Source organism: Arachis hypogaea, chromosome 17 (genome assembly GCF_003086295.3).
Source record: "Arachis hypogaea cultivar Tifrunner chromosome 17, arahy.Tifrunner.gnm2.J5K5, whole genome shotgun sequence".
In the NCBI taxonomy this organism is placed as follows: Eukaryota; Viridiplantae; Streptophyta; class Magnoliopsida; order Fabales; family Fabaceae; genus Arachis; species Arachis hypogaea.
In genome coordinates, this window is record NC_092052.1 from 127,260,532 (window position 1) to 127,332,620 (window position 72,089).

The 72,089-nt window shown below is 35.0% G+C and overlaps 2 protein-coding genes and 2 non-coding genes across 4 annotated transcripts in view; 3 read left to right on the forward strand and 1 right to left on the reverse strand.

Moving 5' to 3' along the window:
• Nucleotides 1–22,290: 22,290 nt before the first annotated feature.
• LOC140180754 (uncharacterized) lies at nucleotides 22,291–23,100 on the forward strand. The gene has a single exon (XM_072222046.1). The coding sequence runs from the start codon at nucleotides 22,291–22,293 to the stop codon at nucleotides 23,098–23,100; it is 810 nt and encodes a 269-aa protein (XP_072078147.1).
• Nucleotides 23,101–40,081: 16,981 nt separating this feature from the next.
• Nucleotides 40,082–40,189, forward strand: LOC112767684 (small nucleolar RNA R71). Its single transcript, XR_003185126.1, has one exon. It is a non-coding gene; the product is annotated as a small nucleolar RNA R71 (small nucleolar RNA).
• A 13,643-nt stretch (nucleotides 40,190–53,832) lies between these two features.
• LOC112767580 (small nucleolar RNA R71) lies at nucleotides 53,833–53,940 on the reverse strand. The gene has a single exon (XR_003185021.1). It is a non-coding gene; the product is annotated as a small nucleolar RNA R71 (small nucleolar RNA).
• A 15,619-nt stretch (nucleotides 53,941–69,559) lies between these two features.
• Nucleotides 69,560–72,089, forward strand: part of LOC112766506 (G-type lectin S-receptor-like serine/threonine-protein kinase At5g35370) — a 3,190-nt gene continuing 660 nt past the window's right edge. Inside the window, exons 1-2 of the mRNA XM_025812399.3 lie at nucleotides 69,560–70,233; nucleotides 70,321–72,089. The exon at nucleotides 70,321–72,089 is cut by the window's right edge and continues 660 nt beyond it. Coding sequence (XP_025668184.1) covers nucleotides 69,638–70,233; nucleotides 70,321–72,089 — 2,365 coding nt within the window. The 5' untranslated portion in view covers nucleotides 69,560–69,637. The remainder of the gene's footprint in view (nucleotides 70,234–70,320) is intronic.

Below are 72,089 nucleotides of genomic sequence, written 5' to 3' on the forward strand. Positions count from 1 at the left end.
CATATCCTCCATTGCTTCTATCACCACAAGAATTCCTAAAGGATCAAGCTTCCCAGAAGAAGAACTTGGATACCTTGGATCCTTGGGAATAAAACAGATTGATGGTACTCCTCATCCTCATTTCGATTTAAAAGTCAAGACATCCGTCTATGACAAACCAATAAAGGCTGTTGCACTAATGGATACTGGATCTTGTGCCACTGTCCTAAAACCTCATGTCTTACCAAAAGAAATGCGGGCACCTTTTTCCAAGAGGTTCGCAGTAGCTAATAGTGAAATCTTCACCATCAATCTCATTTCTAAAAAACCATTGGATTAGAGATATTTGCAAGCCAGACCACTTGGCTTAGGGTACTGGGAAGTTATCTCCCAGACAAAGATGTTCTGTTCGATTTTGATGCATTCTTCCGAACTCATGGACTACATATCAAACCCACTGGCCTAAGTTACAAAGGGTAATTTTTGCCTTTTACAGGAATACAAAGCATCCTTGAAATCTAAGAAGCTCCAGAAGAATATAAGGAGATCTAGCAACTACTCCTCAGTGCCTGTTGTGACAGTCACGATCAATTCAACCACCCTGCACCTTTGTGGAAGAATTCAGAATTTTATGTTCGTCTCCCTTTTAGAAAGAATGAGGACATCAACCTGACAAAAGCCACACACTCAGGGATGAATCCTGAAGATCTCAAGTTGGCAAGAGCTGAATGTGCAGCCCTTCTTGTTCAAGGACTCATTGAACCAACCAACTCTAACTGGGCGTGTCAAGCATTCTATGTTGAAAAAAGGGCCGAACAAAATAGAGGAAAAAAAAAAGCTTGTTATTAATTATAAGCCACTTAATGTCTTTTTACAAGATGATAAGTTTCCTCTACCAAGGATCTCAGTTATTACACAGAGGTTAAGTGGAGCAAAAATATTCAGCAAGTTTGACCTAAAGGCTGGCTTTTGGCAAATTGGACTCCATCCTGCAGATAAGTACAAAACAGCATTCTGTATCCCTGAATCCCAATATCAATGGACAGTAATGCCGTTTGGACTCAAAGTAGCCCCATCTCTTTTTCAAAAAGTCATGACCAAAATCTTTGAGCCCATACTATATTTTACACTTATTTACATTGATGATATATTACTGTTCTCAAAAGACAATAAAACCCACAAGGCATTTCTGGCCCAGTTCACTCAAATTGTCAAAAAACAGGGAATCATGCTATCATAAAAAAAGAGCTCTCTTGCTAAAACAAAAATTGAGTTCCTCGGGATGGTCTTCGAAGATGGATTTTTTCAACCAGGAGATCATATTGCCAAAGAATTAATCCACTTCCGTGATGAAAATATGACGGTCAAACAAGTCCAACAATTCTTGGGATTTGTAAACTACATCAGAGACTTTATCCCAGATGTGACCAGACACACCAGCCAGCTGTCAAGACTCCTCAAAAAGAAGCCCTCCCATGGGGACTTGAACAAACCACAGTTGTCAGAACCCTGAAGAAGATAGCACAAGACCCCCCTCCTTTAAAGATTCCCAGCACAGGGAAAAGGATACTACAGATAGATGCTAGTGATGAATTCTGGGGAGCTGTGCTACTTGAAAAAATTGATGGGATAAGACACTACTGTGCGCATGCTAGTGGACAATTCAAAGAATCTGAAAAACATTACCATGCCACTTACAAAAAGATTCTTGCTGTTAAAAAAGGGATAGAAAAATTCAATTTTCACCTCAGTTCTTATCATTTCACTGTGGAAATAGATAACACCTCTTTTCCATCAATGCTGGAAATCAAGAAAAAAATCCTGCCAGATTCTCAATTGCTACGATGGAAAGACTGGTTTTCTCGCTATAAATTCGAAGTGAGACACATAAAAGGACACCAAAACACACTTGTTGGTTTTCTCTCCAGACCTACCAAAGAACCAATTCCAAAACCAATCCATTATATCTGCACTATGAGTTCCTACAATCCTTCATACACCATTCTATTCCCTGATTGTCCGCTCCATAGAAGCCCATACAGAAGAAAGATTGGTCCTTTTTCACTCAAAGCAAAACCCCAGACAGAATTTCAAATAAATTGTCTAGCCAGACAAACCTTGTTTTACTCGTTACACCAGCTCCTTATCATAACCCAAATCCATCCAAACCCAAGGTACTTCAACATGGATACCCCTTTTTGCACTATACCAATAATTCAAGGACCTATACCAGAGGAAATGATGTGGTATATTTGGGCTCTGTCTTCCTTATATACATGTGCCATCATAGTGCCAATTTTCTCTGTATACCATATCCTGTGTAACCGCACTCAATCACAATCTCATCTAGTCCAGTTATTCTCTATGTATGCTCCACTTGATGCATGGAGAGGAATGTTATATAACATGCTTGACCGGCACCAACTGTGGGATAAATCCTCTCAGGAAAAATGAAAATTTTGTTGTTTTATCACTTTACAGAGGAATTATTTTACCGAGAGAGACTCACACACTATGAACAGGGTTGATATTGTTGGATACTCTACTATATGGCCCACATATAAAAAGACAGTCTTAAATGCCTTAGCCAAATACTCTTTTTATGCTCCAAGAGACCAGCCCAGCACGTCTAGACATGTCCCACAGAAATTCTGATGAAGATCTGAATTCTGAAGATCTAAATGGAAGAGTATATGCTTTACCACCAAGCCCAACCAGAGTTGATGCAGGGATACCTAATGACGCTGAAGGCCCATACTCAGATCTATATGACCCGTATCTACAGGATGCCCAAGATCCTAATGAAGGAAACACTGAAGACCCGTTTACCTATCTACAAGACCCGGACATGGATCTTAGAGCTGTCAATTTGGCTTCTGATGAGACATCATCCTTCTCAGATGGTGATGGGACCCTTCCAGAAGACTATTTCAAACCATCCCTTTATTAGGACAATGTCCCCACTATGTATAATTATTGAGTGCACTAAAATAAAGTGACCTCTGTCACATAACTTAGAAAGACCAGAACGAGATAAGGCTTATCCTTATCCTCAAGCTGGCATTGTATGATAGATTTGTTTAGATTCTGTAAGATATTATTGCTATCTAGAGACCTCTATAAAATGAGGAGCTCACCTCAATTGTAGTCAGATCTCAATGAACATTGTAATATATCCACTTTTTCTATCTTACAAAATGTTCTAAATTTTCCTTCTCTCTCTGAAAGCTTAGCTAGTGTTATTTCCTTCTCCCTCAATCCAGTGCCATAAAGTATGCTCTGAGCTTGCCTCTGCAGAGGATCCAGATCATCAGAAAATGGCATGGATAGGATCCACAGAAATTTCTCATAGTGAAAAAGGGACTCAATGTTATAATACTAAGTTTTGCTCGGACCCTTTAATCTCACTCATAAAAATGGTTGTAAAGAGTGACTGGGATAAGCATACAATGTATTGTATCATTGTCCTCCTGAAGTACTGGAGATCCACCCCTGTTTATTTGCTCTTTTTATCCATTTTTAATCTCAATAATAATTAATAATTAAATTTTGGTTTATTTTCATGTATTTCAAGCACGAATGTTAGTTTTGTGATTCTACAAAATAAAATGAAACATTGTACTATTAAGTAAGGTAGTATTTGGTATGGAATATTAGGATTGAGATTGAAAAACTGAAATTTAGTATTGTGTTTTGGTTATTAGAGACTGAAATTAAAATTTTAGTCTCAAAACATAAAATTTTATTAATATTTTTTTTAAATATTTTCGTTAAAAATTTCATATTTTAAGTCTATTATCTATCTTTAATTTCACCCCACTTCTCACCCTATCACTACACTTCTGTCATCATCGAATTCTACCACCACCAATAATAATAATAATAATAATAATAATAATAATAATAATAATAATAATAATAATAATAATAATAATAATAATAATATTATTATTATTATTATTATTATTATTAAAAATAACAACAATCTCATAAATATATGTCAAAATTAGATTCAACAATCTCATAACACAAGAAGAGGACTTCAAAATCAAAATAGAAAATAAAAAAAAGTAAAAAAGAAGACAGTACATAAAAAGATAGAAGAAAGGAAAAAAGGAAGAGGAAACAATGATGATAGAGAGAGAAGCAACCACCGTCGCTGCCAATAAGAGAGGAGACGGTGAGGATCTTTAGTTTTTTGGAGTTCCTCAAGAGGAGGGAGAGCACAGATCAAGAACTCGAATAGAGGTAGCGGCACAGCGCAGAATTGGAACAGAGGCGGGGCGGTAGTCCATTGGTGACACGACTAAACATAGGACGCAACAAACACAGTGCCGTTGTTGCTATGGAGGGACGAAAACTGTCGTCGCTGGTTTGCCAGAAAAAGAGAAAGACAGAGAGAAGAAGAAAGAGAGAAAGAGGATGACTGATGTAGGGTTTTGTTTTTATTCTTTTTAAATAGTTATAAATATTTTTGTAATTTTATTTATTTAAATTTTTATTTTTATTTTAAATTAAATAAGATATTGAGGCATAATTTAATTTTATACGAATTATAATATAAAAACTTAATTCAATTTCTATTTTTCAATTTATGTTTCTGTCTCATAAGTTTTATTTCTTCGGTCTCTCTACTAACTACTACAAAAAAGAATAATGTTTTTCTTTCCTCTCTGATAATTATTAGTAACAAACAACATAATCTTTTAAACTAGTAAACTAGGAAGAGCTCAAGCTGACATGAAATTTTTCTATAATTTAGATTTTTTGTAAAATTATTTTTAACAACATGCACAAGTTTCATCTCAGTTATATATCTATGTATGTAATTATGTATCTATTTGTAGTGTAGGACTTAGGTTTCAATCATTACCAATTGTATTTATAGGTTTTAGTAGGGTTGATAATTTTTTAGGCTTTTATGTATAGTCAATAGTAGGGGTATGACTTTTCATTATACTTGGCTCACACTTTATGTTTTTGTGCTTGTGTATACAGATAAAAAAGGTTAGAGGCCCTCATTTCAGAAAAGTATGGTTACAAGTTTTTGAAAAAGAGACTAAATTAAGTTTAAAAAAATCAAAATAAAAATAAAAACATTATAAAGGTGAAGTAATAAAAGTGAATATCTATACCAAAAGATAAAGTTGTATTGAAAAAGAGTGGATAGGGTAAATATTAGGAATGATAAGGGTTACATAGGTGTGTTCTTTGATGCAGAGATCTAAAGATTTAGAAGTTCAATTCATCGATTGTTTACTTATATTTTTCTCTTTGATATATTTTCGTTTATTCCATTAGAAGATTATTCATGGTTTTGTTTCTAGGATGTGATTTGTAGCATTTAGATATTTTTTTTTTGCATCATGTAGAAGTGGTTTTGGTGATTGGTGGTTGTTTGGTTTTCCCCCAAAATCTGGATTTGTATTCTGACAAGGGATAAGGTTTGTGATTGTAAATCTGATGTCATTGATTCTGTAGATTTCTTCTTTTGTTTTCTTTTTATTTTTAAATTCAAATTTTTTTGTTTATTTCATTAGAAGATTATTCATGGTTTTGTTTTTAGGATGTGGTTTGTAGCATTCAGATATTTGTGATGTATGACGTAGAAGTGGTTTTGGTAATTGGTGGTTGTTTGGTTTTCTCCCAAAATCTGGATTTGGATTCTGACAAGTGATAAGGTTTGTGATTGTAGATCTGATGTCATTGATTCTGTAGATTTCTTCTGTTGTTTTCTTTTTATTTTTAAATTCGCATTTTTTTTATTATACATCATGTAAATGCTTTATGCTTTTCGTTTCATCTTTATTTGCATGTGTCTACTCTATAGAATGAAGGCTTACTTGATTTGATGTTTGATAGAGATCTTTTATGGAGATGTGAGATGTGTGAATGTGGAGTAGTTGGTGGTTGTCAGTATAAACTTCCGTGGTATTAAAAATGGTAGTTTCCTTATCATATCATTTCTTTTCCTAAGAAAACCCTAAATTAGTGTATGAGAAACCTCAGTTCTTTCTGGATTTGCAAGGTGAACAATCTTTATTTCCCTCCATTTTGCTAAAAAAATTGAATTCAAATTTGAAGCTATTCATATGACGTTTTCTATAAAAGAGGGTTGAAGTGATAAGAGTAGTGCAGATCATTGGCTTTGTTCATCTTTCATGTATCTTCATATTGTTGTTGTTTTCTTTTCTACAAGTGTTTTAGTGCGTTCAAATGAGTCCATCTTTTGATGCTATTAGCAAGATTGTTCCTGCAAGAGAGGCTTGGAGGCTTAAGGTGAGGGTAATTAGAGCTTAGATTGTTCCAAGCTTTGGAAATCCAAATTCTCCAAATTCAATGGAGCTCATTTTGGTGGATGAAAATGTTAGTGATTTTATTGATAGTATATTTTGAGTTAGCATATTGATATTTCTTTTGTTGCTGACTAACATGTATTCTGGTTTTTTATTGTTTATAGTCAAACAAAATTCAGGCCACTATAAGGAGGCAACTTATCAACAAGTTTAAAGATAATATTCTTGAAGGAAATTGCTACAAGATGTGTTATTTCTCTGTTGTTCCAAATCATGGCTCTTATAGAGCTACAAAACATGAGTTTAAGCTTATATTTCTCTTCCGAACAACAGTAACAACTATACCAGATGATATCATACCTAGAGTCTGTTTTACTCTATATCCTTTTGAGGAGATATTGCAAATGAGCCAAGATCATGATTATTTAGTTGGTGAGTGGTTTTGTATTATTCTTTTCATTATTGAGATTATGTGTTGTTAATCCTATTATGTATTATTTCATTTTTTTACGTTTTTTAAATGTGCTTGCAGATATTATTGGGTTGCTGACTTTAGTTGGGGAGGAAAAGACTTATGATAAAGGTGGAAAAACAATCAAAATAGTTGTTGTGGAGCTTTCTTCCCAGAAGTCTGTTGCTTCATTACTTTCTTATTTTAGCATATGGTTTTCTTTTAGTTTTTTGTTTTCTTTATTTTCTATGTTACAATTTGTTGTGTTTTATTTGTAGGATGGTGCTTAGCTGCGCCCTATTTGGAGAATATGTGGATCAATTAAATCCTTTTCTTTCTTCTGGTTATGTTGAACAACCAGTAGTGATTCTTCAACTTGCCAAAGTTAAGCTTTTTCGAGGTACTGTTGTTGAATGTTGCGCTATCATGATTTTTTTAAACTCTTTCTTTACATTGTTGATATAAGATTTCTTCAAAAAGGTTGCTGATATTTTTTTTCTCCTTTTTAGGTTAACCTAGGTTGTAAAATGTCATGAAAGCAACAAAAATATATTTTAATCCTGACTTGGCAAAGGTTGTTGATTTCAGGAAGAGGTTTGTGTAGTACTATTTTCGATATATTTAGTTTTATTTATTTTTATGTATGTTTGAATATGTCGAAAAAAACATTAAGATTGTTCCCTCATTGTCATTTTGTTAGCATGGTAAAGCAAGGGATAAATGGGACTCAGCCGTTGTTCATTGCTAATGAAGGAAAAACTATCTCATTGGAGGATGACTTCATGAGGTTGACTAAGAAATCTACAATAGATGAGTTGCAAGAAAACAAAGAGGTTAAAAAAAACTCTTTTATCTGATTTGTAGCAATTTGTTTTCGTTCTTGATTATTAAATCCTCTAAAATTTTGATTCTTTAATTTTTATGGTTTTTTTTAATGGCTTTGGTTTTTATTTTTTATGCTTTGTAGGATGGGACCTTTGTCATTCTAAGTACTATTACTGATGTCGTAGAAGAGGGGTGTTAGTGGTATTCTACCTGTGTTTGTGGGAAGGAAGTACATCCTAAGTCTGGTGTTTACTTTTGTGATATGTGCATGCATCATTTGACAAATGTGATCCCAAGATTTCTGTCATGTGACATTCTTGCTTTTTTCATTTACTATGTGGTTTTTATTTATGAGTAATCTGGTCTTTTAATGTGTTGAATAAACTATTGAGATATGATGACTATTATTTTTATGATCGTATTTCTTTTTTTTATAGGTATAGGCTCAAGGTAGTTGTATTAGATGAAACTGGACAGGGTATATTTGTCCTCTTTGATCGTGAAACAACCTATTTGGTTAAAAAAACATGTGCTGACCTATTTAATGATGTACAGAAAGATTCAAAGGTGTGTCAGATTTGTTTTTCTCTGTTTTCATGAAAGAAAAACAGAAAGTGGTTTATTGGTTTTATTCAAAATGGTTGTAATATTGATGGTAGCATTTATTTCTTTCTTTGTAGGTCCTCTGTGGGGATGAATACCCTATCATTTTTAGAAATTTAGAGGGCAAAAAAGTCTTGCTAAAAGTGGATACTAAGTCTCTTGGTGTTGATAGATATTTTGGAACTTTTCGTGTGAAGAGGATTTGTGATGATGCTGCAATTCTTTCAATGTTTGAGCTTGCTCAGACTGAAATAACACCTTTGAAGGTACTTAATCTATTTATAGGTGGCATGTTTCATTTTTTTTGTCTTGGTCCTTTGATATCTATTTTTTCCTCTTTTATGTCTTTTGTTTTATTATTTAAAGGATGCACCTATTCCTGTATTTGGCCCTGAGCTGGGTGAAACTTCTAATACAAAATGTGTAGAGAATACTGTTATGTCATCTTTTCTTCAGAAAGGAGCAAATGTTGCTAGACTTGATGATATACACTTAGATATGGATGGTGTTAAGGAGGTTGATATTCAGGACCATTCTATTGATAGTGATGAGAATGTGGTGTTGTCGGATGATATTGCCTCACTTATTCGGTCTGATGTTGAGGAGACTCAGGTGATACTCGATTTATTGCTTGATTTTGAATAATTCTTATTCATCATTATAATCAGTTTTCTGTGGAGTTTCAGTAGGTTTTTATCTTACTAGGTGATCCTCTTTTTTTGGATGCTTTCCTTTTTCTATTTTGTTTTCTTGTGTAGGATTTGCTCTCACACCTTTTAGATGACTCAAGGAAAGTTAATGTGTCTAATGTTGTTCAGAAAGATGTAGTATGTTTAAAAGTGAAGAGAAATCATGAGGCTGACTTTGAGAAGGATCTTGAGGATACTGTTGCTCATTGCTCTAAGATAATCAAGATTGAATATATTTAAGATGGGTGTTTATGGATGAAAAGCTAGTTGCTGTCTTAGGTCTATGAAGTTAGATTCACGTAATATGTTTTATCTTTGTTATGGTGGATTACATGTGAGGTTTATTAATCTTCCTCTTTTTTGAGGTGTGTCCAGCTGCTAGGAGAGCCATCTTTGTTCCTCTTTCTTTTTTGGAAGAGCTTTTGCGTTTTGAAGTGCTAGGATATTCAAGCAAATTAGTGGTTCTTTTGTTCTAGGTGTTATCTTTATCTTTTTTGTTTCAAAGAGAATATGTGCTACATTCAAATATGCTTTGCTAGATATTGGACACAGTGTCATATAGTTGGAGGAGTGTAGGTCAAGTCATAGTGTAGATGTATATGTCCACTGTTGTGAATTTAAGTAATGAATGTAGTTCTTATGATATTAATTATAATATGCAGCAGGTTTATTAATTTGCATTGTATGATGATGATTATTTACTTTTAAAATCTATTTTACCGATAATTGGCATTAAATATCAAATATGATAATCATTACTTTAGAGTTCGCTAATGTTTAACTATACAATGATTTTCAATTAAATATTTTTTGCCAAATACAAATAGCAATGTGGCAATTATTTTAAATAATCAATTTTTTTTTTCAAATAAGAAACAAAGATATGAAGGAGACGTCTAGCTCTTATAGATATACAGATATATATCGATACATGCGTAGGGAGAGATATCGATACATGCGTAAGGAGAGACATATAGAGAGTTATTTTCATTGTTCATGAGTGCTTTTTTTTAGAGAAAAATAGAAAATATATAAATAAGTATATTAGATTGCTGCTGCTAAATAGTTATATCATCCTTTGGAACTTATTTTTTTCGTGGAGGTCACTATTGTATTTTTCCTATTCATCATGCCTATTGATTTTGCTTTGGCAAGGTTGAATAGGATAAATATTTTGAAGAGAAAAAAAGCATTCAAGTTACAGCAAACAAGTGGTGTGTTATTGCATGTTTTTTCTTTTTGATTTTTTATGTAGTATTATTAGTAATAAAAATTTTATATCGTTAATGTTGGGGTTCATAAATTTTTTCGTTCAATTTATTGTTGGTTTCTTATGCAGTTACTAAGGCAAGAATTGTAACTCAAGCAACTCAATTTAATTATTGTAAGTGTTTGTAATTTGATTAAATATATTGTTTTAAATGTGCATGATCCAACATTTTTTCTTTTTGTATATTTTCTCTAATTTATTTATAATCTTTTTCAATATTTCTAGCTAGCTGTCTTCCAACAAGTTCATCTATTACTATGTCAGGTAGGATTATAATGAAATTTAAAAAATAAAAACATATATTATATTTATTTATTTTCATTAAATATAGTAATTTATAATTGTCTTTCTGGTTAGGATTTTTTTTAAATTGTCATTTTATTAACAGATGTAATTGATCTTTCCATAAATATTAGACCTATAGAAGATGATATTGCTGATCATCCGTTATTTGTACAGAGTGAAATATAAGGTTATATTATTTATTTATTAAATTGAAGTTTTAAAATAATGTATTCATATTTTTTTCTTTTAGAATGTCTTGATATCGGTGATCCTGATTGTGCATGTGTTTGGTGTGGAGCTCTTTTTTAGTATTTAGAACGTGTTGAAAAAGATTCAAGACAAAATCAACCTATATTTTCTATGTGCTGTACTAAAGGGAAGGTTCAATTACCGTTTTTACAAAGAGCATCAGATTTATTGGTTAATTTAATTACGGAAAATTTTTGGTAACCAAAGAAAATTAGCCAAAAACAGCCATAACTTGTCTTATTTAGCATTTATTAATTGTTGCAAAGAAAATTAGCCAAAAACAGCCATAACTTGCCTTATTTAGCATTTATTAATTGTTGCGATAATTAATGAATGCTAAATAAGGCAAGTTCTGACTGTATTTTTTGTCTCCCTAGCATTACCCATTTAATTAATGGTACGGATGCAAAGAGCCAATATTTTCAAAAGAATATACGATCGTACAATAGTATGTTTGCATTCACATCATTTGGAGGTAAAGTTGTTAGTTCTATTAACAATAGTCAGGGTCCACCCCAATTTATTGTTAGTGGACAAAACTATCATAGAATTGGTAGTTTATTACCCTCAGATGGTGAAAGACCTAAATTTGCACAACTCTACATTTATGACACAGTGCATGAAGTTAATAATCGACAAAGTATTTTTAGGTATGTTTTTGTTTAAATATTAGCGCAATGAATATTATAATATTGTTATTATTATTCATTTATTCTATAAGTTTCTATAATTTTGTTTATTTTTTCAGCCATGGATCAGATGTGGATACAGAATTGATTGTTAGTCTAATACATATGATTGATGAACATAATATGGTAGCAAAGTCATTTCGAAGAGTTAGAGGATTCTATGAGAATCATCAATCAGAAATTTTTAATCTTAGAATATTCTCTCATAGATCTTTTGATCGAAGAACATATAATTCTCCCTCTTGTGATGAGATTGCTGCTTTGATTGTTGGTGATTTTGATAGTTCAGATCAAGGGCGAGATATTATTCTTCGATCTATAGATGGCCAATTGAAGCGAATTTATGAAACTCATCCTTTATACTGGCCATTATAATATCCTTTGCTTTTTTCCTATGGTGAAAATGGTTTTGAGAATAATATACCTTATAGAGGTGTTCAAACTATAAATGTGCGTGGAAGAAGAACTAAAGTTTCTTTGCGGGAGTTCATATTTTTTCGGTTACAAATTAGAGAGACAAAAGAAAGCATTATTCATAAAGCTAGAAGATTGTTTCAATAGTTTGTTGTTGATAGTTTTTCAATGGTTGAGTCACAACGACTTTATGAGATACGGAAGAAACAAAGTACTATACATGGAGAATTTTTTAGTGGAATTGAAGAAGTTATATAGCATGGAGATACAGAAGCTTCCTCAATTGGTACACGTATTATTTTACCTTCTTCTTTCACTGGTGGTAGAAGATATATGTTTAACAATTTGTCAAGATGCTATGACAATTTGTAAGCACTTTTGTTATCCAGATCTATTTTTGACAATAACGTGCTATCTAAATTGGCCTAAATTTCAAAGATATACGAGTGTTGATGGTATTCCAATTGCTAGCCGTCCAGATATTTCATGTCGAGTTTTTCATACGAAAATGCAATGTTTGTTAGAAGATTTGAAAAGTGGTGTTTTCTTTGGGCCACTTAATGCAGGTATGTGCACCTATCTCATTTCTTCATTGATTCTTTTTTTTTCTAAAACTAATATTTTTTCTTGTCTAATACTTTTTATCAGGAATGTATACAATTGAATTTCAAAAGAGAGGATTACCGCATGCACATATTTTGCTTTGCTTGATGGGAGGAGTAGATTGCAATCAAGTGAAATAATAGATGAATTGATATGTGCAAAGTACCTAATCCTGCAAAATATCCTCTACTTTATGATGTGGTAACGAAATTTATTATTTATGGTCCGTGTGGTCAACTTCGGTTTAATTCTCCTTGCATGCAAGATGGTAGATGTTCTAAGTTTTATCCTAAGCAGTTTGTTAATAAAACTTACTTTGATCAAGAAGGATATCCCATATATAAACGGCATGATCTTGGTGTGACTTATAAAACATATGGTGTTGAAGTTGATAATAGATTTGTTGTGCCATATAATCCGCTACTTTTGATGAAGTATCGTGCTCATATTAATTTGGAGTTTTGTAACAAATCCAATGTTTTTAAATTATTATTCAAATATGTTAATAAAGGTCCTGATCGTGTAATAACTACATTGGGTAATAGTAATATTGGGAATCAACACTCTCATGCAATTGATGAGATTAGAGAATACTTTGATTGTCGATACTTATCTCCATGTGAGTCTATTTGGAGGCTTTTTGCTTATGATATTCATTATCGGTGGCCATCTGTTCAAAGGTTAAGTTTTCATTTACCGAAAGAGCAATATGTTATTTTTTATAATCTTGACTCAATAAGCTCAGTTTTAGTCAGAAATAGAGATTTGGTTACTATATTTATTGCTTGGATGTTAGCTAACAGGACCTATTTGGAGGGAAGACATTTAACATATGTTGAGTTCCCACAACATTTTGTTTACATTGTTGACAATAGAGAATGGAGACCACGACAAAGGGGATTTTTAGTAGGTAGGTTAAGTTTTGTTCCGGCATCAGCTGGTGAATTATTTTATATGCGCCTATTACTAAATGTGCAAAGAGGTTGTACAAGCTTTAAGAGCCTTATAACAGTTTGTGGCGTGACGTATAATACATTCCAAGAAGCTTGTTCATCGTTGGGTTTGTTGACTGATGATAATGAGTTCATTCAAGCTATTAAAGAAGCTGCTGAGTTAGGTACAGGTGCTCAACTTAGGCGATTATTTGTAACTTTATTATTATCAGGTTCAATGAGTAGGCCTTTCTCTGTTTGGAATCAAACTTGGATGTATTTATCTGAAGATATCCTTTATCATAGAAGACTCCAGTTACAATATCCAGGTATGAAAAGAAATTTTTATTCATTGGAATAAAAATTTAAATAATTTTTTATATTTATTGTGTGATGTTATATTATAATTTAGATTTTTGTTTATAATAAGTAATAAAATATAAATTTCACTGTATGAGTTTTTTTATAGGACTAAGAATGACACCTGAAGAATTGTAGAATTTTTGTTTGGTTGAGATTGAAAACCTTCTTCGAAATAATGGTAAATCTTTGAAGGATTATGCTGGAATGCCAGTTCCAAATGTTAACTCAATATCTCACTTTTCCAATACTATGGTGGTGCGTGAATTGCAATATGATATCTCAGAAATGCAGAAGCAACATGATACATATTTTGATCAATTGACAATAGAACAGATGAACATATATCATAGGGTTATTAATTGTGTTTCAAATAAAGAGCATGGTTTCTTTTTTGTGCATGGTTTTAGTGGTACGGGAAAAATATTTTTGTATAAAAACATTGTCAGCTAGATTGTGATTTGAGAGAAATATTGTCATTAATGTTGCTTTGTTTCTTTATTATTACCAGGTGGTAAGACGGCGCATTCTATGTTTAGTATTCCTATTGAATTGAATGAGGAATCAGTTTGTAGAATTATAGTCAATTCACAAAAGGCAGATTTAATTCATTAAGCAGCTTTAATCATTTGGGATGAAGCTCTAATGACAAATAAGTTAGCATTTGAAGCTGTTGATAGAACTTTTCGAGATTTAATGAAGATTGTTTGTCCTTCCAATGAAAATTTAGTTTTGGGAGGGAAAGTCATTGTTCTAGGCGGAGATTTCAAACAGGTTTTACCAATTATACCTAAAAGTTCACGTGCTGAAATTGTTATGGCTTCAATCAATTCTTATCTATGGAAGCATTGTGAAGTGTTTAATTTGAGTAAGAATATGCAACTGGAGAGTGGTGTTGAGCATTCGGATGTTAACGAGTTGAAATTATTCTCAAGGTGGATTCTTCAAGTCGGGGAAGCTCAATATGGTATAATGATTAATGATAGACATTTTGTTCATATTCCTCCATATCTATTGATTCCTATTACTGATGATCCATATTTCTAAGATAGAGCTATTCTTGCTGCGACTATTGAGATTGTTGAGGAAATCAATGATCATATTGTGAATTTATTATCGGGGGAGATGACGGAATATTTGAGCTCAGATAGCATATGTGGAAGTGATGCAAATGTTGACATTGACATTGATTGGATCAATGTTGAATTCTTAAATCAGATCAAATGCTCTGGATTACCAAATCATTCATTGAAGTTGAAAAAATGTGTTCCTCGTATTTTATTGAGAAATATTGATCTTGCTGATGGATTATGCAATGGTACTCGACTTATTGTTCACAGTCTTGGAAGAAATGTGATTACTGCCGATATTGTTTCTGGTAGTAATGTTGGGGATCAGATAGAATGTTCATTTCCTGAGTAAATTTGATTCCAAGTGATTCTAGTTTACCTTTTAAATTTCAACGTAGTCAGTTTCCATTGGCATTGTGCTTCGCAATGACAATTAACAAAAGTCAGGGTCAAACGTTATCAACTGTCGGATTGTTTTTACGCTGCCCAATTTTTTTGTTACGTCGCTATATCACGTGTGAGGTACAAGAAGGGACTGAAAATTTTATTGTGCGATGAGAATAGACGGAAGGATGACTTGACAGAAAATATAATATACACAAAAGTTTTCAATAAGATTTTCGGTAAGTTTTTTATTTTTTCATTTGAATTTAATCATTAGTTTTCTATATTTTATATCTTATTTCATTGAGTTTTTTTGTTAAATCCTGCTAAATTGTCAAATGATATAATTGAATTTATATTTTTATATTGTTATTATAATGTTATTATAAAATAAATAATTGTAAAAAATTATTTAAATAAAGGTTACTGTATATTTTATTTACTTTTGTAACATTAAGAGTGTAGTTGGTTTAGTGTTTTGAGTTATAAACAAAATTTTAATTTTGTTGAAAGCTTTACCTAGAGATAAAATTTTTTATTTTTGCATTCATTTTTTATTATTAGACTATTAATCAAATAAATTTATTTTATATTTATCACTTTTCTCATCATGGTTCATAATTCATGCATAATTCTTATTTTTTTTGTTTATGAGTTTTCTTTTTTATTGTTCTTGTTATTTTATTTTTGTATGGAGTTTTTTTTATACTTTGTATTGTGATTATATTAATTTCATTCAAACCAAATTAAATAAAAAAATGTTTCTAAAAGTAATATTAGAATCATAAGTACTGAAAAATTATAGCTAAAAGAGTACTAAAGAGTACTGATAATACTAGAAAAAGAATATTAGGATTTATTTAAATGTCTAAAATATAATGATAAGATAGTATAAAATAATTATTTAAATTCATGTCCTTTTCAATAATTTTTTATCTAAAAGCAATTTTGAGTGATATAATCTAAATAACATTTATTTGACCAAAGTGGATCCAGAAATTTTTTGAGGAAGGAACCAAAAATTAAATATTTAATAATATTTATATAATTAAATATTGTGTTATATAATTGATGATATTATTTTTTATTATTTTTTTAATAAAAAATTATTAATAAGGGCTATATTGAAATAGAAAATTCTACTAAAAGGTAATAATTTTATATTTAATATCATTCATAATAACTAAAATTCTAATTTTTATTCTTTATTATTATAAATAATGTCACATGAACGATATAAATTGGTTATTCTGATATTTTTTATATATGCATTTAAAATAATTAGTGAACAAAATATGTAAAATATTTATACTAATATATAAGTAAATATATAATTATTTTAATATCATGAGAAAATAAATAAATATTGAAATAATTTAATTTTTATGTATATACTTTTTTACTATTTAATTAAAATTTATTATAAAAATCAAAGTCTTTTTTATATGATGATAGATTTAAAAGTTAAGGGAAAAAATTAAAAAGATAGAAGGCACAATAAGAAAAATAAATCATCAAAACAAATGGTTAATGAAAAAATAAAGAATAGAAAGAACAATTAAAAAAATTTATTAATCAAAATAGTTAGCCTAAAAAAATATAAAAAATATTTTAATTAGTCAATAGACTAACAACTTAATTTAAATTTAAATGTATCATCATATAATATATTGAAGTTTCAAAATTTTTTGGAGGCCATGACCCATGACTCCCACTGCCCCCTCTAAATCCGCCCCTGTATTTAATTGCTATCTATTTAGTATCAAAATTGCTAAACATAAAACAAATTAACAGCAACTCACTTTTAATAAAAAATAATTTTATAAAATCTATTTTATACAAACTCTCATTTATAAATTTCAATTCAAATATACAGTACATTTTTGTCAACAATTATCATGAAAGCTTATTATTCATAAAAGAAAATATCAATAATTTAAAAAAATAAACATCCTTTTATGTGTGTGTTCATGAGAAGATGTATGTAATTAATTTATGGTTTAATTATTCTGTTGGTCTCTATAGTTTCGTGAAATTTTCAATTAGGTCCCTATACTTTTTTTCTTTTTAATTGAGTCCCTACACTAATTTTTTTTTTCAATTAAGTCCTTCTTAGTAGTAATTGGTTTAATTTTATAGGGACCCAACTAAAAAAAAAGAATTGGTATAGAGACCTAAATAAAAGGAAAAAAAAGTGTAGGGACCCAATTAAAAAAAATTTGGTGCAAGGACTCAATTAAAAGAAAAAAAGTATAGGGACTTAATTGAAAATTTTGCAAAACTATAGGAACCAATAGAGTAATTAAACTTTAATTTATTTTTTTTCCTTTTTTTTTCTTTTTTTTTTCTAGATAAGTAGAAATGGTACTATCCAACCAATTTGTTCTTTCCCAATATTTGATGAAGTGCCTCAGATAGTAGAGAAGGCATGTGTACAGTGGCTAACCCAGTGTGATTTGGTGTAAACGCAAAGTTTTCCAAAAAAATTGTTGATATATCAAATAAAAAAATTGAACTCAAGTATTTGACTAAAGTGAATTATTTATTTGTTTATATAGACTCAGACTTGAAAGAATGGAGAGAAAAGCTCTCAGAAAAACTTCGTTCTTTGTTTCTTTTACAAAGAGTCTTTCATAGTTCATATCTTTACTATCAAAATGCAACTTCATAACAATATGGAAGAGATTGTTGATTCGATCAAGTGTATTACAGCATGGAAGGAATCATGGAGGTTAAGAGTGAAAATTGTTAGGCAGTGGTTTTATACATATCCATTAGTAGAAGATAAGGAAAAATTACTTCATATGATACTCATGGATCAAAATATGAATAGCTTTATTTTCATTTTTGTAAGAAGTTTACAAAATCTTTATATTCATATTGATATAAAAATCTTTTGTTTTCATATTTTTTGTAATATGAAATAATAACTTTTTTTTCTATCTTTTTTCTTGAGTTTAGCAGGATAAAATACAGGCTACTGTCAAAGAACCTTACATATCAATGTTCGTCGATGATTTATATGTTGGTGGTGCTTTTTTTATGACAAGTTTCTCTGTTGTGCCCAATATTGGGATCATAAAAGTGACTCATCATCATTTTAATCTACTTTTTCAAAAATGAACCACTAATATACCATAATCAAGTCTCCAAATTCGTGATTCTGGGTTCAGTTTTTGTTCAATGTTTGAAATACTTGAAAAAAAATCAGATTATGATTATCTAATAGGTATGTTATTATAATACTACTAATTTTATTTGTATTTTTTTTATTTTAATCATGTCGATATAAATGATTATAGTATATGTTCCATATTTTATTTATCTAATTTAAAGTTATACGATTATTTCTTTACTATTCAGATTTCATAGGAGTTATTACTTTGGTTCGTCAGCAAACGGAAGTTGAATACTATAGAAAGAAGATTAAGCTAATGATTTTGGAAATCTATGCTGATGGGTATTCTATTATGGAAAAATCATATTCAAATTTTAGATTAATATTGAACGTAAGGTTCCTCCCGAGTTGCATTGGGTAACTATTTGATTCAAAGGAAGATGGTTTTCATGATTGATCCTCGTCCTTTGGGGTATCAGTATAACACAAGTGTGTATATGGTTCATCGAATTTGTGATGATATATCATTGGTTAATCTTTTTGAAGTTGCTGATTCCATGCATGATAAAAAAGTGATTGGTGTAATATTTTTGGAATCTAAATCTTTGTATTATGTTTTAGTTATATTACTATTTTTATTTATATTTAATTTGGTTAAATATTTGATTTATTTTAAAATTTTAAAATTTTCAAGTGTGTTGATTTTCAGAAAAGTTTGATTTAGAATAAGTTCTCTAAAGGTATTACTAAAAATGGAAAAGTTGAGAGCTCATCTTTACGTTTGTTGATAATGAATGATTTTCAAGAATTATATCAAGTGATGGATAGCAAAGTATGATATGATTAAATTATTGATTCCTTTTAGAAGTTAATTTTTTTTAATTATTTTCATCTTCTAATTAGTAATTATAAGTTTCAAAATTATTTATTTTGTGGTGATAATACTCCATGGATATTGGCTGTTTATTAGAAATAACTGTTAACATGGAAAAAAATGTGTCTTAATTGTAATTCTTTTCTTACGATGTACAACTATTTTCCATAGTTTTATTTTAAGAATTGGGATTGGATTTTAAAAAATGGTTAGTATTAGTTTAACTTTATTATATATTTATACTTATTAGCATTTGATATTCATTTTTGTATAGATGGATGATTCTTTGTTGGATGAGGAAGTAGATTGTGCTAGCAGCACAGCTTTGCCAGATTCATCTTTTTATGGTGTAATTGAACATAAGTTTCAAAATGCATTTAAAATATGCATGCAATATCAATCTGATCCGACCTTAATGCGTTAAAATAAAAATATGTTTTCTATTGTATTTTGTTCTTTTGGATTTTGTCTTAGTTTCATGAATTTAGAGTAAAATTATCCAAGAATGAATTAATATGTATTTTTGTTATCTCTCATATAGTAAAGACTATTATAATTGTATTAAGATGTTGGTAAACTTTGTATGAAATATTTTATTTTGATTAATGTGTATTTTAGTTGATTAATGATTATATTTTAAATGAGTTATTATATAAATATCTTTAGAAATTGATTGTGTTAATGCCAAAATTTTAAATTAAACTGTTGAATGTGTTTAAAATTTTAATGTTATTATCTCCATAATTTAAATATTTCTATTACATTAAATTAAATATTTTTATGTTTGATATACATAACCGTTTAAAGTTATACATATAAAATTAAATTTGTCATAATTCAATTGTAATTCAAGGTATAATTCACCAAAAGGGACACATTTGATTTTGACTCCATAACATCAAATTATGTCTAACTTGTAATCGAAGATACTCAACTTAACCCGTACTAACATAGTCTCTTGTAAAGATGATTATAAAAAGTAACAACAATCTTACGGTGCCAAAATTTTAAGAGAATTTTTGGAAGTAAAAAATTTTTACATAAAAATTATATAATGATATTTATATAATATAGAATCGATAAATGTAAATATTTTTAAATTTATTACTATTATAATAATAAACCAATAATTTCACAAATTAAAATGATAAAATATTTTACAGTAGTACTATACGATAATTTTAACTTTTTAAATAATTAAATTAGAATTAAATTTTTCATAAAGTATTTTTTTTAATATAAATAATTAAACTACTCGTGAAAAAAAATTATCTATGTGATCATTGAGGATGTATCTGAGGTGATATGATGTGAAACACCTATATCTGAATACTAGGATAGATCTGACACAAGCTAAGATTGTCATATATATAGTAGGGTGATGGAAGCAAGGAAGGAGTGGATGGAGATAATGTAGTATTGTTAGGATTCAATTGCAAATTATTGGTAGATAGAGGAGGAGAGAAAGTAGTTGATGGAGGTGGTGAAGATGGTCACGCATCTAGTCCTCTCTCTTGTGCTCTATTAGGGCTCACCTAATCAGAAAATATAGAGTGTAGTGAGATGAGTCTATTTTTTACTTCCCAAATCATGAATACATCCATTTATTAACTCCCAAATCGTGAACAGTATCCGTTTACAAACTAAATCGTGAATAGTTTTTCTTTGTCTCACTTAAACCAAACATAACATCTTGAAAGCCTTTTGCAACTTGCAAAGGCACCAAGAACAGTGAAGGTAAGACACCTAGAAAACCTGATATAGAAGCATCATCGTCAATAAATAATATGAAAACAACTAGTAATCAACCAAGATCTGAAGAGAAAGAAGAAGCACTTGTGGTATATGATGAAGGAGACATATTGAGGAAGGACTACAAATATGCGAGTACAGCATTATTGGAAAGTTAATAACGGACAAACCCATCAACCAAAGCTGAGTCTAAAGTGCAATGTTGAACATACGGAGGAAACCAGAGGATTTTCAAATGAAAGAAATAAAAAGTAAGTTATTTCAGTTCTTCTTTAAAAAGGAAGCAGACATGAAAAAGGTGCTTAAAGGGAGTCCATGGATCTTTAGAAACTCATGGCTTATGCTGAAGAAATGGGAAAGGAACATAGATCCAACAAACATGGAGTTTAACATGGCAGAGGTTAAAGTTTAGATCTGGAATTTACCGGAGCACTGTATAACAGTCAAACTAGGGACGAAGTTGGCCGTTGTGGTTGGGGAAGTAATGGAGTGCAATCTTTTTGAAGGAGGAAATGGTCAAGAAAATTTTATCAAGGCAAAAGTAAGAATAAAAATTGACCAACCAGTTAAGATAGGAACAAACATAGGCTGCAAAACCAATGGAATAACTTGGGTGGACTTTAAGTATGAGAAGCTCCCAATCTTTTGTTATTTCTGTAGGATGATAGGGCATGATGAAGGAACCTGTGAAAAGACAGAGGAGCAAGAAAGTGGTAGCCAAAGCAAATCAAAAGAACTAGGAGCGTGGCTAAGAGCAGATGTGGTGGGAGTGAAGATCGAAGAAAAGGGGACAAAAGAAAACAACAAAGACGGGAGAATAAGTGATCCACAAAGAAGAAAAGGAGAGGGCAGGGGGAACACAAAGAAATTATTGGAAAAGCTAGAAAAACTAACAGTCTCGAAGATAAGAAGACTAGAAAAGGAGAAAGACGACAATCAACCTACAACAGAGGGAAGGAAAAAGGAAAACAAAAGGGGATGTGAAGAGAAGGTGGTAGAGATAGAGGGGGAAGACAACAATCCATATCAAATGGAAAATGCAAAGGAGCATAATAACCTGATCACAGTAATAAACACAAGGAATGGAGGAAATAAAAGAAGAACCAGAGACCGAGAAAGAAAAGACAGAAGGTGCAAAGGTAGACAATAGTCAAAAGAAATGGAAGAGGAGAGCTAGAGAAACAGAAACAAAAGAAGAAAGAACCAGGAAGGAGAAAATATTTCAAGGAAAAAGGAAGGCAGAGGAAGCAATAGCAATAGAGATTGAAGATGGAGGAGCTCTAACAAAGAAACAATACACCACACTAAAAGCGGCAGAGGCTGTCACACAGCCTTGCCAAAACCAATGAGGCTGATAAGTTAGAACTGTCGAGAGCTTGGGAACCCATGGGCAGTTAGAGCATTAAATAAGCTCTTGAGACAAAAAGTTTTTGACCTTATCTTTTTAATGGAGACAAGGAAAAAAGCTTATGAGTTTAGTAGATTGAGAAGAAGAGAAGGACTTGAAAATGTGATAGGAGTGGATTGTGAAGGAGAAGAAAGGAGCAGATCAGGCGGGCTTGCAGTGTTAACGGGAAATACAATATTAGCAGAGATTGCATCTATGTCACAAAACCACATAGATATGATAATCAACACAAAGGAGAACAATGACAAATGGAGGGCCACAGGTTTTTATGGTTGTCCAGAAGCTGCAAACAAACACAAATCCTGGGAGCTTTTTAACTCACTCAGTCATGCCTACAACATGCCATGGATGATTTTTGGAGACTTCAACCAAGTTTTACAACAAGGAGACAAGCATGGAGGATTACCAGTCACATACACACAAACTAGAGGTTTTCAAGAAGCACTACAAATTAATGAACTTTTAGATCTTGAGTTTGTAGGTCATGCTTTTACTTGGTCAAACAATCAAGGAGGGAATTCAAATGTACAAGAGAGGTTGGACAGAGCAATTGCAAACATAGACTGGAAGGAAGCTTTCCTACACGCAATTGTACAACACCTTCAACGGTATAGGTCTGATCACTGCCCCATTTTGGTGGACTTGCAAGGAAAGATAGAAAGAAAAAGGAGAGGGCACATTTTCATATTTGAAGAAGTTTGGTTGGGAAATGAAGGTTGCACAGAGGTTGTTAAGAGAACCTGGATCCTAGACAGCCAGTCAATGGAAGAGAAAATAACAAATTGCAGCAGAACTTTAGAGGAATGGGGCAAGGAGAACTTTGGACACATCCCAAGAATGATAAAATAAAAAAAAGAGTTAGAAGAGCTCCAACATCTCCCACAAACTGAAAAAGTCATCGAGGCAGCTAGCAAAATACAAGAGGAAATGGATAATTTATTGAAACAAGAGGAGGTTTAATGGGCCCAAAGATCCAGAGCAACGTGGCTGAAAGCTGGAGACCGCAACACAAAGTTTTTTCACTAAAAGGCATCTCAGAGAAAAAGAAGAAACAGAATAGACAAGATATCAGATGATGCAGGAGTGATTTATGAAGAGGATGAAAGAATTGAGAAAGTCATGACCAACTATTTTGAGAGGCTTTTTAGAACAGAAAATACTGAAGGAATTGAAGAAGTCACAAAGGTAGTGTGACAAACCCAAATTTTGTGGTTTATTTTGTGTTGAATTTAAGGGATTTTATCAACTTATCTCACACTTATTCACTAAAATAGCATGGTTTTGTAAACTCTCCCTAATTTGTGCTTAAGAGTGAAAACATGCTTTTTAGACCTTAAAATTATTAAATTTAATTCACTTTAATTCTATTCTATACCTTGATAAGTTTGTTTGAGTGATTTAAGGTTTTGAAGGCAAGAATGGCTTGAAAGAAATGGAAGAAAAGCATGCAAAGTGGGAGAACTCATGAAGAAATGAAGGAATTGCTAAGCTGTCAATCATCACCTCTTTGTACTAAATCGATCATAACTTGAGCTATAGAGGTCCAAATGAGGCGGTTTCAGTTGCGTTGGAAAGCTAACATCCGGGGCTTCAAAATGATATGCACTTTTCCATAGTTTCCTTGCAGTTAGGTGATGTGTACGCGTCGCCCATGTGTGCACGTCGCAGGATCAGCGTGACTCACTTAAAGGCAACACATGACCAGCGATTTTTGAAGCATTTTGGGCCCAATCCAACCCATTTCTGATGCTATTGAACCAAGGATTGAAGGGAGAATGAACCAAGTAGTCATAGTAGAGTTTTTATCATATTTTAGGTTAGAATTCTAGAGAGAGAAGCTCTCCCTTCTCTCTAGAACTTAGGGTAGTTTAAGTCATATTTTCTTAAATCCAATTTTTAATTATTGTTTTTAGTTCAACTATCTTTATATTTTGTTGTTCTATTGTCTTAATCTTCTTAGTTTTTCTTGTTGATTTCTTTATGTTGCTATTTTTACTTTCATGAACCCTTGTTAGATTTTTATTTTCTTTCAATGCAATTTTATGTTTCCATGTCTTTTTATGTTTATCTTAATTGCTATCGTTGGTTTGTTGTTTGTATTAGTTATGGGTTTCATTAATTCTTGCATTTTGTGATGTTTACTTTTATTGCATTCTAGGTGTTTGATAAAATATTTTCACTAGTTATAGAGTAGTTCCACACTCTTGGCTTAGGCTAAGGGAATTGAGTGACCTTGAGTCATTGGGTCTCATTGAATTGGTGATTTGAGAACTCTTAGTAGCCAATTTGATACCCATTAACACTAGCCTACTACTAAGTCAATTAGTAACTAGGTTGGGACTTATGGGTTGATGTTGATCAAACTTATTTGACTTACTTCAAGCATAGAAGTAGACTTGATGGGTTGGTCCTCATAATTGTCAATGTATGGTTATTAGACAAGGATGATGATCTCAATTTCCATGCCTTAGCCAAGAGTTCTTTTCCTTTCCTTTATTAGTTAATTATCATTTACTTTCTTGTCATTTACTTTTCTTGTCAATTGCCAAATCGAACCCCCCTGTTCCTTCATAGCCAATAATTGAGCACTTCATTACAATTCCTTGTGAGACGATCCGAAGTTTAAATACTCTCGATTATTTTATTGGAGTTTGTACTTGTGACAAACAAATTAAAACTTTGATAGAGAATTATTAGTTGGTTTGGGACTATGCTTACAACAAAGTTCTTTTTCTATTGATGAAATTTTAGACCAACGATAATTCTCACATCAAGTTTTTGGCGCCGTTGCCGGAAAATTGCAATGGTGTTATATTATTGGCTATTGTGAATATGTGAATATTGTGAATATGTTTGCCTTTTTTCTTGTTTGTTAGTTTTTGTTAGGTTTAGAACTTTGTTGCTTATTTTTGTTAGCTTTTGTTTTTATTTGTCACTATGAATTCTCACCCTTTTGGCTCTGAGTGTGGTTACAACTATGTTGTAGGAGATGGAAACTACAATGACAACATGCATCAAGGATAGAACAATCAAAGATGGGAGGAGTCTCAAGGAATTGATCAACCTTCTTGGCAATAACCTTCCTAAATGTGCTATGAGCAAGAGCCATTCCACGATGCATACCAATCCAATGGCTATGGTGGACCTCCTTGTGATTATCAACAACCACCACCATATGCCGATGAACCCCCTCCTCAATATAGCCATCAACCATCATACTCACAAGCCCCATACCACCAAACACCACCATATGACCCTAACCCATATCTACCATACCAACCACCTTGTGATCCATATGAACCATACTTAGAACCACCACAATTCCAACCCCAATACCCTCAAGAACCACCACCTCTATACTATTCTTACCAAGATGAATCACCTCTCATGTATGAGAACTTTCAACCACAAGAGGAATACCCCTTTCCACCACAACCCTCCATGGAAGAATATCCATGTCCATCAATCCAAGAGCAATATAATCCTACCTATGTTAGTCAAGTGGAACAAGAGTCATGGGATCATCTCAAGGAAGCAATGGATCGGTTTCAAGCAGTCATCCGTCAAAAGGAGCAAGAGGAAGCCCAAAGGATGAACGAAGCTATCGAGGCTAACCTTGCCAAAGTTAAAGCCAACTTGGACTCATGGGATTCATACCGTAGACAAAGCATCTCCACAGATGAATGTGAGAAATCAACCGAAGAGTAGAGCATGAAGGAGATTTTAGAATCCCAACATGAGGACAAAGAGATGGGGTATGTCTTGCAACAAGTGGAGGAGGAAGAGATCGTTGAAGAAGAAGAAGTGGTTGAAGACCTAGGAGAAGTTGAACAAGAGGTGGATTTCAAGCTTGAGAATACTCCCACACCAAGTAATGTTGTTGATGATTTTGTGAAAGTTGTTGAACATTCTTCCATTGAGCATGAATTCGATGTGGAGGAGGATTTTACAACCTCCTAGGCATATTGTGGAAGATGGAAGATTAGAAGAGGTTGAGCAAGCGACAAGTTATACCATTGAAGATAATTCCACACCAACTAATGTGCTATTTGAGATTGTTGAACCTTCCTCATTGTGTTGTGAAATTGATGATGAGGAAGCTATACCACAACCTCCAACACATGACTTGAACAATGAGAAATGTATAGAAGAAGTTGGTGAGCAAGGAATTGAAATTGAAGAAGCTTGCCAAGAGGTGGAGGTAGTCAAAGAAGAGCACAAGGGAGTGGAACTTGCAAGATCATTGGGACCACCCCTTCATTAGAGCTCTTTGTGAATTGAAGAGTAAGGGAGAGTTGTGTAGTGGTTGGCAAAATGATGTTAGGCTCATTAAGGTTGAACCCTCAAGGCATAGGTACCATGGTTGGAGGAATGCTAAATTGTATGGATCTAGGAGGAGAATTTGGTACTCTAATGAGAATTCTATGTGCTTACCACCCGAATAGAACAATGATGACAATTAGAAGACGGGTGTGAAAATAAGATATAGGATCCCGGATCACAACATGAAGACCAATTTTGGGAGCTCATATCTTGGGAAGAACTTCACCCAAGTTTGGTGAATTCGGTTGGAAATTCTAACAACCGTTTGAGAAGCAAGCATCCTTAGAAGTTCAAGGACCAATACAAGCATAAACCACCTTGACAAGGAGCCTTCCAATTGTCCAACTTAAGGACAATAAATAAAAGTGCTAGGTGGGAGACACCCCACTAGGGTAAACTCTTTCCATTCTCTTGTAGATAAATTTAATGGATGAATTGAGTTGCCATTGTAGGTAGTTTTTTCCCCTTATTTTCTATACCCTTGTACATATTGCTTTGATTGATAGGTTTCTTGTTGGATTCATGTTTTGATTTAGAATAGTTGTTTTTGAATTGCATTTTTCTTGAAGTGCAAGTTTTGTTTGCGTTGTTTTTAAAAATTTTTCAAAAACTGAATAGATTTTTTGTTGAATTTAAATTTTGGTGGGATTAGAGTTATACATAGTGTAAGGAGTACTTTAAATTCTGTTTTTAAGCTTCTTTAAAAGGGGGGGGGGCGTTCCACGCGTAAGCGTGGACGACGCGTATGCGTCACTGGTCTTTTTCACACACCCACGCGTGAGCGTGGATGACGCGCATGCGTCATATGTTGAAGTTGGAACTCCTGGTAGAAAAACCAGAGAGTTGCGCTGGTACTGTGCAGATTTCATGCACGGAGCACAATTGCTCTCCACGCGTAGGCGTGGACAACGATCACGCGTCAGTCGCTCTTTTTGCCATCCATGCGTGTGCGTCGCCAAGGCGTACGCGTCACTTGGCCTTCCTGCTTCTCGCTCGTACGCGTCGCCCACGCGCGCGCGTCACTTTTGCGCCCTGTTTCTCCCCTGTTTCTTCTCCTTTCTTCTTCTTTCTTCTTCCTTCTGTTCTCTTTTCTTCTTCTCTCTTCTTCCTTTCTTACTTTCTTCTTCTCTAAAATTTCACTTCTTATTTTTCTTATTTTTCATTTTCTTTTGTATGTTGCATTTGCTTATTTTCATCCATTGCATTTTAAATTTTTTTTGTAGCTTGTTCTTATTTTCTAAGTTTTTTATTTTAATATTGGTGTTGAATTTTCCTACTCAATTGTTGAGAATTTCTTGGATTATTTTGGTGCTTCTTGACTTGTTTGATATTGTTGGGTGACGAAACTTTTAAATCAATGCTTAATCTTTGATGACTCTTGCATCCTTTGTGCATTGATATGAACTCATATTGTCTTTCATGACCCACTCTTTCCTATTTGAAATTGATGATTCTGAGTGCTCTCTTCATATCATTTACTTATGCTTTGACTTTACTCTTACATCAAGTGTTAGTTGATATGCTCTTGCCTATATTGCTCTCTCACTTATATATTGTAGCTACCATATACTTGAGAACCCTACTCTTATTTGGAATTATCCACTGCCTATGTTCTATTTGTTTTGATATCTTTGCTCATAGGCTTATTCTTCTTCCTTTTTCTCTCCTTTTAGGCTGGCCACCGAGAGGAAAAGGGAAAAGCTTCTAAATGGGACAACAAATAAGTCCCTCCGTACAACCTTTTGAAGGAGCTCATCAGTTGTAGCAACCCATCCACCTTGCTCTTCTTTGCATGCACCGAGGACGGTGCAACCTTCAAGTGTGGGGAGGTCGAGGACCGACCTCCGTGGGTAACAATTTCCTTTTCCAACACCAATGCTTAATTTTCTTTGTTAAATAGTTGTTGCATTGCATGGTAAATTGCATGATAGTTAGAATTTGTACATATTTTACCACTTCTTTCTTATTAGGACTACTTGGTTAGAGTGATGATTTCCTTTCCAAAAAAACTGTTTTAGGGCACCCTACCAATTTGAATGAAATTTTTTTTTTGTTGAACTTGCTTGAAGGAATTAATTTTGGAACATGATTTTTTAGCTAAGAACACATAAGCATGTGAGTTTGGGCCCAATTGTGTGGTTACATCATATAACCACTTATTTCCATTCTTTTGTGTATTATTCTCTCTCTATGATTGTAATCCTTGATTTGTTTGATTCTTTATTTTTATTATTTCGTGTATGAATGCATTTATATGATTGAGGCCTTTATTTCATTTGAGCTCACTTACCCAAATGGCCTTACCTTTTATTTACCATTGTTATCCCACTTTGAGCCTATGCTAAACCCTTTTTTGTTCTTAATTTTAACACATCACTATCCCTAAGTGAAAAATAATAAATGTCCTTAATTTAGATCTTTGATTAGCTTAGGCTAGTGAGAGTATGTATCAATTAGATAAGGAAAATTTGGGAATATTGGTTGGGATAAAAGAGTGCTTTTGTATTTTTATTGAAAATATTGGGAATTGGGTACATACTCATGCATTGAATGTTTAAACCATATGTATTGATGCTCTTGTATATATTTTAGCTTGGAAAGAAAAAAATGATAAAGAAAAAGAAAAAAAATATAAAAAGAAAAAAATAAAATAGAAAAAGAAAAAAGAACCAATAAAAAAGGGAGAAAAATACCCCAAAATAAGGTAATAATAACAATGCATATGGAATGTGAATTGAAGAGAATGCATGAGTATGTGAAAAAGTGGGAATCATGGGTAGCTAGGTGGTATATTAGAATTGTATAGGTTGTTATATGTGTTTGGTGAGAGCCTATGTTAGTCAAAGATGCAAATTTTAAGCTCACTTAGCCATATATATATCCTTACCTTTATCCTAACCCCATTACAACCTATGAATAAGTTCTCATGATAAATGTATGCATGCATTGAATAATTGTTGATTGTTAGATGAAAAACAAATATTGAAAAGCATGATTAGAGGATAATTGAGTGAATTAACCCTATACATTTGAGCGACTAGAGCGGATACACTTCTGATAAGGGTTTGATGCTCAATTTCTTGTTCCCGGCTTTCATGAGCTTTCTTCTTGCAAGTCTACTTGTAATTTATTTTGAGATTTGAATTGGTGGAATTCATGAATCATCATGCTATGTGAGCCCAACATGCTTATATATGTTCTTGGAGATTGATTCATTTTTAACCAAGTAGGTAGAAGCATTTTGCATTTAGTTGCATTCATATAGATAGATTGCATTAAATAAATGTTCATATCCCTTTTTCTTGTCCTTTTTTATTCTTAGCATGAGGACATGCTTGGTATAAGTGTGAGAAAGTTTGATAAACCCCAATTTTGTGGTTTATCTTGTGTTGAATTTAGGAGATTTTATCAACTTATCTCACACTTATTCACTAAAATAGCATGGTTTTGTAAACTCTCCCTAATTTGTGCTTAAGAGTGAAAACATGCTTTTTAGGCCTTAAAATTGTTAAATTTAATTCATTTTAATTCTATTCGATGCCTTGATATGTTTGTTTGAGTGATTTAAGGTTTTGAAGGCAAGAATGGCTTGAATTAAATGGAAGAAAAGCATGCAAAGTGGGAGAACTCATGAAGAAATGAAGGAATTGCTAAGCTATCAATCCTGACCTCTTCGTACTAAATCGATCATAACTTGAGCTACAGAGGTTCAAATGAGGAGGTTCCAGTTGCATTGGAAAGCTAACATCCAGAGTTTCAAAATGATATGCAATTTGCCATAGTTGCCTTGCAGTTAGGTGACACGTACGCGTCACCCATGCATGCGCGTCGCAGATTTAGCGTGACTCACTTAAAGGCAACACGTGACCAGCGATTTTTGAAGCATTTTGGGCCCAATCCAACCTATTTCTGATGCTATTGAACCAGGGATTGAAGGAAAAATGAACCAAGTAGTCATATTAGAATTTTCATTATATTTTAGGTTAGAATTCTAAAGAGAGAAGGGACTTCTCTCTAGAATTTAGGGTAGTTTAGGTCAAATTTTCTTAGATTCAATTTTTCATTCTTGTTGATTTCTTTATGTTGCTATTTTTATTTTCATGAACCCTTGTTGGATTTTTATTTTCTTTCAATGCAATTTTATGTTTCTATGTCTTTTTATGTTGATCTTAATTGCTATTGTTGGTTTCTTGTTTGTGTTAGTTATGGGTTTCATTAATTCTTTCATTTTGTGATGTTTATTTTTATTGCACTCTAGGTGTTTGATAAAATATTTACACTAGTTATAGAGTAGTTCCACACTCTTGGCCTAGACTAAGGGAATTGGGTGACCTTGAGTCATTGGGTCTCATTGAATTGGTGATTTGAGAACCCTTAGTGGTCAATTTGATACCCATTAACACTAGCCTACTACTAAGTCAATTAGAAGCTAGGTTGGGACTTATGGGTTGATGTTGATCAAGCCTATTTGACTTACTTCAAGTATAGAAGTAGACTTGATGGGTTGGTCCCTCATAATTGTCAATGTATGGTTGTTAGACAAGGATGGTGATCTCAATTTCAGTGCCTTAGCCAAGAGTTCTTTTCCTTTCCTTTATTAGTTAATTATCATTTACTTTCTTGTCATTTACTTTTCTTGTCAATTGCAAAATCAAATCCCCCTTGTTCCTTTATAACCAATAATTGAGCACTTCATTGCAATTTCTTGTGAGACGACCCGAGGTTTAAATTGTACAGCCTTCAAATTGTGCAGCCTTCAAAGCATATGGTTGGGAAGAAACAAATTGATATTCGAAGGAGAAGACACCTCATCGGAATTGGCAGCGAGAAGGCGCAGGGAATCTTCGCTAAAGCTGAGGCTATGTTGGTGCCATCACACAAGCCAAATTGGGAAGTTCCACCGGATAACCAAAGCACGACATTCTGGATAGCTCCCCAACCAGGTAGGTACAAATTAAATGTGGACGCTGCTATTGTTAATGAATATAGAAGTAGTGCAGGAGCCATTATTAGAGATGAAGATGGAGTGTGTATAGGAGCAGCCACATTGGAGATTGATTCATCACTTTCAATTAGGGAGGCTGAGGCCATGACCTTGTTTTTGGGCCTAAAATTTGCTCTACAATGTTGTTTTTTTTTTTTGATAGAAATTGAAAGTGATAATATAGAAATTGTAAAGGGCTTTTTTGGTAGTCAGGCACAAGGAGATCATTTTGGTCTTATAACTTCTAATTGCAAAACTCTTTTAAATTGTTTTAGGTTTTACCAAATCTCACATGTTAAGAGAAATGGAAATTTATTAGCCCACACTTTAGCTAATCTAGCTCTTACCAAACCAAATATGGTATGGCTGGAAGAGATGCCTTTGGAAATATATAATATGGTCTATAAAGACATCTTAAGCCTTAACTGTTAATACAAAGTTTAATCCCATTCAAAAAAAAAGCGAAAGTAGTTGATGGAACACCTTGAGTCTAAGATAAAGGTGGTATTCGTGATTGAATTTATTGAAATAATGTCAAGCAATGTGACAAAAAAAAGCCACAAATTTGGCATTGAGGTCGAGATAAATTACCAAAGAAACATCCTCTTCTAGAGAATCGATCTCCTCTACCTTTTCTTCCACTATATCCTCTTCCAAAAATTGCAAATGAAGGGAAAGAACTCTGAGTGAGATTGGCTTGAATCATAAATTGATCAGTCTTGTGAAAACTTTCAATCATATTATCAAATATCAAATTTTGTGTTTCAACGTCACACAAACTAAACATCTCATGTTTGGAGTTAACTGTGTGAATGATCAATTGTTAATATTCATTAATGATTTTGATCTTATAAATGTAGTATGAGGTAGTGAGACACAGTTTTTTTTTTATTGTCTTTAGTTGTGTTTTGAACTATTTAACTCTATAAGTTGTTTATTTAGTAAAATATTTCTCTATTTTACTCCAAATTTGATAGCTATAAACATAATTTACCATTTTGTTTTTGAAGACAGAATCCATAGAAGCAAGTAGTCATGATTAAAGATTATAATTATCTTGAAGCCATTATTTATATTGTGAAGAATCAAAACCTGGTGATGTGAGGATTTATGCCGGTCTAGAATTTCTCAAAACAATTGAATCACTTCGTTGCAAGCATAGTCTAGACCAACAATGGATTCTCCATCAAAGTTTAGTTTGGTTGTCACAAATTCAACCTAATAAAAATGATCGAGAGTATTACTCCCGGGTCGTTCTCCCTAGGAATCACAATCGAGTGCTCAATTATTGGTTATGAGTTTCACAAAGATGGGTTGATAAAGAAGCAAGAAATTAAATAGCAAGAAATTAAAAAAAAAAACAACTAAAGATACTAAAGAGGCATTCATGTCAATGGAAACAAGATTAACTAACAACTCTAGATCACCAATATAAATTGGGTATCAATGACTCAAGAGTACCTAACTTCTCTTTCCAAGCCAAGAATGCTCAAAAACTTCTCTAAAACTAAGCCAAACATTTTATCAAACACTTGGTGTGCATAAAAAAGAAAAGCATATTAAATTGCAAGAAATATAAAATCTAAACTACCAAATGCAAGAAAATAACAATAATAACTCAAGCAAGCAAGAAAAGAACATAAAATATCAAATTGCATTAAATGAAATTAACAGTAACAAGAATGTTCATAAACTAAAAAGTGGTTCAAATGAGAAATTAACAAGATAAACTAAGGAAATTAAGGCAATAAAACATGGAAAGGTAAAAGAAACTAGATGAAAATAAGAATTAAAATCTAAATCTAAGATGAAATTAAACTAAGAACTCTAATTCTAGAGAGAAGAGGGATCTTCTCTCTCTAGAAAACTACCCTAAGATATGTTTCTACACTAATCTAATTGCTCCCCCTTTGTTCCCTCTTGAATTCTACATCAAATAGCTTCAGAAATGAGTTAGATTTAAGCCTGGATGAGCTCAAAAATCACCCCAGCGTGTTCCTTTAATGAGGTCACGTGACAAGTGTCACGCGTACGCGTGGGTGACACGTGCACGTTGGTGCACGAAATTGTGATCTCCAGGCTCGAACAAATCCTGGTAATGGCTCCAAAGCTTGGTGCTCTGATCTTAATTCATGATTGTCACAACTTCGATACAACTAACCAGCAAGTGCACTGGGTCGTCCAAGTAATACCTTACGTGAGTAAGGGTCGAATCCCACGGAGATTGTTGGTATGAAGCAAGCTATGGTCACCTTGTAAATCTCGGTCAGGCAGATATAAATTGATAATTGTGTTTTCGAATAATAATTAATAAAATAGAGGTAGAGATACTTATGTAATTCATTGGTAGGAATTTCAGATAAGCGAATGGAGATGCTTTTTGTTCCTCTGAACCTCTGCTTTCCTGCTATCTTCATCCAATCTGTCTTACTCCTTTCCATGGCTGGCTGTATGCAAGGGCATCACCGTTGTCAGTGGCTACATCCCCTCCTCCCAGTGAATAATATGCTCACGCACCCTGTCACGGCACGGCTATTCATCTGTCGGTTCTCGATCATGCTGGAATAGGATTCACCCTCCTTTTGCGTCTGTCACTAACGCCCAGCACTCGCGAGTTTGAAGCTCGTCACAGTCATTCAATCATTGAATCCTACTCAGAATACCACAGACAAGGTTTAGACTTTCTGGATTCTCTCGAATGCCGCCATCATTCTAGCTTACGCCACGAAGATTCCGGTTAGGAGATCTAAGAGATATTCATTCTAGCTTATTTCATGTAGAACGGAAGTGTTTGTCAGGCACGCGCTCATAAGGGAGAAGGATGATGAGCGTCACACATAATCATCACCTTCATCATGTTCTTGGGTGCGAATGGATATCTTAGAAGCGAAATAAGAAGAATTGAATAGAAAACAGTAGTACTTGCATTAATCTTTGAGGAACAGCAGAGCTCCACACCTTAATCTATGGAGTGTAGAAACTCTACCGTTAAAAATACATAAGTGAAAGGTCCAGGCATGGCCGAGATGGCCAGCCCCCTAAAACGTGATCAAAGGATCGTAAGGTAATCCAAAGATGATCAAAAGATGCCTAATACAATAGTAAAAGGTCCTATTTATAATAAACTAGCTACTAGGGTTTACATGAGTAAGTAATTGATGCATAAATCCACTTCCAGGGCCCACTTGGTGTGTGTTTGGGCTGAGCCTGAGTGTTGCACGTGCAGAGGCCATTTGTGGAGTTGAACGCCAGTATTTGTGCCAGTTTGGGCGTTCAACTCTGGTTTTGGATCCTTTTCTGGCGCTGGACGCTAGATTTGGGCAGAGAGCTGGCGTTGAACGCCAGTTTACGTCGTCTATTCTTGGCCAAAGTATGGACTATTATATATTGCTCGAAAGATCTGGATGTCTACTTTCCAACGCAATTAGAATCGCGCCATTTCGAGTTCTGTAGCTCCAGAAAATCCACTTTGAGTGTAGGGAGGTCAGAATCCAACAGCATCAGCAGTCCTTCTTCAACCTCTGAATCTGATTTCTGCTCAAGTCCCTCAATTTCAGCCAGAAAATACCTGAAATCACAGAAAAACACACAAACTTATAGTAAAGTCCAGAAATGTGAATTTAACATAAAAACTAAAGAAAACATCCCTAAAAGTAACTAGATCCTACTAAAAACATACTAAAAACAATGCCAAAAAGCGTATAAATTATCCGCTCATCACAACACCAAACTTAAATTGTTGCTTGTCCCCAAGCAACTGAAAATCAAATAGGATAAAAAGAAGAGAATATACTATAAATTCCAAACTATCAATGAAACATAGCTCCAATCATATGAGCGAGACTTATAGCTTTTTGCCTCTTGAATAGTTTTGGCATCTCACTTTATCCATTGAGGTTCAGAATGATTGGCATCTATAGGAACTTCAGATTTCGAATAGATTTATTGATTCTCCTAGTTCAGTATGATGATTCTTGAACACAGCTTCTTTATGAGTCTTGGCCGTGGCCCTAAGCACTTTGTTTTCCAGTATTACCACCGGATACATAAATGCCACAGACACATAATTGGGTGAACCTTTTCAGATTGTGACTCAGCTTTGCTAAAGTCCCCAATTAGAGGTGTCCAGGGTTCTTAAGCACACTCTTTTTTTTTTTTGCTTTGGACCTTGACTTTAACCGCTCAGTCTCAAGTTTTCACTTGACACCTACACGCCACAAGCACATGGTTAGGGACAGCTTGGTTTAGCCGCTTAGACCAGGATTTTATTCCTTTAGGCCCTCCTATCCACTGATGCTCAAAGCCTTGGGATCCTTTTTATTTGCCCTTGCCTTTTGGTTTTAAGGGTTATTGGCTTTTTCTGCTTGCTTTTTCTTTTTCTTTCTATTTTTTTTTATTTTTTTTGCCCCCTTTTTTTTTCTGCAAGCTTTGTTTTTTTTTGCTGCTTTTTCTTGCTTCAAGAATCATTTTTATGATTTTTCAGATTATCAAATAACATGTCTCCTAGTCATCATTCTTTCAAGAGCCAACATATTTAACATTCTTAAACAACAACTTCAAAAGACATATGCACTGTTCAAGCATTCATTCAGAAAACAAGAAGCATTGTCACCACATCAATATAATTAAGCTAAGTTCAAGGATAAATTCGAAACTCATGTACTTCTTGTTCTTTTGAATTAAAACATTTTTCATTTAAGAGAGGTGATGGATTCATAGGACATTCATAACTTTAAGACAAAGTTACTAACTACTAATGATCATGTAATGAAGACACAAACATCGATAAGCACATAATATAGAAAACGAAAAACAGAGAAAGCAAGAACAAGGAATGAATCCACCTTAGTGATGGTGGTGTTTCCTTCTTGAGGAACCAATGATGTCCTTGAGCTCTTCTATGTCTCTTCCTTGTCTTTGTTGCTCCTCCCTCATTGCTTTTTGATCTTCTCTTATTTCATGAAGCATGATGGAGTGCTCTTGATGTTCCACCCTTAGTTGTCCCATATTGGAACTCAATTCTCCTAGGGAGGTGTTGATTTGCTCCCAATAATTTTGTGGAGGAAAGTGCATTCGAGGCATCTCCGGGATCTCATGGAAATGAGCTTCTTGCGCCTCTTGAGCTCCATGACTGGGCTCTCTTGCTTGCTCCATCTTTTTCTTAGTGATGGGCTTTTCCTCTTTAATGAGGATATCTCCCTCTATGTCAATCCCAGCTGAATTGCATAGGTGGCAAATGAGGTGAGGAAAGGCTAACCTTGCCATGGTGGAGGACTTGTCAGCCACCTTGTAGAGTTCTTGAGGTATAATCTCATGAACTTCCACCTCTTCTCCAATCATGATGCTATGGATCATGATGGCCCGGTCTATAGTAACTTCAGACCGGTTGCTAGTGGGAATGATTGAGCATTGAATAAACTCCAACCATCCTCTAGCTATAGGCTTGAGGTCCAATCTTCTTAGTTGAACCGGCTTGCCTTTGGAGTCAATCTTCCATTGAGCTCCTTCTACACATATGTCCATAAGGACTTGGTCCAACCTTTGATCAAAGTTGACTCTCCTTGTGTAGGGGCGTGCGTTCTCTTCCATGTATGGCAAGTTGAACGCCAACCTCACATTCTCCGGACTAAAATCTAAGTATTTCCCCCGAACCATTGTAACATAGTTCTTTGGGTCCGGGTTCTTACTTTGATCATGGTTCTTGGTAATCCATGCATTGGCATAGAACTCTTGAACCATTAGGATGCCGACTTGTTGGATGGGATTTGTTATAACTTCCCAACCTCTTCTTTGAATTTCATGTCGGATCTCCGGATACTCATTTCTTTTGAGTTTAAAAGGGACCACAGGGATCACCTTCTTCTTGGCCACAACATCATAGAAGTGGTCTTGATGGGCTTTGGAGATGAACCTTTCCATCTCCTATGACTCGGATGTGGAAGCTTTTATCTTCCCTTTCCCTCTTCTAGAGGATTCTCTGGTCTTAGGTGCCATCAATGGTAATGGAAAAACAAAAAAGCTATGCTTTTACCACACCAAACTTAGAATATTGCTCGCCCTCGAGCAATAAACAAAAGAATAGAAGAAGAAAAAGAAGAAATATGGAGAGGGAGAGGGAGATGTGGTTTCGGCCAAGGAGAGTGTAGAGGGGTGTGTTGTGTGAATTTGAAGGTAGGTGGAGTTTATGAGGTAGGTTTATGGGGAAGAGGAGATGGATGTGAGTGGTGAAGGTTTAGTGGGAAAGAGAGATTGAGGTGATTGGTGAGGGGTTTTTGGGTAAGAGTGTTTATGGGATTGTGTGAAAGAGAGTGGTGAGAAGAAGTGAGTGGAGGTAGGTGGGGATCCTGTGGGGTCCACAGATCCTGAGTGGATCCTGTGGGGTCCACAGATCCTGAGGTGTTCAAGGAATTCCATCCCTGCACCCATTAGGCATGTAAAAATGCCTTTGTATCCAACTCTGGGCGTTCAGCGCCAGGTTGGTGGCCATTTTGGGCGTTCAACGCCCATTTGTGTGCCATTTCTGGCGTTGAACGCCAGAACCATGCCTGTTCTGGCGTTCAGCGCCCAGAAGCTGCCTATTTTGGGCGTTCAGCGCCAGAACCATGCTCTGTTCTGGCGCTGAACGCCAGACAGATGCTCCTCCAGGGTGTAATTTTTCTTTTGCTGTTTTTGATTCCGTTTTCAATTTTTCTATTTATTTTGTGACTCCACATGATCATGAACCTAAGAAAACATGAAAAACAATAAAAATAAGAATTAGATAAACATTGGGTTGCCTCCCAACAAGCGCTTCTTTAATGTCAATAGCTTGACAGTGGGCTCTCATGGAGCCTCACAGATGTGCAGAGCTTTGTTGGGACTCTCCAATACCAAACTTAGAGTTTGGATATGGGAGTTCAACACCAAACTTAGAGTTTGGTTGTGGCCTCCCAACACCAAACTTAGAGTTTGACTGTGGGGTCTTTGGTTGACTCTGCTTGGAGAGAAGCTTTTCCTGCTTCCTCTCCATGGTTGCAGAGGGAGATCCTTGAGTTTTGAATACAAGGGAGTTCTCATTCCATTGAAGGACTATTTCACCTCTGTCAACATCAATCACAGCTCTTGATGTGGCCAGGAAAGGTCTTCCTAGGATGATGGATTCATCCTCTTCCTTTCCAGTATCCAGGACTATGAAATCAGTAGGTATGTAAAGGCCCTCAACCTTTACTAATACATCTTCTACTTGTCCATAAGCCTGTCTTCTTGAGCTGTCTGCCATCTCTAGTGAGATTTTAGCAGCTTGCACCCCATAGATTCCCAGTTTCTCTATTACAGAGAGGGGCATGAGGTTTATTCCTGAACCAAGGTCACACAGAGCCTTAAAGAGCATGGTGCCTATGGTACAGGGTATTATGAACTTTCCAGGATCCTGTCTCTTCTGAGGCAATGTCAGTTGATCCAGATCACTTAGTTCATTGATGAACAAGGGAGGTTCAACTTCCCAAGCATCAATGCCAAACAATTTGGCATTCAGCTTCATGATTGCACCAAGAAACTTGGCAGTTTGCTCTTCAGTAACATCCTCATTCTCTTCAGAAGAGGGATACTCATCAGAGCTCATGAAGGGCATAAGGAGGTTCAATGGGATCTCTTATAGTCTCTAGATGAGCCTCAGAGTCCTTTGGTTCCTCAGAGGGAAGCTCCTTATTGATCACTGGACGTCCCAGGAGGTCCTCCTCCTTGGGATTCACATCCTCTCCTTTCCTCAGAGGTTCAGCCATGGCGCTTATGTCAATGGCCTTGCACTCTCCTTTTGGGTTCTCTTCTGTATTGCTTGGGAGAGTACTATGAGGGATTTCAGTGATCCTTTTACTCAGCTGGCCCACTTGTGCTTCCAGATTTCTAATGGAAGACCTTGTTTCATTCATGAAACTTACAGTGGCCTTAGATAGATCAGAGACTAGATTTGCTAAATTAGAAGCATTTTGTTCAGAGTTCTCTGTCTGTTGCTGAGTTGAGTTGATGATGGAAAGGCTTGCTATTGCTAAACCTGTTTCTTCCACCATTATTAAAGCCTTGTTGGGGCTTTTGATCCTTCCATGAGAAATTTGGATGATTTCTCCATGTTGAGTTATAGGTGTTTCCATGAGGTTCACCTAAGTAATTTACCTCTGCTATTGCAGGGTTCTCAGGATCATAAGCTTCTTCTTCAGAAGAAGCCTCTTGAGTACTGTTGGATGCAGCTTGCATTCCATGCAGACTCTGAGAAATCATATTGACTTGCTGAGTCAATATTTTGTTCTGAGCCAATATGGCATTCAGAGTATCAACTTCAAGAACTCCATTCTTCATAGGCGTCCCATTACTCACAGGATTCCTTTCAGAAGTGTACATGAACTGGTTATTAGCAACCATGTCAATGAGTTCTTGAGCTTCTGCAGGCGTTTTCTTTAGGTGAATGGATCCACCTGCAGAGGTGTCCAGTGACATCTTTGATAGCTCAGATAAACCATCATAGAATAAATCCAGGATGGTCCATTCTGAAAGCATGTCAGAAGGACACTTTTTGGTCAACTGTTTGTATCTTTCCCAAGCTTCATAGAGGGATTCACCTTCTTTCTGTCTGAAGGTTTGAACATCAGCTCTAAGCTTGCTCAGCTTTTGAGGAGGAAAGTACTTGGCTAAGAAAGCCGTGACCAACTTATCCCAAGAGTTCAGGCTGTCTTTGGGTTGAGAATCCAACCATAATCTAGCTCTGTCTCTTACAGCAAAGGGGAAAAGCATGAGCCTGTAGACTTCAGGATTTACTCCATTAGTCTTAACAGTATCACATATCTGCAAGAATTCAGTTAAGAACTGAAAAGGATCTTCAGATGGAAGTCCATGAAACTTGCAGTTCTGCTGCATCAGAGAAACTAATTGAGGTTTCAGCTCAAAGTTGTTTGCTCCAATGGCAGGAATGGAGATGCTTCTTCCATGTAAATTGGAATTAGGTGCAGTAAAGTCACCAAGCATCCTCCTTGCATTATTATTATTTTCGGCTGCCATCTCCTCTGCCTGTTCGAAAATTTCTGAAAGGTTATCTCTGGATTGTTGTATTTTAGCTTCTCTTAATTTTCTCTTCAGAGTCCTTTCAGGTTCTGGATCTGCTTCCACAAGAATGTTCTTATCCTTGCTCCTGCTCATATGACAAGGAAGAATGGACAGAAAAATGATAATAATAATAGAGATCCTTTATACCACAGTATAGGGATCCCTTTGTGAGTGGAAGAGAAGGGGGAGACAAAGAATGTGATGTAAGGGAAGAAATGCAACTGTATGAATGGAAGAGATGTGAGATGAGATGTTAGGATATGAATGAATAAATAGAATAGAATGAGAGAGAAGGAGGGAATTTTCGAAAATTATTTTTGAAAAGGAGTTAGTGATTTTTGAAAATGGTTTTTGAAAAATTGTTAGTAATTTTCGAAAATTAAGTTTTAAAAATTAAAATAATTAATAAATTAAAAAGAAATTTTGAAAAAGGGGAGAGATATTTTCGAAAATTAGAAAGGGAGAATTAGTTAGGTGGTTTTGAAAAAGTTAAGAAACAAACAAAAAGTTAGTTAGTTAGTTGAAACAAATTTTGAGAACCAATTTTTGAAAAGATAAGTAGTTAGGAGGTTAGGAAAGATATTTTGAAAAGATATTTGAAAAAGATAAGATGAGAAGATATTTTTGAAAAGATATGATAGAAATTAGTTTTGAAAAAGATTTGATTTTTAAAATCACAATTAATGACTTGATTCATAAGAAATCACAAGATATGATTCTAGAACTTAAAGTTTAAATCTTTCTTAACAAGCAAGTAACAAACTTTAAATTTTTGAATCAAAACATTAATTGATTATGTTATTTTCGAAAATTATGATATAAAATAAGAAAAAGATTTTTGAAAAATATTTTTGGAATTTTCGAAAATAACTAAGAATTTTGAAAAAGATTTGATTTTTGAAAAAGATTTTGAAAAAGATAAGATTGTCAAATTGAAAATTTGATTTGACTCATTGGCAACAACTTGATTTTTAAAAATTTTTGAAAAAGTCAACTCAAATTTTCGAATTTGATGAGAGAAAAAGGGAAAGATATTTTTTTGATTTTTGAATTTTTATGATGAGAGAGAAAAACACAAAAAAAATGCAATGCATGAAATTTTTAGATCAAAACATGTGATGCATGCAAGAATGCTATGAATGTCAAGATGAACACCAAGAACACTTTGAATGTCATGATGAACATCAAGAACATATTTTTGAAAAATTTTTAATGCAAAGAAAACATGCAAGACACCAAACTTAGAATTCTTTAATGCTTACGCACTAAGAATTCAAGAATGCATATGATAAACATGAAAAGACACAAAACAAAAAATCATCAAGATCAAACAAGAAGACTTACCAAGAACAACTTGAAGATCATGAAGAACACTATGAATGCATGAAATTTTCGAAATATGCAAGATGCACATGCAATTGACACCAAACTTATGATTTGACTCAAGACTCAAACAAGAAACACAAAATATTTTTGATTTTTATGATTTTCTAATTTTTTTTGTATTTTTATTTTATATTTTTCGAAAATAGTTTTGAAAAAAGAAAAATAAGGATTCCAAAATTTTTAATATGAATTCCAGGAATCTTGCATTCTTAGTCTAAAGCTTCAGTCCAGGAATTAGACATGGCTCACTAGCCAGCCAAGCTTTCAAAGAAAGTTCCAGTCCAAAACACTAGACATGGCCAATGGCCAGCCAAGCTTCAGCATTTAACACCAGAGTATATTGATCTTGATAACAAATTGCTGCTCATCATTTACCAAGCATGTAACTTACCTCTGATAGTTTGGAAGCCTCAGTCCAAAAGATTTTAGACATGGCTTTACAGCCAGCCAGGCTTCACATGCTTCATGAAACACTAGAATTCATTCTTAAAAATCTTGAATAAAATTTTTGAAAACATTTTTAATAATAATATATTTTTTTTTCGAAAACAGATGAGAGATTTTTGAAATATTTTTGAAAAATTTTTGAAAAGAAAACAAAAAGAAAATTACCTAATCTGAGCAACAAGATGAACCGTCAGTTGTCCAAACTCGAACAATCCCCGGCAACGGCGCCAAAAACTTGGTGCACAAAATTGTGATCTCCAGGCTCGAACAAATCCTGGTAATGGCTCCAAAGCTTGGTGCTCTGATCTTAATTCATGATTGTCACAACTTCGATACAACTAACCAGCAAGTGCACTGGGTCGTCCAAGTAATACCTTACGTGAGTAAGGGTCGAATCCCACGGAGATTGTTGGTATGAAGCAAGCTATGGTCACCTTGTAAATCTCAGTCAGGCAAATATAAATTGATAATTGTGTTTTCGAATAATAATTAATAAAATAGAGGTAGAGATACTTATGTAATTCATTGGTAGGAATTTCAGATAAGCGAATGGAGATGCTTTTTGTTCCTCTGAACCTCTGCTTTCCTGCTATCTTCATCCAATCTGTCTTACTCCTTTCCATGGCTGGCTGTATGCAAGGGCATCACCGTTGTCAGTGGCTACATCCCCTCCTCCCAGTGAATAATATGCTCACGCACCCTGTCACGGCACGGCTATTCATCTGTCGGTTCTCGATCATGCTGGAATAGGATTCACCCTCCTTTTGCGTCTGTCACTAACGCCCAGCACTCGCGAGTTTGAAGCTCGTCACAGTCATTCAATCATTGAATCCTACTCAGAATACCACAGACAAGGTTTAGACTTTCCGGATTCTCTCGAATGCCGCCATCATTCTAGCTTACGCCACGAAGATTCCGGTTAGGAGATCTAAGAGATATTCATTCTAGCTTATTTCATGTAGAACGGAAGTGTTTGTCAGGCACGCGCTCATAAGGGAGAAGGATGATGAGCGTCACACATAATTATCACCTTCATCATATTCTTGGGTGCGAATGGATATCTTAGAAGCGAAATAAGAAGAATTGAATAGAAAACAGTAGTACTTGCATTAATCTTTGAGGAACATCAGAGCTCCACACCTTAATCTATGGAGTGTAGAAACTCTACCGTTAAAAATACATAAGTGAAAGGTCCAGGCATGGCCGAGATGGCCAGCCCCCTAAAACGTGATCAAAGGATCGTAAGGTAATCCAAAGATGATCAAAAGATGCCTAATACAATAGTAAAAGGTCCTATTTATAATAAACTAGCTACTAGGGTTTACATGAGTAAGTAATTGATGCATAAATCCACTTCCGGGGCCCACTTGGTGTGTGTTTGGGCTGAGCCTGAGTGTTGCACGTGCAGAGGCCATTTGTGGAGTTGAACGCCAGTATTTGTGCCAGTTTGGGCGTTCAACTCTGGTTTTGGATCCTTTTCTGGCGCTGGATGCCAGATTTTGGCAGAGAGCTGGCGTTGAACGCCAGTTTACGTCGTCTATTCTTGGCCAAAGTATGGACTATTATATATTGCTGGAAAGCCCTGGATGTCTACTTTCCAACGAAATTGGAAGCGCGCCATTTCGAGTTCTATAGCTCCAGAAAATCCACTTTGAGTGCAGGGAGGTCAGAATCCAACAGCATCAGCAGTCCTTCTTCAACCTCTGAATCTGATTTCTGCTCAAGTCCCTCAATTTCAGCCAGAAAATACCTGAAATCACAGAAAAACACACAAACTCATAGTAAAGTCCAGAAATGTGAATTTAACATAAAAACTAAAGAAAACATCCCTAAAAGTAACTAGATCCTACTAAAAACATACTAAAAACAATGCCAAAAAGCGTATAAATTATCCGCTCATCACAAGTCGATTGGCAAAATTTCTTGGTCACACGTGCGCGTCGCTATGATTTTCACAAATCCTCATTTTTTCATGAATTCTCCACTTTGCATGCTTTTTTTGCACTTCTTCAATCCAATCCCTGCCTTATAAACCCGGAATCACTCAACAAACATATCAAGGTATCAAATGGAATTAAAGTGAATTAAATTTAGCAATTTTAAGGCCTAAAAAGCATGTTTTCACTCTTAAGTACAATTTAGGAGAAATTCACAAAATCATGCTATTTCATTGAATAAATGTGAGAAAAATTGATAAAATCCACTAAATTCAACACAAGATAAACCACAAAATTAAGGTTTATCAACCTCCCCACACTTAAACCAAGCATGTCCTCATGCTAAACCAAGAAAGAGACAAGGAAGGGGTATCAACATTTATTCAATGTAAACTATCTAAATATAACCTATCTAAATGCATGCAACTACTTGGTCAAAATAAATCAATTTCCAAGAATACATATATGAACATAAGGGCTAAAGTAATAACAATCAAATCAAATCCACAATTGAATTGAATTATTGAAAAGAATTTACAAACTTGCATGATAAGAGATGATCATAGGTGAAAACATGTAATTGAGCAATCGAACCCCTCACCGGATGTGTATCCGCTCTAATTGTTCTAGTGTATAGGGTTAATCCACTCAATTCTCTTCTAATCATACTTTCTAAGGTAAGGATGCATATGGTCAAGTGAGCATGAAATTTGAATCTTTGATTAACCTAAACTCTCACCAAACATATATAACAACCTATACAATTTAAACATAATACCTAGCTACCCATGATTCTCACTTTTTCACGGACTCATGCATTCTCTTCAATCACAACACATATGCATTGTTATTATTACTTTACTTTGGGGCATTTTGTCCTCTTTTTATTTTTTTTCTTTTTCTTTTCCTTCTTTTTATTTTTCTTTTTTCATTTTTTTTGCAATGAAATATATACAAAAGTATCAATGCATATGGTTTAAACATTTAATGCATGAGTATGTACCCTATTCCCAAGATTTTCAACAAAAATACACTTTTATCTCAACCAATGTTCCCAAACTTCCCGCACTTAAATGATACACACTCTCACAAGTCTAAGCTAATCAAAGATCCAAACAAGGGACATTTATTATTTTTCACTTAGGGGTAGTGATGTGCTAAAATTAAGAACAAAAGAGAATTAAAATAGGCTCAAAATTGGCTACAATGATAGATAAAAGGGTAGGCTATTTAGGTAAGTGAGCTATTTAAAATGAAGGCCTCAATTATATAAATGCATTCATACACAAAATAATGGACATAAAAAATCAAACAAATCAAAGATTACAATCATAAAAAGAGAATAATACACACAATAATGAAAATAGTAGTTATATAATGTAACCACACAATTGGGCTCAAAAACTCACAAGCTTATGCGTTCTTAGCTCAAAAACATGTTCCACAATATATAATTCAAGCAAGTTGCAATGAAAATTTTTTTAATCAAATCAATTGGGGTGCCCTATAGATAAATTCTTTGGAACATTTTATTATTTTGACTAAGCTTATTATATATATATGCAACCTAAAAAATGCAACTAAAAATTTTAAAGACCTAGTAATAGAAGAAGAAGAAAAAAAAATGAAATGTGAAAGTGTTAGGATTAGAATTTTTCACCCAAAAACGGTCGATTGGCCGGACGACCTCCCCACACTTAAAAGTTTGCACCGTCCTCGGTGCACATAAGATCAAACGGGGTAGAAGGAGTCGTCATCACCCTACCTTCAGTTGGTGGGTCCTCGGTTGCTGCATGTTCTTTCTTCTGCTTCTCTTTTTACTTATGGTGAATCATTCTGAAAGATAGAAAATAGGATAGCAAGACAAATAAACGCAAAAGCAAGAAAGCATGAATTGTTGGAATTGTAGAACCTATGCACAATTACTCAAGAGGGGGGGGTGAATTGAGTATTGCAACAACAATGAATCTTTTTGTGGAAGTTAAAGACAATATACAAAAGTGTTATTGTACTAGTATTTTTCCAAGAGCTTAACTCAATTGCTAAGCATTTATAAGGAGCTTTTACTTTCCAATAGACACCAACTCAAATAAATTGATCAAGCTTTTCACCAATCGGACTTAAGCTATTCCTTAAGTACTTACGAAGCTACTTTTCGATCACAATTTATTTGCTCAAAGGTAAAGACAATAATATTGAAGAGATGAGTTTGGAGAGATGCAAACGCTATTTAGAGTGGTTCGGCACAATCCTTGTCCTACGTCCACTTTCTTTCTCAATCGCTATTGAGAAGTTCCACTATTGCCAAGCTTCAAGGTGCTCGCGCAAAACCTTTTACAATCCGAGTCCTTAGTTTCTAACACCTCACGGTATATGATCACCACTCGTATACTAACCCACTCCACTTAGAGATTCCTTCTCTAAGATTTGCCTTGAGTACTTAGTATACTTCTTTGGTATCCTCACCGACTATAGTGTTTATAACTCTTGACTCAACCTTGGAGATCACACTCCAATTTACAAAGTGTTACAAGAAAACAATTCTCAAAGAATTGTTGAGATGAAATGAGTACTCTCTAGAAGAGTGTATGATTACAAGTTTAGCACTATTGAACCAATTGATATTGCTCTCTCAAATTGTGTATTATAACACCTTAAAAATGTGTAGAATGAAAGAATATGAACAAGATAGTTTGCAAATACTCACGTGTATGAAATAAGGCTTCAATCCATCAATTTATAGACTTCCCAAACCTTAGAAACGTTGGGGAGTTAATGGGATGGAGCCGTTTTGTTAAAACTAGCCGTTTTTTATGTTTTTGAATCATTTGCATCGATGCATAACACTTTGCATCGATGCAAATGTGTCTTTGAAGCTGAAATTTGAATTTTCAGCTAGGTTGCATCGATGCAAACATCTTTGCATCGATGCAACAAGTCGTTGCATGCTTTGCATCGATGCAAGATGAGTGTGCATCGATGCAAACCTTAAAGAATGGCTTAAAATCACTTCAAAATGCTTAGGATTGATCTCAAACTTGTTGGAGTCAATTCCTATGCTTTTGTACCTTTGAAAACAAGTTTTTAAACCATTTGGCTAGCATCGAATTGCAAGATGTGCATCAAAATATTTTGAGTGTGTGTTGAGAGATTTAGCAATTGGTTCTTAACAAGAAGTTACCTAAGTCCTAAGACACTATACTTGTCTTCAAATGTTGTGGACTTGAGTTTCTTGTTGTTGTTGTGTTGCTTTCAACTCTTCATTCCTCAACGTTGAATGTTGGTTGATCTTTCAATATGCTTGTTCATTCAAGTTGTTTGTTGGTTTGTCTTTCATGTCGTTTGTTGGTTTGTCATTCATCAAAACCTACGAATACAAACTTCGCATACAAGCAACATGATTTACAGGAATGAGGTGAGGATCACTAAAATAAAGTGAAGTAATAAGTGTGTGACATAAAGGAAAATAGTACGTGAATTCTAAGTTGCGTGCGGGATAGAATTCACACACTAGCATTGAAAGCTATGTCACACTTACACAAAAGAGGCATACACTTCACTCATTTTAGTGGACTTGAGAAACTCTAAAGAAAACTTGTAAGTTAAGACAAACAAATAAGTAATAAGAAAGCATGAAAGCACTCAAGCAAATAATCAAGCAATTGTGAAATGGATGATGAATGGACATCGATAATTGTGCAAGGAAACTTAATGAACAAAAAAAACCTATGAAAATCACGCATCAATCAATGACACACCTTAAATTTTGGTTCGCATCACCTAATTAACATAAAGTGGGACACATGGTTGCTATGCAACTTAGAAAAATGGAGATATAAGGTAAAATCAATCACATAACAAGCATGGTCCATATAGCTTGAGAATTTCAAAAAGGATGCTCCTATGTGAGCTTACAATCCAATTTCACAAATGAAGCATTATGCCAAAATGAATAGTTTCAACCAAGATTCTGAAAACCGGACTGGACCGGCCGGTTCAACCAGGAACCGGCAAGGAAAACGGTCCGGTCCTCTCTCTAAAACCGTTAAACACAAAACCATTCTAAAACCGTTGAACCGGCCGGGAACCGAACAGTTGGACCGGACCGGAAACCGACCGGTTCTTAGAAACGACGCCGTTTTGCCATTTAGAACAGAAAAAAAAAAACACACTCACACTTCACCCCCCCAAACCTATTCGTGCTAGCCCTAGCCCCAGTCACACTTCACACGATGTCTCCCTCTCTCTCCCCAGCCACCGCCCTAGCTCCTAACCCAAAAGCCTAGCCTCTTCCACGGATCCGCCACCGCCATCCGTCGGAGGCGCCTCTTCCTTCCCCCTGTCCGAGACCGAAACCCCTAGCTTGGCACGTAGTCGCGTCGTCTTCTTGCTCGAGTTCGAGTTGCAAGCCGTGGTCTCGCCGTCTCCATCCTTCTCGTCTCGCCGTCGCCGTCCTTCTCTCATTCAAGGTTAGTGGTCTGAACTCTGAAATTTCAAATTACTCAAATATGCAATTTCTGAAATTAGGGATTTGTAAATCTGAACTATGAAGTTAGTGATTGATTTCTGATATGTTACTGATTCTGTTCTAATATGTGCTTTTGTTATTGATTTGTTACTGATTCTGAAATTGAGTAATGGATTTGTTTCTGAAATTGAGTAATGGATTTGTTACTGATTATGTTCTATGGTCTTATGGATGATTATTTGATTTCTAGCCATTCTGTTGCTATTTTTAATTTGGATTATGATTTATTGATTTTAGTTATGGATGGAAGTATTAATCAAGAAGCAGTTGTTGATAATGCCTGTTTGAGTAATAATTAGTCCGCCAATCCTCCTAATTCAAATGATTCTGCTAATCCTAATCCACCTAGTTCGAATAATAGTCAGTCACAAGGTTCTTCTAATTTATGAATGTATTTTTTGATGGATCTGTAATTAACTAATTACCCGGGTTAGTGTTTTAGTGTTTTCTCTGTTTTCAAATTTATTGTTACTCTGTTTAGTGTTTTCTAATTGCTCGTTGGCTAGTGTTTTACACTTTTACTGGTTTACTGGTTGCTGATGGCTCCTAATTTTTTTGTTGACATTTGCTAATGGCTTTGATTTATAGTTGCTGGTTTGGCTTTGATTTGTAGTTGCTGGCTCCTAATTATTGTTGGTTTTGCTGGCTTTGTTTGTTGCTGAATGTTGGTGGCAGAATTTAGATATGGTTATGTTGATAATTTTTTGATTTTTCAATGTGTTGTGGCTGGTCTTTACTTTTGTATTTGGCTATGGATACTTCTTTGTTTTGTAGTTGCTGGTTTTGCTTTGATTTGTAGTTGCTGGCTGATGAGCGGATAATTTATACGCTTTTTGGCATTGTTTTTAGTATGTTTTTAGTAGGATCTAGTTACTTTTAGGGATATTTTCATTAGTTTTTATGTTAAATTCACATTTCTGGACTTTACTATGAGTTTGTGTGTTTTCTGTGATTTCAGGTATTTTCTGGCTGAAATTGAGGGACTTGAGCAAAAATCAGATTCAGAGGTTGAAGAAGGACTGCTGATGCTGTTGGATTCTGACCTCCCTGCACTCAAAGTGGATTTTCTGGAGCTACAGAACTCAAAATGGTGCGCTTCCAATTGCGTTGGAAAGTAGACATCCAGGGCTTTCCATAAATATATAATAGTTCATACTTTGTTTGAGATTAGATGACGCAAAAGGGCGTTGAACGCCAGTTATACGCTGCAGTCTGGAGTTAAACGCCAGAAACACGTCACGAACCAGAGTTGAACGCCAGAAACACGTCACAACCTGGCGTTCAACTCCAAAAGAAGCCTCTACACGTGGAAAGCTAAAGCTCAGCCCAAGCACACACCAAGTGGGCCCCGGAAGTGGATTTATGCATCAATTACTTACTTCTGTAAACCCTAGTAACTAGTTTAGTATAAATAGGACTTTTTACTATTGTATTAGACATCCTGGATTGTATTTTTGATCCTGTGATCACGTTTTGGGGGCTGGCCTCTTGGCCATGCCTGAACCTTTCACTTATGTATTTTTAACGGTAGAGTTTCTACACTCCATAGATTAAGGTGTGGAGCTCTGCTGTTCCTCATGAATTAATGCAAAGTACTACTGTTTTTCTATTCAATTCAACTTATTCCGCTTCTAAGATATTCATTCGCACTTCAACATGAATGTGATGAACGTGACAATCATCATCATTCTCCCACGAACGCGTACCTGACAACCACTTCCGTTCCACCCTAGATTGGATGATTATCTCTTGGATCTCTTAATCAGAATCTTCGTGGTATAAGCTAGATTGATGGCGGCATTCATGAGAATCCGAAAAGTCTAAACCTTGTCTGTGATATTCCGAGTAGGATTCTGGGATTGAATGACTGTGACGAACTTCAAACTCGCGAGTGCTGGGCGTAGTGACAGACGCAAAAGGAGGGTGAATCCTATTCCAGTATGATCGAGAACCTCAGATGATTAGCCGTGTCGTGACAGAGCATTTGGACCATTTTCACAAGAGGATGGGATGTAGCCATTGACCACGGTGATGCCTCCAGATGATTAGCCATGCAGTGACAGCGCATCGGACCATTTTCACAGAGAGGATGAAAAATAGCCATTGACAATGGTGATGTCCTTACATAAAGCCAGCCATGGAAAGGAGTAGGACTGATTGAATGAAGACAGCAGGAAAGCAGAAGTTCAGAGGGACGAAAGAATCTCTATACGCTTATCTGAAATTCTCACCAATGATATACATAAGTATTTCTATCTTTATTTTCTATTTATCTATTATTTTATTTTCGAAAACTCCATAGCCATTTGATATCCGCCTGACTGAGATCTACAAGATAACCATAGCTTGCTTCAAGCCGATAATCTCCGTGGGATCGACCCTTACTCACGTAAGGTTTTATTACTTGGACGACCCAGTGCACTTGCTGGTTAGTTGTATCGAAGTTGTGAATGAAAAACAATCTATTAAGACGTGCGTACAAGTTTTTGGCGCTGTTGCCTGAGATCACAATTTCGTGCACTAAGTTTTTGGCGCCGTTGCCGGGGATTGTTCTAGTTTGGACAACTGACGGTTCATTTTGTTGCTCAGATTAGGTAACTTTCTTTTTGTTTTATTTTCATAAAAATTTTCAAAAATCTTTCAAAAATTTCTCATCTGTTTTCGAAAATTATTTCAGAATTTTTAAGAATGAATTCTAGAGTTTCATGAAAAATGTTTGAGCCTGGCTGGCTGTAAAGCCATGTCTAAATTCATTTGGACTGGGGCTTCCAACCCAACATTATCAAGAGCAAGCTAGTTGTTGCTAATCCACCTGCTGCTGTTCCTGATCCACTTGATTTACATGCTAAAGCTTGACTGACTATTAAGCCATGACTAACCCTCAGATTGGAGCTTTAGACTAAGAGTGCAAGATTCTTGGAATTCATATTAAAAATTTTGGAATCCTTATTTTTCTTTTCCACAAACAATTTTCGAAAAATACAAAAAAAAAAATTATAAAATCATAAAAACCAAAAATATATTGTGTTTCTTGTTTGAGTCTTGAGTCAATTTTCAAGTTTGGTGTCAATTGCATTTTTTCTAAAAATTTATGCATTTTTCAAAAATTCATGCATTCATAGTGTTCTTCATGATCTTCAAGTTGTTCTTGGCCAGTCTTCTTGTTTGATCTTCATTTTTTCTTGTTTTGTGTCTTTTCTTGTTTTTCATGTGCATTTTTGCATTCATAGTTTCTGAACATGAAAGATTTCTAAGTTTGGTGTCTTGCATGTTTTCTTTGCATTGAAACCTTTTCAAAAATATGTTCTTAATGTTCATCATGATCTTCAAAGTGTTCTTGGTGTTCATCTTGACATTCATAACATTCTTGCATGCATTCATTGTTTTGATCCAAAATTTTCATGCATTGCATAATTTTCATGTTTTTCTTTCTCATCATTAAAAATTCAAAAATAAAAAAATATCTTCCCCTTTTTCTCTCTTAAAATTTCGAAAATGAGATTTGACTTTTTCAAAAATTTTAAAATCTAGTTTTTATGAGTCAAATCAATTTTTCAATTTAAAAATCTTATCTTTTTCAAAATCTTTTTCAAAAATCAAATCTTTTTCATTTTTCTTAGTTATTTTCGAAAATTCTAAAAATATTTTTCAAAAATATTTTTCTTATCTTTATCACATAATTTTCGAAAATAACATCATCAATTAATGTTGTGATTCAAAAATTTCAAGTTTGTTACTTGCTTTTTAAGAAAGATTCAAACTTTAAGTTCTAGAATCATATCTTGTGATTTTTTGTGAATCAAGTCATTAATTGTGATTTTAAAAATTAAATCTTTTTCAAAACTAATTTCAATCATCTCTTTTCAAAAATATCTTTTTATCTTATCTTTTTCAAAATCATATCTTTTTCAAAAATTTGATTTTAAAATATCTTTTCTAACTTCTTATCTTCTTATCTTTTCAAAATTGATTTTCAAATTTGTTTCAACTAACTAACTAACTTTTTGTTTGTTTCTTATCTTTTTTCAAAACTACCTAACTAACCCTCTCTCTCTAATTTTCGAAAATATCTCCCTCTTTTTCAAAAATTCTTTTTAATTAACTAATTGTTTCAATTTTTAATTTTAATTTGATTTTATTCCTAATTTTCGAAAATCACTAACCCTTTTTCAAAAATAATTTTCGAAAATCCTTCTCTCTCATCTCCTTCTATTTATTTATTCATCTACTAACATCTATGCTCTCCTCACCCTTGTGTTTCTTTCCTTACATTACATTCTTTTCTTCTTCTTTTCTTCTACCCACACAGGGACCTCTATACTGTGGTAAAAAGGATCCCTATTATTATTTTTCTGTTCCCTCTTTTTCATATGAGCAGGAGCAAGGACAAGAATATTCTTGTTGAAGCAGATCCAGAACCTGAAAGGACTCTGAAGAGGAAACTAAGAGAAGCTAAATTACAACAATCCAGCAAGCACCTTTCAGAAATTTTCGAACAAGAAGAGGAGATGGCAGCCGAAAATAATAATAATGCAAGGAGGATGCTTGGTGACTTTACTGCACCTAATTCCAATTTACATGGAAGAAGCATCTCCATCCCTACCATTGGAGCAAACAACTTTGAGCTGAAACCTCAATTAGTTTCTCTAATGCAGTAGAACTGCAAGTTCCATGGACTTCCATCTGAAGATCCTTTTCAGTTTTTAACTGAATTTTTGGAGATCTGTGATACTGTTAAGACTAATGGAGTAGATCCTGAAGTCTACAGGCTCATGCTTTTCCCTTTTACTGTAAGATACAGAGCTAGAGTGTGGTTGGACTCTCAACCCAAAGATAGCCTGAACTCTTGGGATAAGCTGGTCACGGCTTTCTTAGCCAAGTTCTTTCCTCCTCAAAAGCTGAGCAAGCTTAGAGTGGATGTTCAAACCTTCAGACAGAAAGAAGGTGAATCCCTCTATGAAGCTTGGGAGAGATACAAGCAACTGACCAAAAAGTGTCCTTCTGACATGCTTTCAGAATGGACCATCCTGGATATATTCTATGATGGTCTGTCTGAATTAGCTAAGATTTCATTGGATACTTCTGCAGGCGGATCCATTCACCTAAAGAAAATGCCTGCAGAAGCTCAAGAACTCATTGACATGGTTGCTAATAACCAGTTCATGTACACTTCTGAGAGGAATCCTGTGAGTAATGGGATGCCTCAGAAGAAGGGAGTTCTTGAAATTGATACTCTGAATGCCATATTGGCTCAGAACAAAATATTGACTCAACAAGTCAATATAATTTCTCAGAGTCTGACTGGAATGCAAGCTGCATCCAACAGTACTCAAGAGGCATCTTCTGAAGAAGAAGCTTATGATCCTGAGAACCCTGCAATAGCAGAGGTAAATTACATGGGTGAACCATATGGGAACACCTATAATCCCTCATGGAAAAATCACCCAAATCTCTCATGGAAGGATCAAAAGCCTCAACAAGGCTTTAATAATGGTGAAAGAAATAGGTTTAACAATAGTAAACCTTTTCCATCATCCACTCAGCAACAGATAGAGAACTCTGAACAAAATACCTCTAATTTAGCAAACTTAGTCTCTGATCTATCTAAGGCCATTGTAAGTTTCATGAATGAAACAAGGTCCTCCATTAGAAATTTGGAGGCACAAGTGGACCAGCTGAGTAAAAGGATCACTGAAATCCCTCCTAGTACTTTCCCAAGCAATACAGAAGAAAATCCAAAAGGAGAGTGCAAGGCCATTGATATAACCATCATGGCCGAACCCAAGGAAGAAGGGGAGGACGTGAATCCCAAGGAGGAAGACCTCCTGGGACGTCCAGTGATCAATAAGGAGTTTCCCTATGAGGAACCAAAGGAATCTGAGACTCATCTAGAGACCATAGAGATTCCATTGAACCTCCTTACGCCATTCATGAGCTCTGATGAGTATTCATCTTCTGAAGAGAATGAGGATGTTACTGAAGAGCAAGTTGCCAAGTTCCTTGGTGCAATCATGAAGCTGAATGCCAATTTATTTGATAAAGAAACTTGGGGAGATGAACCTCCCCTTTTCACCAATGAACTAAATGCATTGGATCAACTGAGATTGCCTCAGAAGAAACAGGATCCTGGAAAGTTCCTAATACCTTGTACCATAGGCACCATGACCTTTGAGAAAGCTCTATGTGACCTGGGGTCAAGAATAAACCTCATGCCACTCTCTGTAATGGAGAAACTGGGAATCTTTGAGGTACAAGCTGCCAGAATCTCATTAGAGATGGCAGACAATTCCAGAAAACAGGCTTATGGACAAGTAGAGGACATATTAGTAAAGGTTGAAGGCCTTTACATCCCTGCTGATTTCATAATCCTAGATACTGGGAAGGATGAGGATGAATCCATCATCCTTGGAAGACCCTTCCTAGCCACAGCAAGAGCTGTGATTGATGTTGACAGAGGTGAATTAGTCCTTCAATTGAATGAGGACTCCCTTGTATTTACAACTCAAGGTTATCCTTCTGTAAACATGGAAAAGAGGCACAGTAAGCTTCTCTTAAAACAAAGTCAACCAGAGCCCCCACAGTCAAACTCTAAGTTTGGTGTTGGGAGGCCACAACCAAATTCTAAGTTTGGTGTTGAACTCCCATATCCAAACTCTAAGTTTGGTGTTGGGGAATCTCAACAATGCTCTGAACATCTGTGAGGCTCCATGAGAGCCCACTATCAAGCTATTGACATTAAAGAAGCGCTTGTTGGGAGGCAACCCAATTTTTATTTATCTAATTTTAATTTATTTTTTTTCATGTTTTATTAGGTTCATGATTATGTGGAGTCACAAAATAAATCAAAAAATTAAAAACAGAATCAAAAACAGCAGAAGAAAAATCACACCCTGGAGGAGGATCTTACTGGCGTTTAAACGCCAGTAAGGAGCATCTGTCTGGCGTTCAACGCCAGAACAGAGCATGTTTCTGGCGTTGAACGTCAGAAACAAGCAGCATTCTGGCGTTCAGACGCCAAAAATGCACAGTGAGGAAAGCTGGCGCTGAACGCCAGAAACAAGCATCTGGCTGGCGTTCAACGCCAGAAATATGCTGCATCTGGGCGCTGAACGCCCAGAACAAGCATCAATTCGGCGTTTGAACACCAGAATTGCATGCAAAGGCATTTTACATGCCTAATTGGTGCAAGGATGCAATTCCTTGACACCTCAGGATCTGTGGACCCCACATGATCATCTCAGCATCTGTGGATCCCACAGGATCCCCACCTACCACCACTCACTCTCTTCCCTCTTCTCAATGTTCATCCTCTCTTCCCAATAAACACTCTTCCCCAAAACTCTTCACCAATCACCTCAATCTCTCTTCCCTATCACCACTTCACCACTCACATCCATCCACTCTTCCCCATAAACCTACCTCATAAACTCCACCTACCTTCAAAATTCAAAATCAATTTCCCACCCAAAACCCACCCTTATGGCCGAACCTTACCCCCCTCCCTTCCCTATATAAAGCCCTCCATTCTTCCTCATTTTCACACAACACAACCCTCTCTTCTCTTCTTGGCCGAATACACCTCTCCCTCCTCTCCTCCATATTTTCTTCTTCTTCATCTATTCTTTCTTCTCTTGCTCGAGGGTGAGCAATATTCTAAGTTTGGTGTGGTAAAAGCATAAGCTTTTTTGTTTTTCCATTACCATTGATGGCACCCAAGACTGGAGAATCCTCTAAGAAAGGGAAAGGGAAGACAAAAGCTTCCACCTGCGAGTCATGGGAGATGGAAAGATTCATCTCCAAAGCTCATCAAGACCACTTCTATGATGTTGTGGCCAAGAATAAGGTGATCCCTGAGGTCCCTTTCAAGCTCAAGAGAAATGAGTATCCGGAGATCCGACATGAAATCCAAAGAAGAGGTTGGGAAGTTCTAACAAACCCCATCCAACAAGTCGGCATCCTAATGGTTCAAGAGTTCTATGCCAATGCATGGATCACTAGGAACCAAGATCAAAGTAAGAACCCAAACCCAAAAAATTATCTCACCATGGTTCGGGGGAAATACTTAGATTTTAGTCCGGAAAATGTGAGGTTGGCGTTTGACTTGCCTATGATGTAAGGAGATGCACGCCCCTACACTAGAAGGGTCAACTTTGATCAAAGGTTGGACCAAGTCCTCATGGACATATGTGTGGAAGGAGCTCAATGGAAGATTGACTCAAAAGGCAAACCGGTTCAGCTTAGAAGACTGGACCTTAAGCCTGTGGCTAGAGGATGGTTGGAGTTCATCCAACGCTCCATCATCCCCACTAGCAACCGATCTGAAGTTACTGTGGATCGGGCCATCATGATTCATAGCATCATGATTGGTGAGGAAGTAGAAGTTCATGAAGTCATCTCCCTTGAACTCTACAAAATAGCCGAAAAGTCCTCCCCCATGGCAAGGCTAGCTTTTCCTCATCTTATTTGCCATCTATGTTACTCAGTTGAAGCTTTCATAGAAGGAGACATTCCCATTGAGGAAGAAAAGCCCATCACTAAGAAAAGGATGGAGCAATCAAGAGAGCCCATTCATGGATCTCAAGAGACGCTGAAGCTCATCACCATGAAATCCCGGAGATGCCTCAAATGCATCTTCCTCCACAAAACTATTGGGAGCAAATCAACACCTCCCTAGGAGAATTAAGTTCCAACATGGGACAATTAAGGGTGGAACATCAAGAGCACTCCATCATACTCCATGAAATTAAAGAAGATCAAAAAGCTATGAGGGAGGAGCAACAAAGACAAGGAAGAGACATAGAAGAGCTCAAGGACATCATTGGTTCCTCAAGAAGGAAACGCCAGCATCACTAAGGTGGACTCATTCCTTGTTCTTAAATTCTTTGTTTTTCGTTTTTTTTTATGTTAAGTGCTTATCCATGTTTGTGTCTTATTACATGATCATTAGTATTTAGTAACTTTGTCTTAAAGTTATGAATGTCCTATGAATCCATCACCTCTCTTAAATGGAAAATGTTTTAATTCAAAAGAACAAGAAGTACATGAGTTTCGAATTTATCCTTGAACTTAGTTTAATTATATTAATGTGGTGACAATGCTTCTTATTTTCTGAATGAATGCTTGAACAGTGCATATGTCTTTTGAAGTTGTTGTTTAAGAATGTTAAATATGTTGGCTCTTGAAAGAATGATGACAAAGAGACATGTTATTTGATAATCTGAAAAATCATAAAAATGATTCTTGAAGCAAGAAAAAGCAGCAAAGAACAAAGCTTGCAGAAAAAAAATGGCGAAAAAAAAATAGAAAAAAAAAAGAGAAAAAGCAAGCAGAAAAAGCCAAAGCTCTTAAAACTAAGAGGCAAGAGCAAAAAGTCAATAACCCTTAAAACCAAAAGGCAAGGGTAAATAAAAAGGATCCCAAGGCTTTGAGCATCAGTGGATAGGAGGGCCTAAAGGAATAAAATCCTGGCCTAAGCGGCTAAACCAAGCTGTCCCTAACCATGTGCTTGTGGCGTGAAGGTGTCAAGTGAAAACTTGAGACTGAGCGGTTAAAGTCAAGGTCCAAAGCAAAAAAAGAGTGTGCTTAAGAACCCTGGACACCTCTAATTGGGGACTTTAGCAAAGCTGAGTCACAATCTGAAAAGGTTCACCCAATTATGTGTCTGTGGCATTTATGTATCCGGTGGTAATACTGGAAAACAAAGTGCTTAGGGCCACGGCCAAGACTCATAAAGTAGCTGTGTTCAAGAATCAACATACTGAACTAGGAGAATCAATAACACTATTTGAACTCTGAGTTCCTATAGATGCCAATCATTCTGAACCTCAATGGATAAAGTGAGATGCCAAAACTATTCAAGAGGCAAAAAGCTACAAGTCCCGCTCATCTGATTGGAGCTATGTTTCATTGATAGTTTGGAATTTATAGTTATTCTCTTCTTTTTTATCCTATTTGATTTTCAGTTGCTTGGGGACAAGCAACAATTTAAGTTTGGTGTTGTGATGAGCGGATAATTTATACGCTTTTTGGCATTGTTTTTAATATGTTTTTAGTAGGATCTAGTTACTTTTAGGGATGTTTTCATTAGTTTTTATGTTAAATTCACATTTCTGGACTTTACTATGAGTTTGTGTGTTTTTCTGTGATTTCAGGTATTTTCTGGCTGAAATTGAGGGACTTGAGCAAAAATCAGATTCAGAGGTTGAAGAAGGACTGCTGATGCTGTTGGATTCTGACCTCCCTGCACTCAAAGTGGATTTTCTGGAGCTATAGAACTCAAAATGGCGCGCTTTCAATTGCGTTGGAAAGTAGACATCCAGGGCTTTCCAGAAATATATAATAGTCCATACTTTGTTTGAGATTAGACGACGCAAAAGGGCGTTGAACGTCAGTTATACGCTGCAGTCTGGAGTTAAACGCCAGAAACACGTCACGAACCAGAGTTGAACGCCAGAAACACGTCACAACCTGGCGTTCAACTCCAAAAGAAGCCTCTACACGTGGAAAGCTAAAGCTCAGCCCAAGCACACACCAAGTAGGCCCCGGAAGTGGATTTATGCATCAATTACTTACTTCTGTAAACCCTAGTAACTAGTTTAGTATAAATAGGACTTTTTACTATTGTATTAGACATCCTGGATTGTATTTTTGATCCTGTGATCACGTTTTGGGGGCTGGCCTCTCGGCCATGCCTGAACCTTTCACTTATGTATTTTTAACGGTAGAGTTTCTACACTCCATAGATTAAGGTGTGGAGCTCTGCTGTTCCTCATGAATTAATGCAAAGTACTACTGTTTTTCTATTCAATTCAACTTATTCCGCTTCTAAGATATTCATTCGCACTTCGACATGAATGTGATGAACGTGACAATCATCATCATTCTCCCACGAACACGTGCCTGACAACCACTTCCGTTCCACCCTAGATTGGATGATTATCTCTTGGATCTCTTAATCAGAATCTTCGTGGTATAAGCTAGATTAATGGCGGCATTCATGAGAATCCGGAAAGTCTAAACCTTGTCTGTGGTATTCCGAGTAGGATTCTGGGATTGAATGACTTTGACGAACTTCAAACTCGCGAGTGCTGGGCGTAGTGACAGACGCAAAAGGAGGGTGAATCCTATTCCAGTATGATCGAGAACCTCAGATGATTAGCCGTGTCGTGACAGAGCATTTGGACCATTTTCACAAGAGGATGGGATGCAGCCATTGACCACGGTGATGCCTCCAGATAATTAGCCATGCAGTGACAGCGCATCGGACCATTTTCACAGAGAGGGTGAAAAGTAGCCATTGACAATGGTGATGTCCTTACATAAAGCCAGCCATGGAAAGGAGTAGGACTGATTGGATGAAGACAGCAGGAAAGCAGAAGTTCAAAGGGACGAAAGCATCTCTATACGCTTATCTGAAATTCTCACCAATGATATACATAAGTATTTCTATCTTTATTTTCTGTTTATCTATTATTTTATTTTCGAAAACTCCATAGCCATTTGATATCCGCCTGACTGAGATCTACAAGATAACCATAGCTTGCTTCAAGTCGACAATCTCCGTGGGATCGACCCTTACTCACGTAAGGTTTTATTACTTGGACGACCCAGTGCACTTGCTGGTTAGTTGTATCGAAGTTGTGAATGAAAAACAATCTATTAAGACGTGCGTACAAGTTTTTGGCGCCGTTGCCTGAGATCACAATTTCGTGCACTACTGGCTCCTAATTATTGCTGGTTTTGCTGCCTTTGTTTGTTACTGATTGATGCTTCTAATCCTAATCCTAATCCACCAAAGCAAATTTGCAACAAGTTCTTGCGAATTTTGATGATTGATAAATCATGATATTAGAATTTAATATTTAAATATGTTTTTTACTATTTAATTTTTGAGTTTGTATTTTGATAAGATCATATGAATTTGGTTGATGATATTTTATGTAGTGTTTTAAATTTTGAAAATATTTTAAGATTTACATTAGACTATAATTATATTTTAGGATGTTTATTTATAATTTATTTATTATTTTATTCTAAAATGGTTTTTTCAGTTGAACCACCGGTTAGACCGGTTGGACCAATAAACCAGTGAACCAGTGACTAGAGCGGTTCGATGACCGGTCCGATTTTCTGAACCTTGGTTTCAACTATGTGTAGAGTACATAGTTAGACAATTAAGGATTAACATGTCATTAAGGCATAAGCATAACATATGGGTGCATATGATCGAGCAACACAATGCATTAGGATAAATGCACATCATCCAATATCAAAAATTGTCTAGTCATGGTTAAAGAATTTAAATCACATGGTGACCAAATCATACAATTTAAAAGATTTAGAAAGCTTTGAAGGCATTATCATAAGTACTTGGTATGTAAAAATATCAAAGAAGCAAAATTCAATACCAAGGAACAAACTATAACCTCAACAAAGAAATCCAACAATAAATATTAACAACAATGATGCTAAAATAGCATCCTATCAGTAATCAGCAGTAATAAACAGCAAACAAGATTAATAATCCAACACTTACCACCTAGAACAGAAAATTGAACTAACTAACTAACTAACTAATTAAGTAAAGAGATGATGGTGGATCATGAATAGTAGTAGTGAATGATGGTTGAAGGAAGGAAAGAAAAGAAGAGAAGAGAAAAGAAGAAGAGAAATGGAGAGAAGAGAAGAAAAGAAGAGTGTGTGAAACAGGGTAGGGGTCACGCGTATGCGGAAGGTCACGCGCACGCGTGAGTGGCAGAAATGGGATGCGACGCATACGCGTCTGGCACGCGTAGGCGTGAGAAGGGGGAAATATAGAGTGACGTGTACGCGTGGGGAGAAATTGTGCTAGACGCACAGTTTCCACACACCTTTCACACAACTCACTGTCAGGACCGTGCGATGGCACACTCCACGCACAATCCTGACACGGCCATTATTTGGGGGGTCACGCGTACGCATGGGTCAAGCGTACACGTGACAAGCCTTTTTTTTTTTTAAGAAGTATAAAAACAGAACAAAACTATCCCAACCACTATATACATTCTTAAAACCAACCAAAATTTAAATCTAACAAAAATCCTTATCTTTTTTGAAAAATTTTTCAACTACTATATTATGCAATTCAAAACAAGATGCAATTCAAAACAACTAACCTACAAGTTAAAGCATAAATATAACCAAATAAACTAACATCCAAGAGCAATATATACAAGAGTGACCTAAAGAAGGAAGCATCTAACAATGGAAACTCAATTTATCCATCAACTATATACAAAAGAGAAAGTGAAAAGAGTTTACCATAGTGGGGTGTCTCCCACCTAGTACTTTTATTTATTGTCCTTAAGTTGGACTTATGGGAAAGCTCCTTGTCATGGTGGCTTGTGCTTATACTCATCCTTGAACTTCCACCAATGCTTGGATTTCAAGTACGCTCCAACACTCCAATTGATATCCACCAAGCCTTGATGAAGTTCACAACAAGTTAGGAGCTCCCAAAATTGATCCTCATGTGGTAATCCAGGATTCCAAATCTTATTTTCACACCATCTTCAATTTGATCATATCATAATTTCATCCGGGTGGTAGGCAAGCAGAATTCTCCTTTGAACACCAAGACATCCTCCTAGACCCAATCAATTGAGAATTATACCAACCCTTGAACTTCCAACCATAATGAACCTTAATTTACAATTCCAACCACTAATCATCTCTCTTCTACTCTTCAACTCACAAAGCATCCTAAGTTGACTATCCGTTTCTAGCAAACCATGTTCAAGTGGAATAAGAAAGATAAGAGATACAAATTTTACCCACTTGAATGATGTAATGCATGATGGTGACCTAGGGAGAGATGCTTCCAACGGTCTTGACTAGGCAATTTCCACTCTCTTGTGCTCTTCTTTGATTATCTCCACCTATTGACAAGCCTTTCAACTTTCCTCTCTTGATTGACAACTTCTTCCACTTCTTCATTACTCAAAATGTGTCTTGGAGGTTGTGCACATTCCTCCTCAACTTTGCTTTCATGCTCAACGAAAGAAGGTTCAACAAGATCAGGTGACTAGTTAGTGTGGACAAAAACTCATCAATGATTGAGTCCATATATTGATTGACCTCTCCTAATTCTTTAACCGCTCCTTCCGGATCAATTATATCAACTTCCTCCTTTGGTTGCGATTCTTGCTTTAACTCCTCTTCTTCACCTTGAAGCTCCAAGTTCTTCTCCTCACTACGCTCTTTAGTTGATCCTCCACATTCGTCAATAGGAATGCTTTGATCGCATGAGCGTAGGTGGGAGGCTATGCGGTTAACGGCTTCCATCATGGTAGCCACCATGGTTTCCAACCCCTTTTAGCTCCTTTTGATCTTCTTCTTTCTTTTGGAGAAGAGAGTAAAGACCTCTTTGTTCTTGCATGAAAAGTTGGAAAGCTTCATTCACTGAAGGTAATAGTGAGAAGGAGGGTTCATTGTTTGGGAGAAATGATTCATATTTGGAAGATGGTTCATCTTGGTAAGGGCATGGAGATGGTGTATATGGAGGTAGTGGTTCTTGGGAGTATTGATGTTGGAATTGGGGTGGTTCTATGTATGGTTCATATGGCTCATGTGATTGTTGGTATGGTGGATATGGGTTAGGATCATATGGAGGTGAATAGTGGTATGGGGCTTGTGAGTATAGTGGTTGAAAGTTATGTTGAGGAGAGGGGTTATAGGTATATGGTGGTTGTGGTTGACAACCACAATAAGGTTCACCACATCCATTAAATTGGTATGCATTAGGAGTTGGATTATACCCATAAGAAACCGAAGGAGATTGTTTCCAAGAAGAGTATCCATATGCTTGAGGCTCCTCCCACCTTTGATTTCCAATTCATTGATGCAAACCCTCATTGAAGCTTTCATTTTCTACAACATAGTTTGAACCAAACTCATAGCCAAAAGGGTGAGAAAATTCATAGTAGAAAAGGAAAAACAAAAACAAAAGCTAATAAGAAATAAAGAAAACGACTCCTAAAACTAGCAAGAACTAACAAAGAAACAAAAAGCAAACATATTCACATATGAATAATAACCAAGAACAAGCACACATTGCAATTATTCGGCAACGGCGCCAAAAACTTGATGTGAGGATTTATGCCGGTCTAGAATTTTCACAAAATAATTCCGTTGAAGTATAGATCCAAACCGACAAACAACCTCAATCAAAGTTTAATTTTTTTGTCACAAGTGCAAACCAATAAAAATACCGAGAGTATTAGATCTCGGGTCATCTCTCAAAGGAATTACAGTGAGGTATGCGTGTTATCGGGTATGAGGTTCAAGGGGGCGGTTTGCATATAAGAAGACAAGAATATAAATGACAAGAAAATAAATCAAACAACTAAAGATAACAAACAATAAAGAAGAATTCATGGCAAGGATTGAGAATCAAGGTTTTCTTTCCTAGTCATTAATAATAATGCAATAATTAACAAGAGTTAAGCTTATTATGTTATCTTCACATTAGAAGAAAGTCAAATAAGTAATGTCAATGGAAACAAGATTAACTAACAACCCTAGATCACCAATATAAATTAGGTATTAATGACTCAAGATTACCTAATTTCTCTTTCCAAGCCAAGAATGCACAAAATCTATTCTAAAACTAAGCCAGGCATTTTATCGAACACTTGGTGTGCATAAAAGGGAAAACATATGAAATTGCATGAATAATAAAATCTACTACTACCAAATACAAGAAAATAACAACAATAACTCAAATAAACAATAAGAAACATAAAAAGACATCAATTGCATTAAAGGAAATAAAAATCAACAAGAGTGTTCATAAAACTAAAGATGACATAAATGAGAAATTAACAAGAGAAACTAAGAGAATTAAGGCAGTAGAGCATAAAAATATAAATAAAACTATACTAAAACAAGAATTGAAATCTAAAATTAAAGAGAAAAGTAAACTAAGAACCCTAATTCTAGAGAGAAGAGGGAGCTTCTCTCTCTAGAAAACTATCCTAAGACATGTTTCTACACTAATCTAATTGCTCTCCCCTTGTTTCCTCTTGAATTCTACATCAAATAGTTTCAGAAATGAGTTGGTTTTAGGCCTGGATGAGCTCAGAAATCGTCCCCAATGTGTTCTTTTAATGAGGTCACGTGACAAGTGTTACGCGTACGCGTGGGTGACATGTGCGCATCGATTGGCAAAATTTCTTGGTCACACGTGCGCGTTGCTATGATTTTCACAAATCCTTATTTTTTTTCATGAATTCTCCACTTTGCATGCTTTTTCTGCACTTCTTCATCCAATCCTTGCCTTATAAACCTAGAATCACTCAACAAACATATCAAGGCATCGAATGGTTAAAGTGAATTAAATTTAGTAATTTTAAGGCATAAAAAGTATGTTTTCACTTTTAAGTACAATTTAGGAGAAATTCACAAAACCATGCTATTTCATTGAATAAATGTGAGAAAAATTGATAAAATCCACTAAATTTAACACAAGATAAACCACAAAATTGGAGTTTATCACCTGGTTGATAGGAAAGAATTGTGAGATATAGTGGAGGAATTCATTCTATGTAGATTGTAGAGATGATCCTCCAAATCCTGTCCTTGAATTACTGCAAGGGCCTATTATTGCCAAGTGCGATAATTCCTTTCTCCTAATTTGTTATTGATGGGGTTGAAGGGACGAGAATTGAACAATTATGGAGGAAGAGAAAAGTTGAGTGTAGAATTTTGAGGATTATGGTTATTGTGTTGATGTTGTGCATTTATTGGAGTGGAATTTGGTGTGTCTGAATTTTCGAGAGAGGCATCCATGGATCAATTACAACCGAACTCGTGATACCATGAAGAGAGAATGAAAAGTGAGTTGCTTTAAAGAACAAGGAATGAGAAAATATGAACAGCAATAGCAAAGATATACACTACAAACTGAGATTAAAGAATTGATGATGAAAATGAAGATAGAAACTGTATTATTTTATTGAATGAATGTGTAATTACAAAAGACTGCAAACATATATATATATATATATATATATATATATATATATATATATATATATATATATATATATATATATATATATATATATATATATATATATATATATGTTTGCTAATAGAATCTGAAGCCTAAAAACAAAAGCTTAATTACCTAACTACCATTCTTGTTTTCTTGTTGACTTTTCTCACTTTCTTGATAGCCAAGCTTTGACTCCTTTTCTATTTGTACTCTTAATACAAAGTATTCTTTCACTGTCGAAGAGTGATCCGAATCAACCAACTGAAATATTTTTCAAATTCCTTACTTTTTATGATACTTGATGTGATCTGACTTTAACACTATATATTCAACTCCATGATAGATGCTATAAGTCTTGACACTAAACACAACTTTTCCTATACTCTAAATTGTTGTCTAACTTGGAATTTAATTGGAGCTGATGTATCATGCGAATCTCTACCTCCAAATCCAGATTCTATGTCTGAAAATTTCTATTGTTCCATGGCCTCCAAGTTTAAAGTCAAAAAGTACAACGGATATTGCTGCATTCCAGAACTCGAGGAGCCACCCTAGCCAACAAGAATACAACTCCCTGAATCCTCATTGCTATCCTCAGTTATCATAGCAGGCTCTATATCCTCATCATCCCGCAATTGCATCTTTCATGGGATCGGTTGTCTACCCCCCCAATTGAAGCTCGTATCATTCCAGGAAAAGTTGGCATCACAATCGCAAGCTCACTAAAAGAAATTATCACTAATTTTGTCATGATTAACGTAGTTTAAACCAACTACAAAGGACAAAAATGTCACCAACACTGCTTTTGGTACAACTACAACCATAGATGTAGAAGCAACTATAAGCATTGAGTTAGAGGTTTCTGGTAGTGTTACAAATTGAGAATTTTGATTTGATCTTCTTGAACTAGTGACCGCATCTCCAAACTTGGCCAACAATTCATGGGTTCTTACTTCGAAAAACTGACAACGACAATGAAACAAAACTTGTAAAATTTTCTATCACAAAAGAGTCGTACTTCACAAAATCTCACACAAATAAATAGAAATTATATAAAATAATTTCTCCGCATGATTGATGTTATTGACTCCCAGTTTTTGTATTATAATACTTTGTAGTTCAGCAAAACTAGTGAACTGCCTGATAAAGGCACTTATTAGATATTTATCAATAAATTTTATTCTCTTTTGTAATTTTTTTTAGTCGTCCTTCTATAGTATACAATAACTAAAATATTATCATCATTAGTCATTGTGAATGCCATTCTAAACAAAAACAAACGTTCAGGATCTACCATTTACTAAATAGAATTACCATATTTCATAATATGTTAAGCAATAAATCGATTTGATTTAATTTAATTTATCATATACTTTTTTTTTTTGTGTAAATCGAATTGGCCTGTTTTTTACTTGTCATGGGGCAAAATTTAGATTCCTAAAAATGAAGCATACTCTCCCTTATATTAGGATATCGAATAAACTTAATTTAATTTACATAAATATAAATACAAGCTTTTGTGCATAAATCGAATATGTTTTATTTGATTTATGTGTATATTTTTAAATCAAATTTATCTTATTCAATTTATATAGATTTAATTAAGACAAACAAAATTGTATGTCTGCATCATTTTAGTCTTCAATTATTTTATTAAAATAAATTCTCTTTTTAAAAAGATACCAGAATAATTATCTAAAAATTTATTTGATCTTATATATGATGCTGAGTTGACTCCATTGGATTAGTTGATGGGTGACTTTTGGCGGTGCTCAAAATATATGTGGTCATCCATTCAAAGATTGCAGCTTATAATTAGAGGTTTGAAAAGTTCAAACAAAAAACCATGAATGGGGTCACAAAGATGACTTGTCAAGAAATAATTGGTATAGTAAGAAAGTTATTCACTCTTAAGCTACATGATTTTGTTATACACAATTTTTTTTTATTATTTCGTGTTTGGTAATAACGATTTAAGGAAGTAAGAAGGAAATATATATATATATATATATATATAGTGGTAGATCACAAAATTTTCATTCCTCTATCTTTATCTCCTAATAATCAACAAAAAAAAATACTATTTACATATTAAAATAATCACTAAAATTAACGGCTATATATTTGTAATTTTCCTTAACTACATATTTGAAGACGTATTTTCATGTGCATTTTCTTCTTATATAATAATAATAATAATAATAATAATAATAATAAATTTACTTAAATCATTGTATGAAAAGAAACGAGATGAGGTGTGGAAGAAGTACGCATGGTGCACAGGTACAATTATTTGGTAATAAACAAACTTAACTATTCTTGTCATGCTGGCACATAAGTCGTCACAAGTGTGCAATATTTTATTAGAGAATTATTGTGGGCACAGCCAGACATACATGTTAAATGTCTAAAATGATGTAATGCATGTAAGATATGGCAAAGATAACGGCACCTAGTAATAAGTTTGAACCATGTAACAAACAACCCAAACTTGCATAAATAAGACTTTTCAACTAAAACATATATCAATTAAAGAAGTTTTATATAAAATATAAAATTAAAATTTTTTATTAACAATAATTTAAATAAATGTCTTAAAGTATCCGTTAGCTACACTTATTTTATTTCGTTCCGTCCTATCTTATGTCATTGACCATACAATTAATTAATAACAATCCTGTTAGATAATTAATAAGAAGTCTAGTCAATAATAAATTAATAAGTATTTTTGAATTATAATTCATACTAATTAATTATTATTAATTAATAATAATTTAAAATTTTTTTAAATATAAGATTAATGAGTATTAATTATAATTATTTAAAATTGATTCGTCAGGAGTTATTTATTTATATTTTTTAATTAATAAATAATGCCCACTTTCATCATCATTGAGAATTTGAGGGACAAGTTGTTAGAGAGCGCAAAAGGCTGGGAAGCAGTTTCATTTGTCAACGCATATATGGTTAAGAAATAATTATTAAGTATCCACAAAATATCATTATGTTATTGAAAAATAGTTATATATTTAAATTGGTGTTTTAATTAATCATTAAAATATACATTTTAAATTTGTTTATATTTTTCATCTTAAAATTCAATAAATATTCCATTAAACTTTATAGATTATACAAATACTACGATAATTTTTAAATGATCTCTTACTATGATTTCTATAAAAAAAAATAGGTCTAATTTTCATCAACTCATATTTCCACGACTTCCATCCAATTGATATAAGGTGAAAACTCACGTGCAGTCGACTTCACATGAGTTGAGAGTTGTTAGATGGTTTGACTGATTTGACTAAATTTTCATGTAAGATGTAACGGTTCTCAACTATCAACTTCACGTGAAGTCGACTGCATTTGAGTTTTCATGATGATATAAACATCAAAAAAATTTTTTCCATACAATTGATATAAACATAAAATACTAACAAAAATATCAAGTAATATTGATAGACCAATGAGTTATAATTCAAATGACATAATCTTCCCATATTTAATTAAGATACTCAATTAAGAGGTTGCGGATTCGAGTTTTCTATTTTTGGTAAAAAAAATATATTGATAGACCAATTCCACATTTTTCCAAAAGTCTAAAATAAACCAAAAGCATGTCCTAATTATTCTCCTCTGTTTTCATCATTGTTTCACCAAATCATTACAACATGAAACCTTCCATAATATTTTCCTCTCTTCTAATCATCTTCCTCATCTTCACTGCCACTGCCACCATCTCAGGCTACACCTTCAAGGCAATCACTCCAAATTTCAGTGCCACATACCTCGAATTCATTGATGACTCTGGAACCTTCTTAATATCTCCAAACGGAACATTCAAGGCTGCAATATTCAACCCGGGTTCCCAGCAAACCAGCTTCTATCTCTGCATAATCCATGTTGCATCAAGAACCATCACTTGGTCCGCCAACCGCGGCCGCGCCGTCTCGAGCTCCGGCCAAATGAATCTAACTGTTAAAGGGATAACAATTTCTGATGAAAGTGGAAGGAATAATCCTGTATGGTCAACTCCACCATTGAGATCACAAGTTGGTAGGCTTGTCCTCACTGACATGGGTAACCTCCTACTCCTTGATCCTTCCAATGTTTCTCTTTGGGAAAGTTTTCGCTATCCAACCGACACAATTATCATCGGCCAGAGCTTACCTGTTGGATCATCTTTGTCAAGTTCTTCATCAGATTCAGACTTGTCCATTGGAAGCTACAACCTCACAATCACTTCCTCTGATGCAATCCTCCAATGGTATCAACTTATCAATAAACTTTCTTACATTTTTTTGGATAACCATTCACACTGTAATTATATGACATAAATATATTTGTAACATAGGCTTGGACAGACATATTGGAAACTTTCAATGGACACAAAGGCGTATAGGAATTCATTAAGCATGGTGGAGTACATGGCTGTGAACAGAACAGGTTTCTACCTATTTGGAAGTAATGGAACGGTTGCTGTGTTTCTGGTAGGGTTACCGGAGTCGAATTTTCGAGTAGCTACATTGGATAACTCTGGCCATTTTGTGATCAAAAGTTTTTCTTCCGGAACCGGTTGGAAGCAGGAATTTCAAGGGCCAGATGATGGTTGTGGAACTCCCTTAGTTTGTGGCAGAGTTGGTTTATGCAATGATGATGATACCTCTTCTTCTTCTTCTTCTTCTTCATCATCATCATTACCTGTTTGTTCTTGTCCCCAGAATTTTCATGTAGGTTCAGGTAATTCTGGTGGTTGTGTTCCAAGCAACGGTTCTTATTCCTTTCCATATTCTTGTGATGGTTCTAATAATGATAGTTACCACAACAACAACCAATCAAATTCTTCTTCTTCAGTTGTTTCATTCTTGAATCTTGGAAATGGTTTGGACTACTTTCACAATATCTACACCGATCCTGTTATGGACAGTGTGGATTTATCGTTATGTCAGGATCAATGTTCCAAGAATTGTTCATGCTTGGGAGTCTTCTATAGAAACTCATCCGGTTCATGCTATGTGATTGAAAACGAGTTGGGGTCAATTTTGTCAAGTAACGATGGAGCCAATCAAGACATGTTTGGCTTCATCAAGGTCTCTATAGGATCCACAACCACCAATGATGATACGAGAGATGTTGAAGATGGCGGAGGAGGCTTTCCGGTGGTGGCCGCAGTGTTGTTGCCGATCACAGGCTTCGCTCTCTTGATGGCCTTTCTTTTCTTCTTGTGGAGAAGATCTATTAAAATTTCCAAAAGAAAACAAGATTTGGAACTCGGAAAACCCAACAATAATTATTCTCATTCTTCCGGGGACCTTGATGCCTTCTACATCCCGGGTTTGCCTCGAAGATTCGACTACGACGAACTCAAAAAGGCCACCGATGATTTCAAGACTCTGATCGGCTCCGGTGGTTTTGGTACGGTGTACAAAGGAGTTCTCTCCGACAATGCCGTCGTGGCGGTCAAGAAAATAGTCAACATAGGAGTTCAAGGGAAGAAAGACTTTTGCACAGAAATTGCTGTCATTGGAAACATCCATCATGTCAATCTTGTGAAATTAAAAGGCTTTTGTGTCCAAGGAAGGCATCGGTTTTTGGTGTATGAGTACATGAATCTTGGTTCCCTCGACCGAACGTTGTTCGGTGGAGGGCCACCATTGGAATGGCAAGAGAGATATGACGTGGCATTGGGGACGGCGCGTGGTCTTGCCTATCTTCATGGTGGGTGTGAGCATAAAATTATTCACTGCGATATCAAACCTGAAAATATTCTTTTGCATAATCATTTTCAAGTTAAGATATCGGATTTTGGATTATCAAAACTTCTTAGTCCCGAACAATCTGGATTGTTCACAACAATGCGAGGTACCCGTGGATACCTCGCTCCAGAATGGCTCACAAATTCTGCTATCACAGAAAAAACTGATGTGTATAGTTATGGTATGGTTCTTCTCGAACTTATAAGCGGAAGGAAAAATTGTTATTTTAAATCAAGAAGTCATAGTATAGACGAGGATAGTAATAGTGGCGGCCGAGGAGGAGGAGGTGGTCATAACTCTTCGTCATCTTCGACGTCAGGATTGCTTTATTTTCCTTTGTTGGCATTGGAGAAGCATGAAGAAGGGA

Excerpts from the sequence above, each read along its gene's own strand:
- LOC140180754 (XM_072222046.1), top strand. The coding sequence starts at position 22,291 with ATGGAGACAAGGAAAAAAGCTTATGAGTTTAGTAGATTGAGAAGAAGA.